Genomic DNA, 72,089 nt, shown 5'->3' with positions numbered 1-72,089 from the left:
TAACGTGCCGAGAATATTTAGTCTCTATAATATACTTTTGTCCTTGCGCTACAAACAGGAAACACGGGACAAAATATCAACAAATATCTCAAATAGCTACGCTTGAGCTCCTAGTGCCTACATACCCGCTGCGCCGACCACGGCACTACACCCCTAACACGCCACGAACTAACTACGGGCTACAGATGCTTAGATATTATCTTCCCGCACTACTCAACCGTCCCTTGATGCAAGCATTCACATTAATAAATGCAGCAATGCTGATCTCCGGACGTTCTTTCACTAAAAAAATCTCTTTTTTATGGTTTGTGGTAGTCATACCTCGGCAAAATCTCGAGTGTTCACTCAGGCTCACTCACAAAAGTTTGCTCAACCTGCGAGCACACTCAAACTCGCACTCACAGAGGGCTGGGCTCACTGGAACTCATGAACTCAAACTCATTTATGATCAAAACTCACTTGGGCTACTTCAGACTCACCACTCATGCGGGGTCCACCGCTCATAGCGACTCACGTCTCACTCAGACTCACACCTCACCTAGGCTCACTCACTTATTTCAACTCACGACTCATTTGGGCTCACTCACTCATTTCGACTCACGACTCAGCTGGACTTACGACTCATCTGGGCTCACTCATTTCGACTCACGACTCATGTTTACTCACTCATTTCGACTCACGACTCATCTGGGCTCATTCATTTCGTCTCACAATTCATCTTGACTCATCGGCGCTCACTCATTCGGGCTCACTCGCCCATTCCAACTCATGACTCAGCCACTCTCCTTGACTTAAAACTCCTATAAGCTCACTCATCGAACAGATAAATCTGCTTTACGCCCAACGGCCCATGTTACGTGCCTGAAAGAGCATTTACATATGGCAACTATATATAGCACTTGTACTTGTACTTTTGTAGCGATAGTTACATTACGCTAGCATTTCGAGTCTTCAGCGTAGGGGAGCCGTGGCCCGTGGCGGCGTCGTGGCCTCCGTGGCTGGTCGCGTGGTTGGTCACTTGGTGCGGAGCAGTTGACGGCGGCACGGCGCGCCGGCGAAACTGGAGCTGGGCGCCGTGGCGTCGGCGCGCCGCCGCCGACCGCACTCGCTGCGCCGCCGTCGCCGACACAAACTGATCGGCGCGCCGCCGACGTTTTCACTCAGCGCGATGGCGCGCCCTCTAAATATGAATATATTTTCCCCCGCGAATCTAGCTGCGTTTGAGATTTGGTTTTGCCTTGTTTGAGATTTGGTTTTGTCTTGTAAATGAACACAAAACAAACGAAAGCAACCCTGCTCTCCGCTCGTCTACGCATGCGCATGTCACTAGACAACGTACTGCACCATTTCCTTTTCCCAAAAACCAATTATCAATTATCACTAGACAACGCAAAGTGGCATCCCGAAACTTTTTGAAAAGCGCAACATGAAGCAACAAGAAGAAACAACGGTTTCGGAATATCGGCATCACGACTTGAGGGTCGCGGGCACCGTGGCTGCGGGTGGAATCAACGATATGTCCCAACACGGCATCAACACATCGTAACACATCTCAGCTACAAAAAATGTTCACCTGCTGCAGAAAAGAAGCATTTTTATTTCTTTTTCATTCAGGTAAAAGGCCTTATATGAAGAGTTACTTTAAACAAATAATGATTAATATTCAGAACAAGTGATTTCACAAGCTGTCCAGACGGAAATGTTCATCTTTGAACATCTACTGATTGGTTGGCAGGTAATGGGCTGAACCAAACAAAAGTTGGCCATACAGGAGGTCCGTTTCATTTTACGTAAAGAATAATGTGTATACACAATCTTACTTAGAACAAGTGGAAGTACGATTAACATATCGAATGTCACGTGCGTCATGTGCGCGGTACATGCGGGTAATGTCCTGAAAGCTGGTGACCGGGTGCGGTAGCTCTTCCGGCTCGTGCTCGGCCCAGATTGACATTTCTTGGGCATGGTAGTCGGCGATGATGTTGCCTGCTACCTGCGAGTGAACCAGGACCCACACGAGCTCTATGGCTCTTGGCTCTTCCCGGAGGCTTGCACTTGGACAGAATGCCTCGGGCAGCAGAGGAAATTACCCCCCTGCGGAAGCTTCCGTAGGCTGTCTTTGACATGGTGACCACGGTGTCCACGCTCTGCTGTGCGAGTGCGAGGGCCAGGGCCGCTTCTTAGGCAACTGCGGGGTGTGTTGTCCTCAGGGACGCGCTGACGATCAGCCTGTCTTTTGACGTAACCACCACCACTGCCCGATCACTGTGTTTTCGGAGCGAGGCGTCCGTGTAGAGGACCCTAGGGTTCTCTTCCAGCTTCCAGGCTATGGCTTTGGCCCGCGCGGTGCGCCTCTCGTCGTCCTTGCCCGGCGTCATGTTCCGGGGAAAGGGTTTTGGTCTGATTGGTCGTCTTCCAGTCCTCCGGAAGGGCCGCCTTGATGTGTACTGGCTCGATCTGCCATCCTATCTTGCGTAAGACTGCTCGTCCGTGTTCCGTGTGGCTGAGCCGGATTCTCTGATTCAAGAGGTGGGCTTCGATGAGCTCCTCCCCCGCGTTGTGGGTGCCCATGTCTAGCAGTCTTTGCGTGGACGAGCATATGGGCATGCCCAGTGCTTGCTTCGTTGCCTTACGAAGCATCGTGTTTAGGGTGCCTATATTCGCCTTCGTCAGCTGGAGATACGGGGCAGAGTAGGTAAGCCGCGTACCAGGCGCATGGCATCGTCCTCTTTAAGGCCTCGGTTTCTGTTAAATACCCTCCGAAGCATACTAAGTAACTGTTCGGTTATAGTCTTGATCTTTGTGACGGCGGCGTGTGCCTTCCCGTCGCTCTGAAGTAGTAGGCCGAGAATCCTAATCTGCTGTGTTGGCTTGATGATCGTTTCCTCGATGGTGATGATCAGGTTCGGCAGGAGCTCCTTCTTGGATTTTCCCGGTTGGATCATGAGCAGCTCTGATTTCAGGGGGGCACAGATCAGTCCGCACGACTGCGTATTCGTGCACGGTCGTTGCCGCCCACTGCAAGGCTTCCTCCGTCCAGGCATCGGATCCGGCTCGGGTCATCCACACCGTAATATCGTCAGCGTAGAACGCGTAGTCCACACCTTCGATTTGCTTGAGTAGATCAGGCAGGGGCAGGAGGGCCATATTGAAGAGCAGGGGCGATAAGACCGATCCCTGAGGAGTGCCCCTATCGCCGAGCTCGGCAGGGTCCGACTTCTCTCCTATACTGACGGTTGCCGTTCGGTTTTACAGAAAATCTGTTATGAAGCCGTTGCCGTTCGGTTTTTTCAGAAAATCTTTTATGTAGCCGAATGTCTTTCGGCCACACCTGGTCTTGTTGAGACTCTACAACACGCTTGCGTGGGACACGTTGTCAAACGCTCCCTTCAGGTCGAGGGCGAGCATCCCGCGCGGTGCGTGGCTCGTTGCGGGCTTGACGACCAGTTCTTAGAGTTGGATCAACACGTCTTGGGTACTGAGATGTTGCCTGAAGCCGTACATCGACTCCGGCATCTGATCCGCTTCTTCGAGGTGTTTCTGCAGCCGGCGAAGGACCATGCGCTCCATCACCTTCCCCATGCAGGATGTGAGGGAGATGGGCCGCATGCTGTCTATCGTGAGGGCCTTGCTGGGCTCTGGAATGAAGTGGAATGAAGGGCTTTGGAATGGAAAGGCGGCGAATCAGATGGATGCCTCCCAAATGCCCTCCAGTGTCACCAGCATTTAAGATTAACAAACAATTGTGTACTTAGTCAACATCTTAACCAGGCGTTCGCCTCACCGCACTTATACGACGTAAAGGAAGGGAGGAGTAAACAAAGTGTGGTACCATTCTGATTTTGGAATTTCATAAAGGGGGCTGGCGCGAACGCCGAGCCCCGACTACCAAAAATTATATGCCCCATCTACTCCAATTAGAAGTAGTGGCGTGCTTCAGCCTTCCGCAGTGCAATGGCAGGCCTCGGCACGGGGCCCCGACCTTGTTGATCGTCGGTGACCCAGCACCAGGTAAGTATGCGAAAGACCCGACAGAAATCGGATGTCATGCGATTCATACCTCTGTTCAGTACCAGTGGCCAATGCACTTCTTACGGAGTTCCTTTTTCCGCAGTAGGCGCAATTTTGTTAAAAAAGCTACAGCGGGACGGAGCGGGACTCAGACAGGAAGGAGTAACTGAAGTTTACCTAATAAATGATTTTAACAACAAGAAACAAAATAAATTAGCTGTTAGTTGTGTTTGCACCTTGCAACGAAATCGAGTTGCGCGTGCGGCAGCGACCGTGTTAGGGTGTCTAGGCAACGTAATTCGGAGCTACCTATCCAAGCTTTTTTCAATTGAATGGTGGTGGTGGTAGTGGTTTTATTAAAAATAATAGTAAAAAGGAAGGAAAAGATTTTTGCTAGCCCCGGCATCTGCCATCGATACTGAAGCACCTGAGCTGGGGCAGCGGAAATAAAGGACAGCAGGCAGAATGGAGAAATGAAATGAAAGAGGTGAGGGGACAGCAATAGAGAACAGGGGGAGAAGTAATATGTACAAACTATTTACACAATAAGAAATGTGTCCAGGTTGTGCGCGTGATTAGTTCATTGTAGAGGAATTAAATCACACACGCGCACAGCACTGTGTTGGTTACAACACAGTGCTGAAACATATTTAAAATTTGATTAAGAACTGGCGCGGTATATATATCTTACATATCGGCGGACACCTGAACCGCGCCGTAACGAAAGGGATAAAGGAGGGAGTGAAAGAAGAAAGGAAGAAAGAGATGCCTTAGTGGAGGGCTCCAGAATAATTTCGGAGATAAGGGCTAACGTGGTCCTTGCGTTTTTTTGGTTGTTGGGGCCGCGCATGGTGACTGGGACCGTCTGAAGAGGCAGTGGCGTCACCATTGCGCCGCTTCTGGTCGAGCCTTTAGGGCTCGCGTCTCAGATGAGGTGCACGTGGTGACGGCGAAGCTGCGTATAGCTTAGCGCACCCCGTCGCCAACGTCGCTTATGTGCGCAAGGAAAGAGGAGCTTTCGGAGCATCTACAGCGTCTTTTACGATCATCCTCTTTGAGAGCGGCTGTATGGGGTGGTCCACGCAGTCCAAGTGCTCATCCTGAGGTGCTTGAGTTTCCACGCCAGGAGCTGCTGTGCCCTCAAGGTGCCCCTGCTTTTACATCTTCCGCCAGGGCTGTGGCCCAGCCAGTTGGCAAGAATTTCAGAGCATTTTTCGTCAATTTCCGGGATATTGCTCAGTCGCTCCTTCTGGTTGATCGCGAGGACGTTTTCGCACATCCATTTTTTGCAGGCTTGCCGCAGGTTGCCGCTGAACTTAATGACGGCCTTAGGGCTCCGCCAACAACAGGTGAAATCAAGGAGGCGTTAGATTCCATGAAACGAGGCCCATTGCCTGGGCCAGATGGCCTTCCTGTGGAGTTTTGTTACAATTCTGGCATATTGTAGACCACGTTTTCTCAAATCTGTCAAAAATCTGCTTCACTCGTCATGCCTTTCCTGATTCATTTAAAAGAGGCCGCATTGTCCTTATCCCTAAAAAGTCTTCTTTTTCGATGTCCAGCAGATTGGCGCCCTATCACCTTACTAAATTCAGATTATAAAGTATTAGCAAAATTACTCGCCCGCCGTCGACGGGCTTTCCTCCCGTCCCTCATTTCTTGCCACCAGGTTTGCTCCATCCCGGGTCGTGAAATACATAGTTTATCTTCCGTAACGCAAAATATCCTAGTGTACACTATACGGCGGCGCGCACAGGGTCTCCTTGTTTCCCTCGATCAAGAGAAGGCGGTCGAATTTTTAGAGCATGGGTATATTTATGGTACATTGGATGCTTTCGGTTTCTCACCTTTTTTCGTGCTTCTCATTAAAGAGATGTACAGAGACATTTCAAGCACTCTCCTCCTCGATGGTCGGGAAAGTACCGCATTGATGTTCGCCGCGGCATCCGTCAAGGTTGTCAGCTCTCCGCCCTTTTGTTTGTGTTAGCATTAGAGCCTTTCCTCTTGGCAGTCAATCACCACTCCCTTTAATATTATAGTTCTGGCTTTGCCGGGCAGTGAGGCAGTACGCGTCACCGCTTATGCAGATGACATCACATTCTACTTAGCTGAAGAACGCAGTCTGCTCAAAGCTTTAAACGTTTTTTGTGAGTACGCCTCCTCGTCGAGGGCTGCTCTTAATTATTCGAAGGGTCGTTAGTTTTTGTGGGGTCTCCTCACAGACGTATTACATGTGCGATAGCTTTGCAGTGGTGCGCGCTGATGCGCATTTTAGGCGTGACCTACGACTCTGCTGGAATATGGGATGGTATGTGGTCTTCGGTCGTAGGGGGCATTACAGCTCGTGTGCGCAGGACCCAGACATTTGACCTGCCTCTGCTTGAGAGGCGCTACCTGGTTCAGCCGGTCGTGCTGGGTGCCTTCTGGTACTTTTGCCCCATTGCTAAATCTCCTATGCACGCCATAAGGCGGGTGCAGACTACAGTTTTTTCTTTTCTTTTTTTGGTCGGGCGGAACCGAGCTTGTGTCTCGTGCTGTTTTTGGACAACCACAGGAGAGAGGAGGTTTTGCCTTTCCAACTTTGTCCATCACGTTCTCGTTGTTAGCTTCGAAGTGCATTCTGCGTATCCTGCCGGGGGACGCGTCTCCAGCGCGAACCCTGGTGCGGTACTTTTTGGGCCCTTCTTAGCGCTTTTTGAATCCCTCCGCCCCTGTTTATCATGGACCTCAATCAGAGCAGCCTACCGCTTTCTATGCTACGTCAGTGGCCTTTTTCAGACATGTGAGCGCAGTAGCACCTGATGTCAACATCGTTGCAGACCGTGTGGCGTACATCAGACACTTTTAGTTGGGGCGTACGCAGTAAGCTTGCGTACGCATCTCTTGCTGCGTTGCGGATGCTGTGAATAGCGTAAGCAGGACACCTTTAGTTGGCCGTGCCGTAGCGTCCATCACTCTAACGCGTAAACAGTAGCGCCATCTAGTGACAAGGCGACAAAGCACATCAACGCTCAGTTGTAGAAATTTTCATACGTGATTACTGATAACTATGGTGAGTGAATTGCGAGCCTTTTTTGATCCAACAATAAAAACTATGCAAACCGAAGAAAATGTGAGAACTGAGTAAAAGCTAGAAAACTCCTTCGCCAGGTGTCGTTGCACCCGCCGCGGTGGCTCAGTGGTTAGGGCGGTCGGCTACTGATCCGGAGTTCCCGGGTTCGAACCCGACTGCGGCGGCTGCGTTTTTATGGAGGCAGAACGCTAAGGCGCCCGTGTGCTGTGCGATGTCAGTGCACGTTAAAGATCCCCAGGTGGTCGAAATTATTCCGGAGCCCTCCACTACAGCACTTCTCTTACTTTCTTTCACTCCCTGCTTTATCCTTTCCCTAACGGCGCGGTTCAGGTGTCCAACGATAAATGAGACATACTGCGCCATTTCCTTTCCCCCAAAACCAATTATTATTATTTGTCGTTGTTACGAGGAAAACGCACCGAATTTAGTTAGGCCGAGGAGCTTGAAAATCGCCAAACTATCTGAAAAACAGGGGCTAGTTATCGTTTATACCGGTACGTGTGGGCAAGAGTAGGCGAAATAAAAGCGAACCGCTACCATTTGAGCGAGCTATTGCGTAAGATGATGATGGTCTCTGGTTGAATAGAATCCAGCGGCGACATGTATTCATTCCGAAGCGGGCGAGATGGTCGCCGCCATCTTCTCTACGCAGCAAGAAGCGCCCCACGTTGTTACGCTACGCTATGCTTTTTACACCAGGCGGGCTACCGCAACGCGCGGCTAGATACGTTGCGTTCTGCGCATGCGCATTTGTTACCCGCAGTGTCGTTGCGTGCGCAAGCTCACTGCGTACGTCCAACTAATAGTGTCTATTATGGGCTCGCTGTTGTTGCCTGTTGTGCCAGCGGCTCGCCGCTCACCAATGCGCCGCGTTCAATGGGCGCGCATAGCGTCGACACCTCTCCCAGACCATCTAATAATAATTGGTTTTTGGGGAAAGGAAATGGCGCAGTATCTGTCTCATATAACGTTGGACACCTAGTTGGACATAATAATTGGTTTTTTGGGAAGGGAAATTGCGCATTATCGCTCATATATCCGGAACCGTGCGGCAAGGAAAGGGATAAAGGAGGAAGTGAAAGAAGAGAGGAAGAAAGAGGTGCCGTAGTGGAGGGCTCCAGAATAATTTTTACCACTACCTGGAGATCTTTAACGTGCACTTGACAGCACACAGGCGCCTTAGCGTTTTGCCTCCATAAAAACGCAGCCGCCGAGGTCGGGTCCGAACCCGGGAACTCCGGATCAGTAGCCGCGGCAGGTCCCAGACCATTTACGCGACTTTAGAAACTTGGTTGGGCAGTGCTGCATACTTTTGATCAGCTAGAGCGGTAGGGTGTTTCACGCTCCAGAACCTGTCCGAATTTCCCGCTTCCGGAATCTAATCGCTACGCTAATCACCTGCGTGGTATCGCGTGTCTTTCGGCGAGCGCTTCATGAGAGGATTCCGTGGGCAGGGCATTTTGAGCTTTGTCTCCCGCGGCCGCTTCCCCGGCGGCCGTTTTGCTCGCCTGTTAATTGTTGCGGCTCTTTTAAAGCGAAAGCTTTACTGGCGGCGAACTTGCGATTTCGCCGTGGCGGTAATCAGAGGAGGCACGTGACGTGACAACGCGCGCCTCGCCGCGGATATTTCTCTGTCGCTGCATAGTCACTACTGCGCATGCGCCACGAGTAGCACCGAGCCACACGTGTTCCGCCGCTGCGCAGCGCCGCGCCTTTCCTCAAAATCCAACTGTCAATTTTCTCTTTCTTCTTTCCCTCCCTCCTTTATCTCTTGCTTTACGGCGCGGTTCGGGTGTCCACCGGGATATGTGAGACGGTTACTGTGCCATTTCCTTTCCTCAAAAACCAAACAAAATAAGTGAGCCGACGGCGTTCATAGAGTTCATTGGCGTTGACAACTTTGCAAAGGCCGTTCATTTTCACGAAAGGAAAGGCGCACAACCGGCTCCGTGGATTAGTGTAGACGTCAATCTCGCTTTCATACATGCAGCCTTGGTGTCCAACTGCAAAAGCCTGCTTTGATTGCGTTCCGCACACTGGATAGGCAGTGCGCCCTCCTTTCCACCCTGGAAGGTGGCATGCAGTTAATCGTTGATCGCGAGAGATTGATCGCCAAATGAACGCTGCGGCGTAGCTATTGCTGCAGTGCCGCATGTCCGCCACAACGCTGTCAGCGCTAATGCATTCAGACCACATCTCTCTCTCGCCACCGCCACATGTATCAAAGAATGATTGAGGTGTCTGCATATCCAGGGATCCAGTTATGCGCTCTTCCTTTTTTTTTGAGACGTGCGCGAAATAGTAAAACGAAGCCAAGCTATTTTAGTGTCAGGTTTGCTCATGGCAATCATAAAATGTGTGTAAATATGCTCTTGTCACGAGGTAATTACGTGGTTTGCAAAATTGTAGACGGCTGCCGCAGCTGGCGATTCTTTTCTTTTATCGTTGTATCGAATTTAAACGGCTGTGGCGCTACAGCGCCCAATTCATACCAGACTCCAATAATTAGGAGTGCCTGAACAGACGTTTGACTCCTCTCTCTGAGCGGTTCACCATCTAATTCTTCGGTGGGCGTTCGAAGCGAGCGGACGTGTTTTTTAGCTCTCTACTCCTTCGGACGCTGGCCCTAAGGCTTCGCGGCGTTGCGAGGTGTCCCCATGGAGGCCACAGACACCGTGAACGAGCGAAGGCCTGTGTTTGGCGGTGACAATCAGCAACGCAGGGCAGGCCGCTCTCGCTCACGATCACGGAGACGAACGCCGTCCAGAGGAAGGTCGTCAAGCACCATTCGGCGAATGCAGGCCGAGATCGCTGATCTGCGGGACACGGTGAGGTGCCTGACGGCGGCGCTCATCACCACCTCGGAGAACCTTGAGTCCGTCATCGGGACCTTGGACGTGTCGCCGGCGGACCCACGCGTTCTAGCCTTGCGGGACGCCATGGCGCTCGCTCACCAGACGCAGAACTCCATGGCAGCTCCCTCCCCGCCATTTCTGGCCACCCCTGCGCTTCCTGCCGCCATTGCTGCTCCTGGGGAACCGGCTGTGATGCCCTCTCCCCCTGATGCTGCTGCTGCGGGCTCACCGCGGACGCCTGCAGCCGAGGAGAGCATGTGCACCCCAATGGACGAGTCTGCTCTCCGGAAACGGCGACGCTCAACGGGGTCCGAGGAGGAGAAGGACTTGGAAACCAAAAGGGACATCGCGGTGGCCAAGCGGGAAGCTCGAAGGCCCCCCACCGTCACTGCTCCCTCTCCCTCCACACTCGAAGGAGCAGGGCCTTCCCAGCAGGAGCCCCATGGAGCCCACCTCCAGCCTGCTGCTGATGCTGCTGCTGTTGCTGGTGGGGCGACGGCGTCCGGAAGAAAAACGGGTGCGACCTCACCAAATCCCGCCGCACAAGACCAGGCTGCGGCTGGGGCTTCGTCTGCTGGCAGCGAGCGCGCCCAATTCCGCGGCGCGCCGCAGCAATGCCCCGCAGGCAGCGGCGACGCTGATGCTGGGGCCAGCCTGGTCCCGTGGCGCATTATCACTACCAAGGCGCAGCGGCGTCGGAGAGCTGCCCTGGAGCGAGCCGCGGCTGCCGTGGAGGTCCCGTCCAGCCTCGTGGGGACGGTGCTGTTTCGGCCGGCGAACCGGGGCACCGCCTTCACCAGGGAACAGGGCTGGGAGTTGGCCGAGGAGATCGGATCCCGCCCGGGCGTCCTCGCCGTCCGGGTAAACATGCGGCGGAATGTGGTGGCAGTGGACGCGAGGAGCAGCGATGCTCTCCAGGCCCTGCTAGCCACGGCCGTCATCCGCGGCGTGCCGGTCTGCGCCAAGGAGCCTCCTCCTCGGAATCAAAGCTCCGGCCTGGTCTTCGGTGTGGACGGGCGCAGGACGGCGGAGGAGCTGCTAGCGGCGGCGGAGTCAACGGTACCGACGGTGTCGGCGTCTCTGTCGGGCAGCACACTCGCTCTCCGTTTTGCGGCGCCGACACCCCCGGCGTTCATCACCATATTCAAGCGCAGGCTCGCGGTCCGCCCCTGCCGTCCCCTGCCGCTCCAGTGTGCCAAGTGCGCCAGCCTGGGGCATGCCACTGAGGTGTGTCGTGCTCCTGCCCGATGCACGCGCTGCGGCGGGCCACACGAGCCTGGTACCTGCGCGAGCAAGCCCCGCTGCATTAACTGCGGTGGGCGGCACGCAGCCATTGACCCAGCGTGCCCGCACTGGCAGCGAGAGCGTCACGTGGCCACTTTAATGGCCACATCCATGGCCCCAATGTCCAGGCGGGTTGTCCGAGCCGTCGTCCAGGCTGAGACAGCGGCCCCAGTCCAGCAACATCAGCAGACGCCGCGCGCTCTTTCTTATGCGCAGGTCGTCAGGGGAACACCCCAGCAGCAACAGCAGCAGCAGACACAGAAGCAACGGCAGCGCCGGCAGCGGCAGCGGCGATCCGGTTGCCCGGCGTCCCGTACAGCGTGGCCCGAGCCTGCGGCCGCTTCTCACGGCCAGCCCCCTGACGCACGGGACGCGGAGATCGCGCGCCTAAAGCTGGCGTTGCGCGCCCTCAGCGAACTTTTCCCGGAGGGCACCGATGGACACCGGGCTTGCTTAGAAGCAGCGGGTGCTCCCGCACAGATAAGCCAGCATGATGGCTAGCCGCCGGGCTCCCTCCCGCATACCATCCATCCTGCAGTGGAACGTGCGCTCACTTGCGGCGCGGTACGCAGAAATGCGAGTTCGCATCGCACAGGATTCGCCGGAAGTTATCGCGCTGTAGGAGACGTACGTACGTTCACATGACGGGGAGCCCCAGATGCGGCTACCTGGCTACATTGGCTACCACTCAGCCACCACGTGCGAGGAAACTACCTGTGCTGCAGTGCCCTGTTGTGTCACATCTCATCGCCCCGGGAAATCAAGGTGCGCGATATACGTGCGGCCGGACGTCCAGCACACCCTCGTCGGCTCGGCGGCGGCGACATCTGACGCCCAGGAGTGCGTGGTGGTGACAGTGCGCGTCGGTGGTGTTGACACGTCGGTGGCCAGTGTTTATGTGCGTCCAGCTGTCGCGTGGAACGCGCTGTGTTTTCGTGCTGTGTCTTCGTGCTGTGCCCCGCGCCAAATCATCTGTGGTGATTTTAACGCCCACCATAGTGCGTGGGGCAGTGCGCGCCACTCCGCGCGGGGAGACGACCTGCACGACGCAGCAACGCAGCTGGGACTCACCCCCTTGAACACCGGCGAGCCCACCTTTCGACGACGCGGAACAACCGGCTCCTGCATCGACGTTGCCTTCGCATCCAGAGGCATCGAGGCGACATGGCGCCGATCACCATCTCTCTGGGGCTCGGATCATTACTCCATCCTAATTGAACCCACTGCGATGGAGGCGCGCCCCAAACGTGCCTACTCCATTACCAACTGGAGTGCGTTCAGGCGGGCGGTCGACGAGGCGGCGGCCACTGGCGCAGATTTCTTTTCAAGTCTAGTCCGAAGCGCTCTCGCAGCCACCCAACGAGCAGAGGTAAGGGCAGGGCAGCCCACACCTGATATGAAGCTGCTCAATCTGCGCGAGAAGAGAGATCGCGCAGAGCGACGGGCGCGACGGACTGACAGAGCCGCCGACTGGACTGTCTACAACCGCTTGGACGCAGCAGCGCGCCGCCACGCCAACAAGCTATACCGCCGGCAGTGGGCTTCACTATGCCAAAGGATGGAGGAAGATGTCAGCTCGCGGAGGCTGTTTGACACCCTGCGGCGCATCACCGAACCACAGGCAAACCGTCAACCGCTGGCCGCCCTCGCAATCTCCAGCGGGCTCAGCTTTGTAGAATTGGCAGAGCGGTTTGCCGATCGGTTCGCGCCGCCCAGCCCCGCAAACGCCGCTAACATAACTCCTCCTGAGAGCCCCAGAAGCGACGCCAGTCCCTCGCCCGTCGCTTCGGAAGGTCCATGTGATGCGCCGTTCACCGCGCCGGAATTGAACAATGCGCTGCAGCGCTGCCGCCGCCGCTCGGCGCCCGGACCAGACGGGGTGACATACCAAATGCTGCGAAACCTGGATGCGCAGCAACGACAGATCCTCCTGCAGCAGATCAACCTGGTGTGGGAACGCGGGGAGCTACCGGAGGATTGGCGAACCGCGGTCGTTTGTCCCATCCGAAAGGCAGGGCGCCCACCTACGGAGCTGAGCGGATACCGGCCAGTGGCATTAACATCGGCGGCAGGTAAGCTCATGGAGCATATGGCGTTGCAGCGTCTGAACGAGCGGGCTGCGGAGGCTGATTTGTTTGACGAGCGGCAGACGGGTTTCCGTGGGATGCGGTGCACGGCTGATTCTATATCGGACGTTGTTACAGCGCTGGAGCATGCCAGGACAGCAGGCCAGGTTGCGCTGCTGCTGCTGCTGGACGTCTCGGGCGCTTTTGACAACGTTCACCGCGCACCAATTCTCGCGGTGCTTGAGGGGGCCGGTGTGAGCGGGCGCCTTTTGCGATACGTTCATGGCTTCCTGAGCGGGCGCACCATGCGCGTTCGAGTAGGGGGTAAGCTCTCCAAGCCTCGCCCGGTCGACATGGGCGTGCCGCAGGGCTCTGTCCTATCACCATTTCTGTTTAATGTGGCCATGTCGGTGGTGCCGGCCTCCCTACCCACGAGCGGGCGACACCATGTGTACATGTCCATATATGCAGACGACATAGCTCTGTGGTGCCGGGGACCACCGGGCGAGGCGTTCCGCGTGCAGGGGTGCCTTCAGGGAGCCCTGACCGCAATCGATGCCAGCTTGCGCGGCCTTGGTCTGTCGCTGAGCGCGGACAAATCGGTGGCCATGGCCTGCGTTTCGCGCTCGCGCGCGCACCTTGCGCCACTGTCACTGGACGGGACTCCGATTCCTTGGCGTAAATCGGTGCGGTACCTTGGCCTGGACATCGACTGGCGCCTTTCCTTCCGCCCCGCGGCGACCAAGGCCTGTCTGCAGATGAAGAGGATCACCGCCGCCGTGCACAAGCTCACCGCTCGAGGCCAGGGCATCTCCCAGCAAGCCGCGCTGCGTCTATACAATGCCGCAGCTTTGGGGGCGGTGCTCTATGCGCTGCCGCTCGTCACGGTGCGCAAGCCGTGCTGGAAGAAGCTCGAGCTTCAGCACCGCAAGTCCCTGCGCGTGTGCCTAGGCCTGCCCAATAACTCGCAGTGCGCCGCAACGTTGGCCGAGGCAGGAGCGTGGCCCCTTGAGCTCCAAGCAGCGCGCAGGGCACTGAATCACATCGACCGGCTTCACCGCGCACCGGACGGCGGCTCGCTGCTGCAGCGTATGCGCTCGCACCCGCGCTCACGAATGGGCGCGGCGCTGCTCGAGTATGAGCAATTGACCCAAGGCCCACCCCCCCACGGCTCCTGCGCGCCCTGGCCTGCTGCCTCGGAGGTACAACGAGAGATCGTCGGCATCGCGGGAAAGCGGAGCACACCCCTCTGCGCTGTGCAGCAGCTGGCCAGAGCCGTCATACACGAGGAGCTCCAGGACCATCTCCTCGTGTACACCGACGGCTCAGTGGCCCGCGACAGCTGCTCCCTTGCTGCGGCGGCCACCATCCCCGCCCTGCGACTGCACAGCCAGCAACACGCTACCTTCCTGGGCTCCTCCACCACGGCGGAGTTGATGGGGATCCGGCTCGGGCTGGACCTGCTGCTCACCCTCGGCCCTCCGCCGCCCAGGAGTGCTCTGCTGTGCGACTCCCGCGCCGCCCTCAGCCGCCTGCAATCTAACGGCCGCGGTACCCCACTAGTGCGGGAAATTCGCTCGCGCATCGAGCGCCTTGCGCAGAGAGGTTGTGCCGTGCGTGCACAGTGGGTGCCCGGTCACTGCGGCATCGCCGGCAACGAAGAAGCTGACGACCTCGCGACCGCTGCACACCAACTACCTGCCAGCGATCTGCCCCTTGCGCTGGAGGACGTGCGTGCGGCCATTCACGACCATCTCCGAAAGCAGCACCCCGACCCACGCATCGCGGGAGGTGAGCGCATCGACAGTGTCACCGGCTGTCGCGCACTTACACGGTCGCAACGTGCAATGATCCTCCGCGCGCGCATTGGCTGCGTGTGGCCCGGGGAACGACGGGTGCGTCACGGAATCGCGACGAGTGATGTGTGTGACGGATGCGGTGCAGTGGAAACACTAGAACATCTGCTCCTTCGCTGCTCCGCGTTCGCCGATGCTCGTCGCGATATGCTCGCGGCCTATAGGGCGCAGGGCATACTACCAGACTCCATCAAGACGCTATTGTGGCCGCAGGGCAGTGCGCGCACTCGTGAGCGAACTTTGGTGAGCCTCTGTGCATTCCTCGAACACACGGGCTTGACGTCCCGTCTGTTCTCCGTCAGGTAGTTACACGCAGTGACCGAACGCTCCGCGAGTTCTACCTTGAACGATTAATAACTGGACGCCCCACTCCAGTTGTAACCTGCTCAGTGCTGTGCGCGTGTGTGATTTAATTCCTCTAAAATGAACTAATCACGCGCACAACCTGGACACATTACTTATTGTGTAAATAGTTTGTACATATTACTTCTCCCCTTGTCCTCTCTCTATTCCTGTCCCCTCACCTCTTTCATTTCATTTCTCCATTCTGCCTGCTGTCCTTTATTTCCGCTGCCCCAGCTCAGGTGCTTCAGTATCGATGGCAGATGCCGGGGCTAGCAAAAATCTTTTCCTTCCTTTTTACTATTATTTTTAATAAAACCACTACCACCACCACCTTCCTTTCCTCAAAACCATCGCCGTCTAGAACACTCTCACCGCCAACGCCAATGAACAGAGTGAACGCCAACCTCTTTCGCTTTGTATATCCTGGATTAGCTGAGCTAATCCACATTCATTTTTTAGTTTATGGCGCAATCGATGCACCACGGTCGCTGATGGCTTTCGATGCCGCGCTGTGTGGCCAATGCTTGGCCGTCTTCGAAGGGAGCTGAGCAGTTTCTTTTCGGAGGAACGCTTTTTCTTGGGAGAGGAAGAGTTTCTGTGGCAGTGGTCGTGCCCATTCATTTCTTTTAACGACGATCGTCTTGATGTGGTCTTCAGACGAAACTGGCGCTAAGGACTTTTTTTCCGTTTCAGATTATTGCGGTTTCACTCTTCAGTCAGTAGCTATGCTATGCCGTTTTACATCGCCCACATGTAATTCCTGTTACTTTCTCGAAGATGCTTATGGTAACTTTTTAATTGGCTCGCCTACTTGTCAAGTCTACTTGTGAATGCTGATGTATCCGGTAACCTTGGCATGTGTACGTATGTTAACAGATTTTTTTCTAATCAAAAGAAAATATTTACAGAACGTTTTGCATTTCTCTCACCCTTCAACCACTCTGTATTCTGTGTTCCGAGCCCTTAGTGCAAAAAGCCCTAAAATGTCGACTAGTTTAGCAAAGAAGGCTGTAGCAAAATAGCTTTTTTGAATTTGTGGTTTAGCTTTCCACGCCGCCGCTGTCGAAAAATGGCCTTGCGCCGCCGCCGGTAATTACCAGGCGCCGCGCCGCCGACGCCCCCGGGCGTAACCCGTCAGCACGCCAATATTATGTTGTCTTCAATCATGTATGTTGAAAATTGTTCTTTTTTATTCGTTGTCAATGTGTTCACTGCAGTGAAATTAAGTGCTATAATCTCTGTTTATAGAATGTTTAAATAATGCTTTCAGTGCATGCCTTGAGTTTTGCATAATACTTGTCCTTTATGTTATATCGCGCGCTTAGTTTGTGTTTCCCCTGTTCATTCATAGATTGTGAATTATGCCTTAGGTTTATGTATGCCTTTCTTGTTTGCATGTGACCAGTGGCGCCAGTGTTGCTGGATGTTGTGGGCCTCGGGGGGGCCTCTCAAACTACGGCTTTTTTTTTCCCGGAGCCCACTGCTCTCGGTAGCAAGAAATAAACTGAAACTGAAACACCCTTCGACGAGACGCAGGACCAATGGGGATGTTCTTCCAAGGCCACAAGGTGGAAAGAAACGCACTCTATTGATCATCGCGCCCAACATCGATACCATCGACGTCTTAGCCAGCTGCTCGCCAAAAAAGGCAGATGAGCTCTCTTATAACGTAGCAGTCGAAATCCTCAGCACCCATTATTATCCGAAACGGAATGAAATATCAGCCAGTTATCAATTTTTCACAAAAATCAAAAAGAATACGAGTTCATAAAAGAATACCTTGTGCAACTGCGGAAGCTGCCAGAGGAGCGTAACTCTGGCACAAGCCTGCAACGCATGCACCACCACCAACTCGTATGCAGCATGCGGGACCGCGACGTAGTACAACGAAAGCTGCTAACCAAGGCAAATCTAGCGTTTTCTGAGGCTGAAAGCATTTCCGAGGCACATCTCCTGGAGATGCTCGTTTTCCTTCATCAGTCTCTGATTTCCTTTGCGCATGCTTTACAGCTCTTCCCTCAGTTTCTCCAATTCACCATTGAGGAAAATCACTGATTCTTTTAATTGCTGAAGTTCATTTCGCAGCTCTCGATTCTCACTGCGGGATTCTCGATCAGAGCCATTCGCGCTTTTTCCCATTTTAGAACAGGAAGTGTGCTTACAATAAAAAATTACAAAATGCATGCACCAAACATCGTTTGACGTGCAGCAGCGATACCATGCAGAAGCGAAGAGTAGCTTAGATATTGTTGCACGACATGTTGCACGACAGTTGGTGCGGGCGGTTGTGCAACCGCGCCTTGTTTACCAAGCCCAATTCCAGCATTTGACGAGGGCTCAATGGGATCGTCTAGAAGCTGTTATTCGAGAGGCAATGAGGGTCATCACTTGCCTTCCCCGCATTACCCCGACCGTGGCGCTCCAAGAAAATGCACAGCTGAATACACTAGATGGGCTGGTGCCGCAACGACGCGATGCTCACTGCCTAAAGTCAAGCCTTACACACACAACATGTGCACTCAGGGCATGTGCTTCATCGCACTCCATTCTACAACAAAAGAACTGTAGCGCGACCAAGACGAACACAAGAATAGAGGCACACAGGACTAGCGCTAATGTGTTCGTCTTGGTCGCGCTACAGTTCTTTTGTTACAGTATGTACCATCTAGCCCAACAAAAAGTTCTTCTAAATCCATTCTACAGCCGCCCCCACCAGTTCTTCCTCCGTGGCGTTTTGTGCACTTAAGCGATAACAAGCCAACTGATCTATGTCGGCCATCATATACCCGCGCGGCATCGTCGTTTCGCGACCGAATTACAGAGCAAGACACTAATCTGCCGCATGGCTCCATCGTTATGTACGTTGACGCAAGTATCCAGGCCAGCGAAACAACAACGGCAGTTTACTGTCCTTGCAAGCTTTCTCTGAACAAAACGTCAAGGTTTCGCCTTTCAGAACCACCGTCCTCCTTGTGTGTGGAGATGCTTGCTGTTCAAGAGGCACTTTGCTCTGCGGCCGCCGTTCCCATGCTACCCACGACCCGCATTGTCATTCGCACCGACGCCCTTCACGTCACGCGCCTACTACGACGAGTCAGTCTCACCCCAGAAATCTGCAAAGACATCCATCGTGTAGCGGCACGCATCCCGCCGCAAATCCGTATTGAGGGGGTCCCGCGTGACCTCCTGAGCGCACAAAGCCGCGCAGATTCTGCGACCCGCCTTTCGACTCCAACCTCGTCTTCGCCTCGAGTCCTCACTCTGGATGACACCACCCTCCTTTTAACAAGAAAGGAACACCTCCGGCGCCGCACACGTGCTCTAATCCCTCCGTGTGCGGTAACCCTCCCCCGTGGTCTTACCCGTGCAGAGGAGGCTGCGCTTCGGAGGATACGGGTCGGGGTTGCCCTAACTCCAGCTGTGACACGCATGTGGCCACGTTTCAAAGATTTTTATCCCCGCCCCGGGTGTCCAGTCTGCAAGAACAGACTGTGAGGGGGATATCCACCACCTGTTGTGGGACTGCCCGGCGCTAAAGCCGACGAGAATTCGGCACCTGGCGGCAGTGGGACTCTCACCGGACAATCCGGATTCCTATATCGCCTGGACACAGGGTCCATATCATTGTTCACTTCTTGATGTCATCAAATCAGCCCACCTTTTTTCATTTATTTAAGCATCTTACTCATCTCTCACTTCATAGTTTTTATGCCCTGAGGCAATAAACATCGCTTCAAAAAACAACAAATGGCACATTGATGATGATGATGATGACGATGACGATGATGCTGATGATGATGATGATGATAATGATGATGATGATAACATCAGGCTTATAGCCACTCGGTGGTTGCGCCCGACGTTTTATTTCTTGTCGTCTTCTGTTGTTGTTTTGATAACGCCAGGATAATTCTTCCAGATGCTTGCATGCGGAACCACAATGCTAAACGCATTTTTTAAATGCAACGCCTTCCACACGCTTCCCATACTGGTCCCTGGCATCCAGTGCTCTCTTTAAACCAATTAAAAGAAAAAGACGGCATAAAGTGCCATCCTCGCTGCAGAAGCGATAGACAAACAGCAGCCATCATCAGCGGCCCTCCAGCGGTGCCACGACAGAAAGCGGGCGCCCGTCGGAGCAGTGCCACCATGAGCAGCGACGGGGCCAATGAGGGCGACAAGGCTGGTGCGGTGAGTGGCACTCACCGCTGCCGCGTCAGGGAGACCAAGAAGGTCGGCGTGGAGCCAGTGTTGGGTCTCCGCGCTTCCAGCCTGAACGCCGTGGACGTGAACCAGGCTTCCAGGTGCGTGGCCAGCAAGGTGACCGATGACCGCCGCAGCAAGTGCGGTTGTTGGAGGTGGTGGTCTCTATTTTTATAGGGGATAAATACGGTGTGCTATGGTACGCCGTATTGCAGGGCTCCGGAATTATCTCGCCCATCTAGCACCTAGGCGTCTTTAGCGTGCACTCACATCGCAGACAACACAGGCGCCTTTTGCATTTTGCCTCCATCGAAACACAGCCCCCGTGTAAAAATTTAGGCCGCCTGAGGTTCCAATGTGCTCTGACACGGCAGAGCCCACAGCGTTTTTCTTTTTCTTTTGCACTTCGCATTCATTGAAACGCAGTCTCCATGGCCGTAATTCGATCACCCGACCTTGGGCAGCAGTTAAATGCCGAAGCCACTAGAGTTAGGGTAAGGGGGGGGGGGCTAAAGGATGAAGTCACACAACGCTGCAGTCTTCTACCTTTTCTTTAATTATTTCGCTTCACGCCAAGACACGAATGGTTCTTTTGGAAGCCATGAGGCAATTTGGAAAAAAAAACACTGTCTTGGTGCGGTGCCACATAGGAGCTTCCACCGCTGATTGTTGAGCGCAGATAGACGCTGTTCCACCATCGTGTGCAAACTGATCGTGGCAAAGTTTGTGCCCGCCCTTTTCTTTCGACACTTCGCTTAGTCTGACCTGCATTCTCTTCTTGCTTGACTGTTTTCTGTCATTGGGCTCTCATCCAATCGCGCAGCGCTCTTACGTACGAAATGCTGCGCGAATGCTCCAATGATCTGTCCGTGTGGCAGTCGGAGCGCCGAAAGTGGGAATCGACAGCAACGAAAAAAGTGTCCGAAGACTCTTGCATAGTAGCTCTCTGCAACAAATGTGTTTCAGTTTCGTTCTAAACGTTATCGTACGGTAGTGGAAAATTTACAACCCTGGTTGATTACTGCCAATCAGCATTGTACGGCCACGAGGCTCACGCACCCCATCTCAGCAGTCACAAAAGTTGTGCCAAAACTCGGCATTTTACTACTTTTAGCACATAGCTGGCACAGAACTCTATTCATGCATCCTAGGATGATCTCTCAGCAATGATGTTGTTTGCTGTACAGTACTGACGTGCTGTCCACTCTGTTCTAAAGTTAAGCCTTTCATTCTCTTTTTTTTTCCGCTCGCTGCTAGCCCTCTCAGGATGCTAATCAGTGCACCTCGCAAAACATTTTCTATTAAGGCGAAAGCCTCTAATGGCTCATACTCGCGGCCACGTCCCTGTCCGTCCGTCCGCTACGCTCTTCAGCAACTCGATAAAAAAATTTTTGTGCACGATGGGATTCGAACCTACGCTACTTCCTGCCAATGCCTATGTAGTTCTCCCTGCCTAGAACGCTGGAGAGTGTTTCTGGAAAGGCGTCGAATCAGACGGATGCCTCCCAAACGCCCTCCAGTGTCTCCAGCATTTAAGATTCAGAAACAATTGTGTACTTAATCAAAACCTTAACCACACATCAGTAACACAAGCAGCAGCACCACCGCGCTAAGGTACCCTTGCGCCATAAAAACCCATCATCATCACTGCACTCAAACGTTCTATCTCCCTCCCCCCACTTGAGTCACGCTGTATCATTACACTCTTTTGCCTACTGCACAGCTTTTTCTACCATCCGACTTCAAAGCACCCTGCCGAAACCACCGGTCCGAACTTCCAGTCGCCTTAGCCACAGCCACCCCATAGCCAGCATCAAGAGCCGTACCTTAGCAATGAGCAGTTCCTTTTTTCCTGACGCACTAACCCATTGGAATGCCCTGCACAACGGTATAGTTTCATGCAACGATCGCAAATCATTTCGCGCGAAACTCGCGTCATTTTCAGAACACGTGGACGTTTTGTTGTCCTGTACTTTTTCCTGTATTTTTGTGCTTTTTTTTCCTTGCCCCTTTTGTAACCACTTGTTCCTTCTTATTTTATTTTTTCAGCGTTTACAATTGCAGTGTTGCGTTCATTGTGCCTATGTTTTTATCGTGAGTGCATTTACACAAATTCATTTTTAAGCCCCTCATGTAATGCCCTTGGGCCTTTAAGGATGAAATAAATGAAGTGAAATGAAAGTACCCCCCTGAGTTTTCTATTATTTCTCACCTGTCGCATTGGGGCTGCGCCTTGTGGCTATATGTTTTCTTGTTTATTATGATGTCAGTCCTAAAAAAATTTAAATCTCAGCGCCAACGGTCATATAACCAGTGCCCCATCAGACACCAGACTTTCCTTCTATGTTTAATATATTTTTAAAAAGTCAGCCGTGGTTGCCTCGCCATCGGAAAATCCAAGCTAACATTTAATGATTGAGACGCCTTTCATGACACCGGTAAATAGAGCCAGCCACCTTTTCTGCTTACATACAGGTCGCCTTACTTCATTTACGTTCATATCACAGATATGAAGGATGAAACAAACTGTTCTACGATGTGCCACTTCAGCGTTACATCTTTTGCCGCCTTCATTCCGTCTTCATTTTATTTTTGCCTTTTTTCATAACTGCTGATGATAACGATGATTACGATGGATTTTTATGGCGCAAGGGCATCTGCGGCCAAAGAGCGCCATGGCACAAGGTGTTTTCAACTACTCAATGTGGAGTCAAAGACCCATTTCCCAAGCATTTCGCCCTGATTAAGCCGAGCACCAGGCAGGGGAAGCTTGTACCCTTTGTATCACCGTTGGCTACCTGACGGCACTGGGGATCAAACCCCGCACCTTCCTCATGCGGGGTGGATGCTCAGCCTCTTTTTCATTAATGCGCCCAGGATACAACACTGGGTACATGTTGTTGGGACAGTTAGTGTATTCCTTCAAACTGTCCCGTGTCCAGTCCTGTATGTGTTCTTTATGAACAACTTTACCGTGTATTAAAAACATCCCGCGGCACGTTGTCGCCCTGTGGAAGCAACACTACTGTAGTTGCGGGACTGCGTGGCCAACGTGTCGGAGCAGACGCTTCGCGTGGACCAGTAGAATTTTTTTGTAACTATTTATTTCTGCATTTTATAGGCTTAAACCTTGCGGCAGAAATGAGGGGCTTTGTGCAGGTGGGGGATACAGACCTGTGTCCTCTTCTTCCTCGAGGCTGGGTGGTCCCGAGGTCAGCTCTGCAAAAAAAAAATGCCAGGTGGTTTAGTATGGCTGACTGCGGATTATCGGGAGGTAGCACTAGTTATGGAGGACATTTAAGGTCCTTACGTGCTAAAGGCATTTGACCTCAAGGCCTTTGCCATAAAGGCTTTGTACCTAAAAGTCTTTAACTGGAAGGCATTTGTCATGAAAGCCTTCACCCTAAAAGCTTTCACCTTAAAGACGATTGACTAAAGGCCTTTACCAGAAAGGCATTTGACCTAAAGGCCTTTACCCTGAAGACCTTACATTTACCTTGAAGGTCTGCACCCACGTGTACCCTTCACCGATGCCTTCACCCAGGTGAAGGCCGTACAGGTGGCAAGTTGCCCACAACCCGGTGGGCAGGTGGCCCGCCTTCCACAAAGAAGGCTTCGGGGAGGTACAGGGTCCGTAAAAAGTTCCTAGGCCCCAGGTTCTGTTCTCGAACGCTATAGTTGGGCAGTTAACTCACCCCAAAACCCCAAATCTCTATAAAGGATAGAAGAACTATCATTCTCACCTTTTAAAACCTTGATATGTTTATTGCTATCATAAGTTGCAGGATATGCCACTGAGATGCAGGCCCTGCGGCCTGGCAACTTTTGACCAACTCTGTACGTACGTATGATCAAAATCGAAAAATGTGCTAGTAGTGGTACCTCACTAAAACAGTCACGTCTATCCGCCTTCCTCAAGTATTCCAGAAGGGCCTTCCAGAGCGATAGCGGATCGATCCACTCATGCAGCGTGCTAGACCGGTGCCCGCCCAGCGCCTGTAGTACTCTCTCCCGAACTGCGTGCAAGGCAGGATAAAGCCACAGAAGATGTTCCGCCATGCCTCTAGCCGGGCTTTCCGCACATGTAGGCATCGGGTTTCTGAGGAGTATCTTGCCGGCGACAGAAGGTGACCAGTCTGGCCTCGGCGAAGGAAGACCACCTCTACCCTTCGAAATGAGCTCATTGAGCGGCGATATAGTCTCTCACTATTGGCCAAGCGCTGGACCTGCTCGCGATGAAATGTCCTGGCCCTATCTATTGAGAGCAACATCGGATATTCCAAGACGGTAGAAGCCCAGAAAGCGGAAACGACAGTGGATTGAGACAAGTGCTTGAAAAGAGTGCACCGCTTATGTGTCTTTTCGTTCCCAGTGATCCCTTCATGTGCAGGAATTCATTTTGATAACTATATTGAGGTCCTCGGGTCGCAGGCGGCGCACCTTCGTTCGAATCGCCTTAAGAATGGCAGTCTCCTCACCTGCGCGGCAGGAGGTGTACGCTGCTCGTGGGTCAGTGTAAACTTAGTAGGTGCAAGGAGTCGTATCCTGTCTTTCTAGTAAGCGAATGATAGCAAGACATGTGGCAATGAACTCGAGATGGGTGGCATTTTATTCACCGGGAAGCAATTGAACTACAGTAGTGTCTGACTCAAACTCGTGACAAGCTATGGAGGCACTGTGCTGAGACTGAGCGGCATCTGTGCATAGTTCGATAGCTCCTTCCTGGGCTAGTTGGCATGAAAGCTTCACGTGGCGTTTGACGACAACGTTCCGCCTTTGGGGATTAGATGAACTGGCGCTCTTTGTTAGTGGCATACCATCTACTAAATCGATAAGTTCCCATGGTGGTGCAGAAGACGAGAGCGGCTTTGATTCATCGACACTGTAGCCTGATTCCCGCAGGATCTGACGGCCAGCCGCCTTTGTGCATGGAGAGACGGACGCTCTGGGCTTGCGATTGCTGCTCTGCCACATCCTGTAGAGCATTTATTTTGCTATATGCGCGCACGTCCGCTACTCGGCAGTACTCGGTAGACCAGTAACTAGGCGATTGATGCGATCAAGCTGGAGGTTTTGTGTCAAGTGGAGTCGCATGTACTGATTCGTGTGTAAGATTTTCGACGTTACGAGGGCTAGGGCTATCTGACGGAGCCCCACTTATTTTATTCCACACCCACGTGCAGAGGAACGGCTCATAAGGTGTAGGGCCAGATGGCAACTAGCCAATGTGCTCTGAAGCCAGATTTTTACTCTTCCACCCTCGTCAGTTGGTATGCCGAGTGTCGAGGACTGTTTGTTTCCGGCTTCCTAATCGAAAGAGGGTGAGGTTGCGTTCTGCCTCGGCTCGCAGCTGCCGTCGGTTTACTACAGCCATGTCCTCAGTTTTTTCAGGAGAGTTTGCATGCCTCGCTAGTGGATTTAGACGTCGACGGCGTTGAGGCCTGCTTGTAGGGTTAGTCCTTGCTCCCCAGGGGACCCCCACTTGGCCCACAGCGTTTTATCGCCCGCTTACACGGCAAAAGTATCGACGTCAGCATTGCTGGTAGGCCTAACATAGCAATGTTCAAAAGAGCGGGAGATATGACAGCACCTTGAGGGACGCCGATTTCATAACATTGTCATTCACCCTGAGTATGGCCAACCATCACTGAGAGTGTTCTGTCCACAAGAAAGGCTTTCACGAAGCAGTAGAGGTTCCCGCCAATTTGTAGTACCGGAAGCCGGTGAATTATGGTAGAGTGGAGCACGAATCAAACGCCTCTTTTAGATCTACCCCATCGAGCACTCGGAGCTGCGCGCTGCATGGGTATGAAAGAACGTCATTATGAAGCCTTCTGAGATACCGTGTGCGCAGAGCCCTCAGGGAAAACTTACTTGCATAGAGGACATGACGTTGTACTTGTCTAAGAACCATTCAAGTCTCCTTAGAGCTATACATTCCTTCACCTTACAAACGTTGGACGTTAGGGATATCGTTCTCAGGTCTGGTAATATCCAGTTCGCCTCACCAGGTTTTGTAATAGGCATCAACGCTGAATCCTTATCACTATTGCTCCAGTATTCGTTATCTATCATCAGGGTCGGTTCGTGTGACTTGGAAAGGTTGAGAAATGTTGAGTAGCGTACGCCATCCGGTCTCGGGTGCTATTATGTGCGCAGTGGTGCAAAGCTGCCTTGTCTAAAGTGAAGGGGTCGACGTATTCACGTGATATACCTGGGGGTCCACAAGCAAGGCATCCAGATTTTCAAGTTGCGGAAATAAGACAAAAACCCCTCCCCGGCTTGTATAGCTAGCTTAGTGCGAGACACTTAATTTCAGGGCCAAGCCTTGGAACGAAGAAATCGGCCGCTGGCGTCCAAGAATAGCGCAAAATGTTTGCCATGTGCTCGAACCAGTGGCACAACAGCTGCGAATCACGTTGAGCAAGGTGAATAGTATACTGGCGAACCCGTTTAGCAATGCGCGAGTAAGCGCGCCTACGACGGGCTGTGCGACCCCATCGACGAAATGCCTTGAGAGCACGAAGCCTGCGATTCCACAGACTCAATAGCTAAGAGTTCGGCTTCGGGGCATCAAATTTGACTGAAGGCTTTGTTGCAGCTTTCCTTTTGTCAGCTTTGATCTGAATTAGAAGCTCGTCTAATATTGTGGGAACATCGATCTCACTGAGCGTCCGGGGCGTGAGACGGGCTCCTCTATTTGATGTATTTGTTGCAGCTGTTGCGCATGTGCCCTCGAGGGGCCCATGGCACCACCGCTGGATAAGGATCACTGCCTATGACATTATCAGCCCGTCTCCATAGGATTTTGTCGGGAAGAGAAACTAGCGTCAGGTCTAGAGAAATGTCTTGTTGGCCTCTGCACTGGCTGAGGAGAGTACGTAGCATTATTTCTTGGCGATGGTTAGTTTAACTTTGACAGTGCGTTGCCATAGGCCCCGACCATCCGACCAATGATATCCCCAGCAGGTGTGCATGGCGTTAAATTCATCCCCAACAATAACTCAATCACAGGGATATATTATTAAGAAATGTGGCACAAAAGATATATCCACTCCACATGTCGTAGTGCCCAGCAATATGGCATAAACAGAAAAAGCCAAGGCTTGTTGGCCACCGTCTTGGGTAGGGACCACTCTCGCTACGTCCTGCGTCTGCGTGCAACACACGTATGTGTGAAGCTCGGATTAGGCCACGCGCGAAAGAACAAGGACGCATGCCCATGCCTGTCCAATGTCTACTGGAGCCGCATATCGCGATTCTGGCCCACGACGTCTGTGCTCTATGGAAAGGGTGCAGTAAGGTTTGTACCGTATTAGTTTAGGCCTGACAGTGCCAGTCTCCTGAAGCAAAATAGCCAGGGGAAGCTTGGCCGTGGTGGATAGCCTCCCCTGAAGCTCTGCTTGTATGCGACGGACACCCCGGTAATTCCATTCTATAAGAACCAGATATGAGAGTCGGAAGCAAAATTATCATGAAGTTACTCGCTAGTACAAACTAATATTAAACTGAAAGGTACGTGGGATTGCAGATGTGGGGCCAACATTAAGCTCTTACCTCGGAGGAACCTGTGGCGTTCATAAGACTGCAAGCATGCACTTGATCACCTCGGCACTGACTACTTCGACGATGTGCTTGAGCTGCTCTTCATCTAAGCGTACAGTGCTCGAGCGATCCGTTGCAAGATGCGTTTCTGTGCCCTGTCGAGTAGTGCTAAGGGCGTGAGCATAGGCCCGGTGTACGCGTTCCTGATTGGATACCGTCGCAGAATGCACGAAAGGTTTCTTGGTGGAGACGGTGTGGCATTCCTTTTACCAGTGCTCACAGGTTTGGTGGGCCGTTTGCGCGTATCTTGCCCCTTTGTTTCGCCTGCTGTCCCGAATAATGACTGACTTTACACCAAGTACGAGGATGACGGCTGCGTTCTTGTAGGGCTCTTGACGTATTTTGCGTCAGCGGGGTTTTCCACGATGAAGCTCGGCTTGCTGCTGACACTCGTTTCATAGTGACAACGGCGGAAAATTTCGTTCCTCAGAGTTTTGGTAGCATGTTGCCGAGCAGGTGCTACGGGTCTTGGGCGATTGGTGACGTCCGCAGTTGTGGCATAATGGGTCTCCCGGACAGATTTCGAGGTTGACATGTGCGGGGCGACCGCAGAGTGCCCATTGTCGTTAGTAGACTTCTTCATCTGCTGTGTCCGATTTCGTGACAGGTCTTACAAATGGTAGCTTTTTGGTTATAAGGTATTACCAGTAGGAGTATGCTGAATATACGTATTTTGCGGAGAAGTCTGGAGCCCTCAAATGCGCTGAGAGCTGCTCCGTTCTTGCCCATGGGCCTGGCATTAATTATCCTGCACGAATAGCAAGCTCTTCGCTTGTAAGCGCGTTGGCACGCTGGATGACGTCGCTGATCTGACCGGGGGAATGGTTTCATAAGCTTGTATTGACTTTTCCGTTCCGGAAATTATGAGAACATGGTCCCTGGGATGCGTATGCGATTTGTCGATGAAAACTGAGTGCTTCCTTCAAGAAGTATTGAAAGCCGGAGTGAAAGTGAATTCTTCCAAGCTCGATGGCTCCCTGAATCCAGTGTTCGGAAAGTCGTCTGGGCAAGGCAAGCTTGATTGTCCCAATGTGTTAAACACTGACTGGTTTGGCAGCAGTAGTTTTGGTCTGTCGCCGAACAAGTTGTCAATCATCCTCTTCAGAAAAGTGGCCATCGGCGCCGAGGCGCAGCCCTGCGAAAGCGGAAATGCCCATCGGCGTAGCGGACATTTAGAGCTGCTTGGAAGCAGCGAAGTTTTTCTGCCATACTGCTTGTTCACGAAGCGAGCGTCTTCTAGAGGTATCTGGTAGGTGCCTAACGGAATCCTGAGCTTGTTAGCAAATGTCGAGGCAGGTATCGCCGGAACCGCTTGGCTGATTCGTCATCCGTCAAGCACGGTGGACGATTCTACTGCGTTATCTGTGCCGCTTCGTTACCGCGGCGTCTTGCCGAGGCTGCTCAAGAGCCATGCTGGCGCCGGCGGCGGGCGTAGATTCCGAATGGTTTCCTGGGGCAGTCTTTGACGTGAAATTTCTAGGATAGGCTCCCAAGAATGGATGGGCTACCACCATCATGTTACTCGTCACCTGTGGACCACTGAAAAAAAAATGGATGGGCTACCGCCATCATGTTACTCGTCACCTGTGGACCACTGTGGTCCACAGGTGACGATAACATGATGGTGGTAGCCCATCCATTTTTGGGAGCCTATCCTAGAAATTTCCGGAAACCGAAAGCATTTCGTGCTTTAAAGGCACGCTGAAGAGAAATTTAAGTTGGTCTGTATCGATAGATTGCCGCGTCAAACTAAAAATTCAGCTTTGGATTCAACGCAGCCTCCACCACCGCCGGCCGTTTTGGCTAGGAAACTGTGATGCATCAAACTAAAATTTTGTAGCGTAGATCTTTGAGGCCAGGTTGAACTGCCACTCACTTCTCTACAGGCATCGCGAAGTCCTTTCCGTACTTGACGTCACGAGTTGGAATCGAGGGATGGCAAAAAGGCATTTTGAATTTTTTTTTTTCAGAATAAGCGCGTGTTTTGCTGCCGGATAAGCATCAACATATCCAGAAATATCCGCAGAATCGATTTTCACCAGGAGCAAAAATATTGTACAGTTTAGTTATCATCAGTGCTCCTGGGCCCATTCGAGTGTCGCGTGGAGCAAATAAGCACGGTGTGTGTGCAGGTCCCTGGCAAGCTGGCGGCGCCACTTGGTGCCCACGAAGCCCTCGGAAGCTGGTCAGCGCCGAGGCTCCAGGCGTCCAGCGCAGCAGCCGCCCAAGCCGGTGGCCGCGCCGGACCCTAGCGTCGCCGGCACGGAGTCCATCATGAATGTGCTGAAGCGCGTGTCCGAGATCCAGGTGCGCCAGAGTGTCAGGCTGTAGCATCCCACTCGCAGCTGGTGTGACATAACCACACTTCTTTCCTTCCGTTTTGGACCTTCTAGCGCTTTCCAACAAATACCATACACGAAAAAATCACATAGGGGCTTCAGGCTTTACATGCTGTACAAGGCTGCTAAAATTAGGCAGCAATGTTTGTCTTTACCTACAGCAAACATATCACATTTCAAGCCAAGCTAATTTAACTATTTGCTCAACTCTCAAGCCGTTGGAAATAAGCGAGAAAGCATCTATAAAGTTGTTGCGTGTCAATTTAAACCAGGGACAGCCTGGTTTTCGCCAAATAAGCTTAATTGGAAAACTGGTTTCTCGGCTCTGAACACAGTGACCTTTCACCGACGTGGGGCGGATTTATCTTGCGAAGGGCGGCTGCAGCGGCAGAATGGCGCAGAAAGTGTTCCCTTCCTTCGACCTTCACTCCAGTTCGCGCATCTGCAATCGCAATCGACGCTCGCGCCGCAGTCTTGTTCTCAGTGTTTTCATGGCAAGAACAATGTGAATAAAACTTTCTGTATTAATATCGCGAAACTTTTCTTTTTCTAGCGAGAGCTACACTGGGCTACCAGTCGAGCATTTCGCGGTGCATGGGAGAGGAAAGTTGTGCGCAAGCGCCGTTACCATGGCAACCGAAGCGGAGCAAAGTGCGGCGTGCTCTTCACCGTCGCCGCGGCCGCGCGCCCGCTCCACCGGTAGTTCCAGTTCCAGTTCCAAAAACTTTTATTTCCATCAGAAATGGAGGCCCTCTACTCCCTATCCCTGGCGCGCAGGCCTAGGGGCAGAGGCCAGGGCCTCCGCGACTAGATGCAGGCAAAGAGTTGTTGGCTCTTCGCGGCCTCTGCCGCCAGATGGATGGCTTCCTTCTGGGTCGCGGGGTCCGCGCTTTGCAGAAGGGTTTCCCAGGCTTCTCTACTATCTATTCCTCCCCTCACCCCTGGGGAGTGTACACACTGCCAAATTATATGGTCGAGGGTCCCCCTCTCTCCACATTTTTACATTTATCTTCTATGTCCTCGTCTTGTAGGACTTGTGACACCCATACCGGGTTTATGAAATTTCCGGCCTGTAGCCTTCTCCAGGTTACTGCCTCTATGTTCCTGAGCTCGTTGTCCGGAGGAGGGACAGTTCTTCTCTGCAGTCTGTAATTCTCTATGATTTCTGTGTATGTTTGTAGTCTCTCGTCTAGTTCCTTGCAATCTGGCAGTTCCGCTGCTGCTCGGAGGTAGAGATCGCGAGCTAGAAGGTGCGCCGCTTCATTGCCTGGTACTGACGTATGAGGTGGTGCCCATATTAGGCTAATTTCTCTATTCATCTTTTTCCCCGTTAGAATCTGCACCGCTTCTGATGCGACTCTAGCTCTTCCATAATTGTAGATGGCTGTTTTACTGTCACTTACTATATATAGTTTGCCTCTGTCCCCACGCAAGCCAGCGCTATTGCTACCTCTTCTGCTACTTCCGAATTGCGGCTGCGTATCGTAGCTGCTGATATTGCTGTACCCTTGCCATCCACCACTGAGGCTACAGCTGCTCCCAGTCTACCGCTCGCCGCATCCGTGTATGCTACCGTCTCCTTATTCATTTCGTTGAAGCGTCTCATGAGGGCTTCGGCTCTCTTTTCCCTCCTCTCACTGTTGAAGGTGGGGTGCATGTTTCTAGGAAAATCGGAGCGTGACGTCACGCGGATAAGCAGTTGTGCGCATGCGCCGATACCATTGTAGCCAGAGAGACCCCGCAGCTGCGCCGCGTCCTTCGTCGCCGCCTCGCCGCACGCCGCTCTATCGCCCGAACCCCGCGTCGCAGGCGCAGGATTGTGTATAAAAGGCGGAGATCTAGTGTGCGTCTGTATCACAACGTTTGACATGCATGCAGAGAGGGAGAGTCCAGCCGCTGCTAAACGGCGGTATAGACAAGAGAGGATTAACTCTTCCGGTCCTGAGGTTGTCGCTTTGCAGTTGGTTTGAACCAAATAAGAACGCTGGAGTCTGTGTGTACATGAAACAAGGTATCACCGCTGTCAGACATCTCACTTCGATTGCGGTGATTAATTGTGAAGCCTGCTGTGTTCGGCTTCTTGCATCATCCAAGGAGTCTACGTGGCACCGGGAACATCAATCAATCCGACGATTGATGTGGTTGCCACGTGTATACCAGCCTACGGCCCGGTTTCACAGTGGTGTGTGACTTTGGGTGCTTTCAACAGCAAAAGAGGACTCTCTTAGTGAGTGTATAAAAGAAAAGTTTGACTTTAATTTAGCATCGGACTCTCACGTCCAGACTACTTAATGGGGAACTACTGTAGAGCTTGTATACTAAAGAGGCGCTACCAAATCGAAATACTATGTCGACAAAAACTGAGACCGCTGCATGCTACTTCACAGATCATTGGGCAGTCTTCGTCTCTGTCAAGCATAACGAATAAAAGATGTGTTAACCTAATGTCTCTCATTGTTAAACATAGTTGCCACAAGCTCAGCCAGCAAAACTTACCTCTCGCTACGTATATCCTGGCATAGCCGAGCTAAGCCACTGCCATATTTTTTGCACTCTAAGAATGTCTCAGGAAGGCTATCTAAAGCTATCACGAGTTTTATATAAAGAAAACTGTGCAATAGGAAGCCTTTAACAATACTGTTCGAATTTCATTTACAACTCATGTGCTATCGTAATGCCCTCGACACATGTTAGGCAGGGTGCGCTGTTGATTCGAGCTCTTGCGACCGCATCGTACCCACTATGCAGGCGAAGAATCCAGCGTCTCGTCCGAATCTCCGTTTGTAAACCTGGGGGTTTAATTATGCCACCGAGGCTCCCGTTTTGATACACAGAAAAGAAGAGTTGGTTTAGCTCGGCAGCTTTCCAGCGGACAAAACATCAAACATAAGCTGTAGTGAATAGCTGGCTACTACTTAAGCCACAAATATCACTCTTCCTTTCGGCCAAGATCACAAAGGCCTAGTTATTCCAATTACATTCTTAGATGTCTGATATATTTTCGTGAACATCCCGCTCTGGTGTCTGGCTGCTGAGCCAAACCTCATGGTGCGAGATCACGGTCGTGGAGCTGAATTTGAAAAACGTGAAATGCAAAAAATTATCCGTAGCCCCTATGTTCAACTTCCGGACGCTAAAACCTAATAAAATATTCCGTAAACTACTACGTATGGAGCATACAGACGAGGAAAATGAGTCGTTTGGCACTTTATTGCATGTTGTGTCATTACATCAAGAACATTTCGATCATATCAGGCGCTCTGAAGCAGTTGTCTCAGAACTGCATCTGATGGGTATTTTTTTGTGGGCCTGTGCTAGTCACCAGGCGTATATTTCGTCATTTTTTTATGTTGTACATTTTTGTGACGTATAAAGTGCCTGTCAGCCGAACTCTCGACTTCGTTAGCGAGGCTTGCTCGATTTCAGCTATTTTATATAATTCTTGCGAATTCCCTCGAAATTGTTGCTTGCTCTCAGCTGGTGGGCATTCTTCACGTACCTTATTTGGTGCCGAGCCATTGATTCTGATACTACAAAAGGAGGCCAGCCGTCCGTCACTCGTGTCCAGCCTACGCATAGCGGCCAACCTGAGTCGCGAAGTTACCCGAGACAAAAAAAATTAATGCGCAATCAGTGCAATTGATGTTGAAGGGAATGCGTTAGCGTGTGGGCTCCGATTAGTTCACCGCTTTGTGTTGACGATTCTAGTTCATTCACATCAGTCCTAATTTACCCTGCTGCGATGGTCAAAACCCCTCATCGTTCCGTGTGACTTTCTGAATGCCCCTCAGATGGCGGGCCTTTTATGGGGGTATTTTTGGGGGCCCAAATGCCTGCGTGCTCTGGCGTTTGGACTGACTCGCGCACGGATGAAGTTGATGACGATGTCCAAAGCATAGCGCGCGAGGCTGCGGCGATGGCCTAGGGGTCTAAGGCAGCGAAGCTCATCTGTTCGCGCCGCCGTGAACCTGAATCCCTCTTCAGACCGTAAGTTTTTTTTTTTCTGCTCCCGTTTTCTTTGAGCCTTCAGAGACGGCCGTACAAAAATCGATGCAATCTGGGTTCTAATGTCATTGCATAAATAACGCTACTGCTGTACTACGAGTTCTTAACGTTTAATGGTTACACCAGCTGCGCACCTTACGCCGCAGATCGACCTAAAAATGGTGTGGGTCGCCAGCCAGCGGACCCGCGGAAACAATCGCGGCGGTGGTTCGCTTTCAAGTTTACGCAGGGTTTCCTGCCGAAGAAAACTACAATGTACATGTTCCCATTTTGCATAGAAAAGCGCAGAATAGGCCAGCGCTACATAAAAGAAGCGCGGATTCTAGGTTTTACTGCGTCACAGTTACCTAACGGCGGATGTGTTCTTTCTTCGGCTTTTCACTAGTGTGCGCCCCACTACCTGTGTCCGCACAAGTTGTATTGATCAGACAGGTTTACTATATTTGGCTGCACTAGTTCACAGAGTGCAGCGCCTCCGTTTGTTTCAGTGGGGCGCGCGCCTCCTGCGCATATTTCTTTTGCCACGCTTCAGCACGAGCCCCGAACTCGCTCGCTGAAAGTGCAGCGATGGCCGCTGGCGTGCGTGCCGAATGCGTAGCTGGGCAGACGGCGAAGGGAAGGGAGTCGACGCTGTTTTCCACCCCGACGAGCTGTTTCATCCCGACGGCAGCAGGTGAGTAACGTTGACGGCCGCCCTGTGGGCAGCGATTGAACAACAGCACACACGCAGTTAAGTTTATTGCTTAAAGAGACTGATGCCGGCTATTTCAGGATAGAAAATGTGCCCCTTGTTTTTTAAGGTTAGTCACGTACGACTACGGCGCGTACGGGGGCAGGGCTTGAGCATAACAGTATCCCGGCGCTCAGGGCACTACAATTTTTCGACACAAGTTATGAACCCATAAATATTAAAAACACGTTCCGGCTCAAGGTAGCCCGCTTAGTGTGAAAGTTATGCTGTCCAGATGTGCTGTTATTACTTAAAACTCTTCTCGCTCCAGACGGGGAGCGTTGCAAGCTCAAATTTACCAAAGCGATTACCGACGCAGCACACCTCGTGGACGCCCTGCGGGTGGGGTCCTGCTGGCAGCTTTGGCGGACCCTTCAGACGGCCGCTCAGATCTTGTCGATGACGAGCTGTGGAGTTCCTGGAAACGAAAAAATTCTTTATTCATATATATTATGAGCTGAAAGAGCTTGTAGAAAAACGAGGAAAATTTGGGTAAGTTACCATTTCGTATATTTCTACATTTCTGCTGACACTGCTACGACTGTTACTGTGATGGGAAGGACGCTATCAGGTCTCGAGTACCACATCAACCGTCCAGTGCTTCTGGCGCCTGGCAAACCTGAGCTTAGTAATAAAACATTAATTACTGAGCATTTGTGAATGCACTTGCAGCAAGGCTACCGATGAAAGGACCGCGAACGGCGCAGAAGAGCCTGCACTGCCTGCTTTGGACAGCCCAGGCACCAAGCAAGCATCAAATGTGTCAGCTGTGGTAAGCAAGATGGCCGGATGAAGCGCCGCAGTTAAAAACCGCCTCACTAATCTGTTATTGAGGCATATGCCAGGAGTCTAAATTTTGTAATAAACTCCCTTCAAAAAACCCCTGTCTTCATTCTATTACAAACTTTTTTTCTTGAATGCCTTGGCACTGGAATTCCAAGGCATTTTCCAGCCACAAGACCGGCAAGCACCGTAACGTGTCAAGATGTCAGTGACCTAGAAGCAGATAACATTTCTCAGCTCATCTTCTGAGAAACCAGCTGCGATGCGAACAGTCGTTACCTTTGGGAAATAAATGTAGCATATTCATGAGCAATTTTCATGAATATTCATGAGCATATTCATGAATTCATATTCATTCATGAATTCATATTCAGCATATTCATGAGCAAATTTGAAAAAATTCGCGTAGCTGCGACGCTGACGATGTGCAAATTAGTCCAGTGAAATATGTCCTTGACGCTATAAGTCCCATACTAACCTACATATATAATCTTTGCCTTTCAACTGCAGTTTATCCAACAAAAATGCAAGTGGCTCGAGTGATTCCGCTATACAAAAAAAAGGGTGATAACCGAGATGTTTCGAACTACCGCCCCATATCAATATTGCCTGTGTTTTCTAAAGGTCTGGAAAAAATCCTATTTATGCCACAAATATGATATAATCACAAAATCGCAGTATGGCTTCCAAAAACATCGGTCCACAGAACTGGCACTTCTTGATCAAAAAGAATATATTTTGCAAAACTTCGAGGATAAAAACTACGTTCTGGGGATTTTTGTTGACTTTACGCAGGCTTTTGACAACATTAATCACTCTATTCTTTTTGATAAATTACATCACTACGGTATCAGAGGACATGCACTTAATATGTTAATTAGTTATCTCTCTCACAGAAAACAATTTGTTCAAGTAAGCCATTTAATATCTAATCAGAAAGCAATAGTCGCAGGCGTACCTCAAGGAAGTATTCTTGGTCCCTTACTCTTTAATTTATACATTAATGATATAGTATGTATATCATCTGACCTGAAGTTTGTTATATATGCAGACGACACTAGTATATTTGTGCCTTCATCCTCTTGTGCTGACGCGTTCGTTAAAGGAAACATAGCCTTAAAAAAGTTGGAAGCTTGGACAGACAGTAATCAACTGAATATTAATACAAAAAAAACAAAAGCAGTAATTTTTCACCCTAAGGGTAAGCAGCTATCTACCGATTACGATCTTCTGTTTAGAGGTACAAGGATTGTGGTCGTCGAAATAATAAAGGTATTGGGCGTTTTCTTTTCCAAGACGTTGCAATGGGATGACCACGTAAACCATATTTTGCAGAAATTATGTTCCATAACAGGTATACTCAGTCGAAATCGTTATGTCTTTCCAATGTCTGCAAAACTAGCCATTTATTATGCCTTATTTTCTTCTTACATGAACTATTCTCATTAAGTCTGGGGCACAACGACCGACAAAAACCTTAGTAGTCTTTTAAGGATGCAAAAAAAGGTTTTACGGATCATTAATAATTTGCCTAAGTTTTACTCAAGTAAATTTATCTTCAGAAATCTTAAGGTCATTCCAATAACTAAAATGTATCATTATAAACTCCTACGCGAATATAAACTCAGCATCAAGGAAAATCAAAGGCTGTTTTTGGACATATCGAACTTAGAATTAATAGGCAACGCGGCCTACAATACGAGGACAACAGACCGTTGGAAAGTGCCAAAATGCCGTACGAACTATGGGTATCAGAGTCTTAGGAATAACCTGCCTCGATTACTAAATGAACATATTAAAGCGGGAACAGATATTTTAGGACTAAATTTCCGGAACCTGAAGGCGTTGTTTTATTAATTTGCATGTCCGTAATACACACCACACATTTCATAAACAAAACACCTTGTACAGATATTTAGCCACTGTTTCATTATGACTGCATGTCTTTATTTCCCGACCGTTCCATGAGCTTGTCGCCATACCTTTCATAAAAATGCCAAGTTATAATTTTGTTTGTCTCTGTATATTTCTGTATATTTTTTTCTGTACATTTGTTTCTGGATTGTGTTGCTTCGTTGCCGTCAATGCCAGGGGGGACCAAGATTTTTTTTCAAGCCGTAAAGGAACGGCTTTTCTTCTTGGCCCCTTTCACAATGTGTACGTCATGTTGTGAAGAACAAATAAAAATGAATGAAATGAATGAAAATGAATTTGTTCACCCGGATACTCTAAGTTACAAACACTTCCTTGGCAATCAGGACCACAATGAACAAAAAATATTACATTCCATTCGGCATGGAAACTGAGGAGCATTTTGTTCGCGCACATATTAGCACTACTGCATGGCTATGGCATTTCGCATAGCTTCAGCGGTGGTCATCAAGGCAAGGTAGACATGTTGCACATCGTCACTGCCAACGTCGTCTCGCTGCGGTCGTGATAAAAAAAGTCTTCACTGCACGAATTCGTGCAAGACACATGCTGCTACAAGAAGGTATCACGACTGCGCGACTAGTATAGCCTTCTCAAACGTTGTTTCAGGGGGACCAATATGTTCTCGATGGTGTGTTGACTGCCGGATGTTAAACCTTTTTTTTTACATGTTGGAAAGGTGCACCTTCGTAATCTCGACATGTGGCCAAGGAATTAGCGGGCACGTGCTGTCTACAAATATTTATACGCATCACTGCAGAGAGCTGCAGCATTTTCACAGAATGGGCTGTTCCTCAAACCATCCGCGGAATTTCAATGCATGTACGCATCAAGAAATATGCTTTGATGACATCGAATGCCTTGCAAAGTTATCGAAGGCTATTTATCTTATAGCATGAGTACGTCGACTCGTCCGGCCTCAAAACTTCTATGTGGGAGCCATCGACAAGCCTCTGCTTCAAACTGCATGCCTGCAACTGAATACAGATAATGTCAGGACGGCGCGTAGAGAACAAGGACGAGAGAGGACAAGAACACAACAGGCCAAGTTTGTGCCTCTCTTGTCCTTGTTCTTTTCGCGCCGTCCTGACATCATCTACAGCTGCCCCACAGCAGTTTGAAAAAAAGGTGACACTTTAAGCTGTCAGCTCAGGACATCAAAACCTTCCCGCGAAGGCCGGAAATCCCTCATGAACTCATAGTCGCAGTACAAGGTCACAACCAAAGGTTGGCATTCGACCGCAAGTACCTCAACCTCACCTGAACCTCAAATAAAATTGGATAACCTCATCTAATCTCAACCTCATCACTGCAGGTTGAGGTTTCCTCAACCGCCCTCATATCATTTTTCCAGAGGTCACTATAGCAACCTCACCTCCACCACACATGGGGTTGAGGTCGGGCGCTGAACCTCGAAAAATGGAATTAAGAAACTGAAATTGGAGTACGAAATTAAAAATAAACCTGCCGAGAATCCTGTGAGTGAAACAAGCTAGAATAATGTAGCACCTCGATAACGTAGTTAGGCATTTAAGGATGTAAATATTAGATACGTATTGTATGTACACAAGAGGAAAAACTGGTATTCCGGCATGAGAGCTCGAAGGGTTAATTTATGACTTCTACGTGGAAGAGCCATCGCCTCCCACTTACATTACAGAATAGGCAGAGAAAGCAACAAAATTGGCCGTCATTGAAATATTTGCAATGTGAGCGATATGCAGACACATATCGTCAGTATGTATTGACTTTATAGCTCCTATCCTACATATTGAAAGGAGGCAGTGTAGATAAAAATTTTCCTCTTTTATAAATCTTTTTTAGCCATCTTCATGTTCACTCGAATACTGATTATTAAGCCGCGACAAAGAAGAGTTATGTTCAGTTATATGTATGTACGTGTAAGCAGCTTCATTTTGTATATTCTGCTAATATGACCTTGTATTATTTTTATGCATGCGCCCTTTTTTCAGCTTACACTTGTCAAAACAACTCGGCTATAGTGATACATAGGCTGAAAAGGGCACTCTTGCACCGGCTCTTCAAACTCCTCCTGAGCGAAATCTCTTTCCCCCACAAAACACCTGTAGCCTTTACACAACCCTAGAAGAAAAATCTATGTTGGGGGAGGGGGGATCTTCTGCGAAGCAGCTCACCAACCTAACTTCTTCCATATGAGAGAAGGGCAGGAAGAGAAAACAATTATTACAACTTATTTATTTATTTATTGTACACTCAGGGCCAAAGGCATTACAGAGGGGAGTGGGTTTAGGATAAACAACAATGAAATAGAATACAGTGAAAATAGGTATTACAAAATAAATTTCCTTCAGAATGAAACAAATAACATCCAGAAAACGTAAATAGTATAGAAACAATGTATACAATACAGTGGAAGCAGATAAAACACACAATCAACTTTCTTCAGAATAAACAATATTAGCTACAGCGTCATGAAAGATTTTATTATCAGGAATGGCAGCAATATCTGGGGGAAGAACCATAAGCAACATAAGCAACATAAGCATAACATAAGAAGGAACATAAGCAAGAATCGCAAACTAAACACGGGTAAACTAAAACACAAAACAGGAGAGGACAACAGCGCACCTCAGAACTGCACTCCACAACGTCAGCTTGTAATCGGTTTAATTTCTTTAATTTATATTAAAAAATGCACATATTTGTGCGACATCGACTTACGAATTTCGCATTTATGATCAGCCCATCTAAATACAAAATGTGGCGGCGAAAAATACATGCCGTGAATAATTTTGAAAGTGTGTGCGATACAGCATCTCAAATATAAATTTTCAGACCCTAAATAGGAGTTCCGAAGGCAAATGGAAAACATTAAATTGTTGAAGATGTCACCGAATCAGTCAACACTTTTGCTTAGCCGCGTATTCCAGTCGCATGGTACCAGCTATAACATCCTAGCAAACATTTAAACATTTGCAATGCTCTACCAATGATCTAGTTAAGTACAACGCTGATATATTCATCCCATAGCTCGGTGTTTCGACGTTATCGTGGTCCGGGATCATGTACAGTCCTGCATCTATAATATAGGCTCCATTATGGACAGAGCGAATTATGAAGAACTTTCGCTAGGATCAAACTTCTTCGATGTGTTTACGCCTCGCTTTTGCACTGTGCAGAAGTGGCACCGTGCAGGAGTGTCTCCGGCGCGACGCGCGCGCCCCCCGCGGCGGAAAGGGCAGACCGGTTGGGAGACGCGCGCCCGCGCGCGCCGCATAAATGCGGCGAAACTGGCCGGGATGTGAGTCGTATTCTTCCTACTTTCAGTGTACTCGGGCATTCTTTGGTCACACATTAATTGCTGCGCAGCAGTCTGCAAAAGCACATGCTTGAACTGGCCGCAAAGTTTTTCACCTCCCCAAACGAGCTACACTGTGTAAAGCGAAGCCTAACGGTGGGTGGCTTTCGTCCCGACGGAAAGTGAGCCGGCAATGTCAGGATTAACTGCGTGATGTCCTTCCCAGAAGAGAAAAAACAAAGGCGCACTACAATATCATGCATTCGTATTTTTCTCACGACCTGAAGAAATCGAGCTTCTTCGCAGTGTGGCACCTACATTTTCTGCTCCCAATTTGCCTGCTCGAGGGAAGGAAAGCGCGTGTACCAGGAACCACAGGACGCGTCTGGTGGCGCGCGCCGACGCAAGTGGTTATTCCATAATCCTTAAAATGTATTTTGGCCTATACTGTCCAAACAGCTCACTGTGCCCGCTATAGCACGCGTGAATACCGGGTATGTAGGTGATCAAGCGGCAGCAGAGAACTGCCTCTCCAGAGTGGCAGTTGAGCGAATGTCGGCAAAACCAGCGCCACGTGGAGGTCGGCAGGTGGCGGATATATGCTATATTGACGAACGACATGTATAGGATTTCTGAAGTGGCGGTGCTCGGCTTGCTGTGTGCGTCATATTTGGGCTGCTTGATGGCGTCACCCTATTTTTATTGTCACCAAAGGGACTTGCTCTGCCATCTGCGAGTACACACAGTAACATATACATGCCACCGACTTTTCTCGTATGAAGACTAGTAGTGATTTCGCATTAAAAATTTAATTTATTATATTCCAATTTTGGGACAGTGGCAAGTAAAGGGTTAATTTAGGATGCTCAGTCGGCCTGCGCGCCCACTATAACGCGCAGAGAATGATCAATGTGCATCTTATTGACGTTGGCAGCCGAGACCACTGCTACATGCTGTCCTTTAAAACATGTGTCATTAGGAAAACAGGAAACCGCGACACCAGAGAGATAATTGAAGCCTTTCATATAAATTCTGCCTAGAGTTGCCTCAATTATTCTCACAGACAGGAATATGTCGCTTTCTACGAACCTAGCCGGCCTTCGTTTGCGAGTTTTAAGGCTTTTTCGTTAGCTTCTCGTATTTTATTTTCACTTATCTTCTTGAGCTCCCTCTCGGTTCATTGCTCTTCTCCTTCTACCGCATCCTTTCCTTCCTCCTGTACCGCCACTTCCCCTCACAGCGTTCTTTTCTTTTTCTTTCCGCTCTCTGAGTCTTTGCCTAAGTTTACGTTCCTCCCCTCACAACATTCCCAACTTCCTAGGAATGCTTGCTCAGGCAGCCCCGTTCGGTCGACGCCCTCGTGGCTGAATTTGTGTCGCGTTGTAGCACATGGGGAGGGGGGCGTTCGCCAAAAATCATGTTTTGTATTTTTCTAGTTCTTTCTTGACCGTATTTTTTTATCCTCTCCCCTTCACTTCGTTGTTGTGTTTTGCTTCTTTTTGTATTGGGCACCCACTCCTTGTGTCGTCTGCTCATTTTATCGTGCTTTGCTACTTGAAAATAGACGCCCAGCATACAATCAGGGCCCCTCAGGGGCATCTGCTACATGCAGATGTTGTTGAGTTGCGACACCACGCTTTCCTGAGCATCCGCAGGGACATCCCCGCAGGGGGAATGGTGAGCAGTGCGTACCACGGACCCGAGCACTCGTGCTTAGCCGTGCGTGGCTCAGCCGTGTCCGGTAAAAATGGGATCCTGATGGTTGAGCCGATGCCCGGCACTTGGACCTTTAAGGCCCTTCGGTGGAGGCAACCCACTAATTTGACTCCAGATTCCCGCAGACGGCACCTCCGGCCTGACACGACTGGGGGAAATCGGCAGTCACCTTTTCCTGTCTTCCCCTCCATCTTTCACTTTCCTATGTCTTTCTCACAAGTCTCCTGTCTCCTTCTCTCTTCTTGGATTTTTCCTTCTTCCAGGCAGCGAGGGTTGACATTTTGTGGCTAACCACCCTTAGTTACGCCATATTTGGTTATAGTTACAGTGTACAACTGGCGTGGGCAGGGCTTTCCTTCAAGTTCCTGTCCCGTCCCCTTGTTGGGCCCCATGGTGGAGGGTGGTGCCGTAGCCGAACAACACATACATCCATATGTGGCCTCCAATTCTTCTAAACATGATCGCCCAAATGAAAGGAGGTTGACCGAAGTCACAGCACAGTTCCTGCAAAGAACCAAAAAACTTTCTCCAAATATTATGTCATTCACAACACAGTTCCGGCAAAGAACCAAAAACTTTCGCCAAATATTATGTCATTCACTCCAAAATCCAAGAAAAAGCAGGCCAAACATTGTCCCCATTCCTCGTGTCAAAATGTTGGACAAAATCCTTAGGCTTAAGGTACAAAGTCAGAAAAATAGCCAGCGGAGATCAGCTATTGGAACTTGACAATGAAGCACAGTATACAAAGCTCCCAAATATTCAATCTTTGTGGATGCCCCTCTGACCGTCAGTGCACATAGAACGTTGAATGCAGTCCACGGCGTAATATCCGACTCAGACGTCCTCCACATCACCGAAAAGGAAATGCTACATGGTCTTACTGAACAAAACGTAGTCAACGTCCAGAGAATCACTATCCGTAAAGATTATAAAGGAATTCCTGCAAAGCACCTCATTCTAACATTCTGTGCAAGCACACCTGAAACAATAGAAGTCGGATACCTGATAATCCAAGCCCGTCCATACATACCCAACCCCCGCAGATGCTTCAAGTGAAAGATACGGTCATGGGTCAAACAGCTGCCGCGGTCACAAAACATGCGCGAAATTTGCCTCCAAAGGGCACACAACTGAACTGCGATGCAGTGGGGTTCGTGCGTGCCAACTGTGAAGGAGACCACCCTGCTTACTACAGGTCTTGTCCAAAATCGAAAAACTAAAAATAAATCATAACAATGAAAACAAAAGAAAACAAAACATTCAGAGAAGCAAGCAAAATGATGGCACATGCAAACCCATTTGCATTCACGGCAAAGACAAGCTTCGCGGATGTGGTGCGCAGGTGCGGAGTACCACACCCGGCTTCGGCCATTGCCTAGGCAAAGGTCCTGGCAGGACCCTCCCCGCCCCCGGCAGATGTAGCGAAGACTGCCCTGCCACCACTAAAAAAGCGCCCGCCGACCCCTCAGTTGGCCGCCCCCAAGGCTTCCCCCAGTCAGGAGAAGCATCTAATCCGTACACCCGCGGGTTCTCCGCGGCCCTCCAGAGCCTCTAGTGAGGCAATGGACATAACGCAAAACTCGCCCCCTCTGCAGCGGCACAGCTCTCCTGAGCGAATAAAAATTGGCAGTGGCTTAGCTCGGCTATGCCAGGATATACGTAGCGAGAGGTACGTTTCCCTGGCTGAGCTTGTTGTGGTCACTGTATGTTTAGCAATGAGGGACATTGGGTATACGCATCTTTTATTCATTCTGCTTGACAAAGACGAAGACTGCCCGATAATCTGTGAAGTAGCATGCGGTGGTCTCAATTTTGTCGATACAGTATTTCGATTTGGTATAGTCTCTTATACAAGCACTATAGTAGTTCCCCATGATGTAGTCTGGAAGTGAGGGTCCGAAGCACAAAATTAAAGTCGAACTTTTCTTTCAAACACTGACTGAGAGAGTCCAGTTTCCTGTTTAAATCACCCAAAGTCACACGCAACTGTGAAACCGTGCCGTAGGCTGGTATACACGTGGCAACCACATCATTCGTCTGCTTGACAGATGTTCCCGGCGCCACGTAGACTCCATGGATGATAATGCCACTTTGCAGAAGCCGCACACAGCAGGCTTCATCATTATTCACCGCGATCGAAGGGAGCTGTCTGACAGCGGTGATACCTTGTTTCACGTACACAGACTCCAGCATTCTTATTTGGTTCAAGTCAACTGCGAGGCGACAATCTCAGGATCGGAAGAGTTAACCTTCTCTTTTCTATACCGCCGTTTTGCAGCGACTGGACTCTCCTTCTCTTCATGCATGCCAAACGTTGTGATACAGACGCCCACTACATGTCCGCCTTTTACACGCAATCCTGCGCCTGCGGCGCGGGGTTCGGGTGATAGAGCTGCGTGCGGAGAGGCGGTGACGAAGAACGCGGCGTAGCTGTGGGGAATCTCTGGTTACCATGGTATCGGCGCATGCGCAGATCTGCTCATCCGCGTGACGTCACGCTCGGCTTTGCCGGTGGAGCGGGCGCGCGGCCGCGCCGACGGCGAAGAGCCCGCCGCACTTTGCTCCTCTGCGGTTGCCATGGTAACGACGCATGCGCACAGCTGGCCCCTCCCATGTGCTGCGAAATGCTCGACTGGTAGCCCAGTGTAGCTCCTCGCTACAAAATAAAAGAGAGGACTACAGTAACAAGTCCCTAAAAACCCAGAACATAGGTTTTTAACTACACCATTAAAACTTTTCCAACATGACGTCCCTAATTAGTTGGAATTGTTGGAGACATTTAGAAATCTGCAGTGATGTGACAAATTTTTTAAACTTGCTTTCCCCTTTGACATTATGCCTTCAGGAAACTAACCTAGGTTCTAAACATGCAAAAATTTTAGAAAAGTATAGCCTTCCGGTGTGACCGAGAGCAAGCGAGCAGGCTCTCTGGAGGAGTCGCTATTATCATCCAGCCTGGTGGTGCAAACCGTGAATATAAGTTAAAAACAAAATATGAAGCTGTTACAGTCAAAGGTTGGCATCCTCACGAGGGCGAGTCCTCATGCGGGCGTCCTCACCCTCACCTCATGAGGATTTTACTCAGTGAGGTGAGAGTGAGTGAGGATGGGCGCATGAAAATTCGTGAGGACGAGGGTAAGGAAGGAAAGGCATGGTGAGGTGAGGGCGGAAGAGGGAAGATATGATGAGGTGAGGGTGAGGGAGGGCAAGATGCACTGTCTGGGCGCTAGGGTGGTGGCCTGAACCGCACTCCTGGCTAATATTTATTGCCTGTGCAGCCCGTTATGAACTGCCGTTTTAAAACGCTATAGTTCTTAGGGTGAAGATTCCAGGGGAGGACGTAGTTACTGCCGTCTGGAGGTACACGTGGCGGACACGAAAGGCCGGCAGCCGCACGCCTTTTCCCCGCCCTGATGTACTACACCACTGACCATGCTATGCCGAAAAAGCGCTCGTCTAACTCAAAAAGTCTATTTTCAAAAATTGCGTAAAGTCTTAGGTGAAACACCCTGTATAGTAAGCTAACCAGGGGACACTTACCGGTCCATGCGGGTGGTCGCCGGTCCAATTGGAACCGTAGTACCGCAGTCAACTTTTCATTATCAGCTCCGAGTCTGTCAGATGATCAGCGTGTAGAGTAAAACATGTAGAAGTTATACCTAGTAGAATTGCGGAATTTCCAAGTTCTAAGCCTTGTTTCCCGGAACGAAGTCCGATATCAGCTCAGTGACGTTTGAAAGAACTGGCTGCGGCGCAGAAAAATGCTTATACGAAATTCCACTGTCAAATCAAAGCATGTTGGCAGCGTTGGTGCGGGATTTTTTCATTTACACTGTGAGTAGTTCAGTACAGTGGTATCTTGTTTCTGTTTTCGCTGTAATTGCGGTATAGAAATGCGGTGCCGCACTGCGGTGGGCAAAGTCAACCCCTGTCTTATCATTGAAATAAAGTAGCAGCTTAACCAGCTTGGTCTGAATTATCGCCCGCTCCGCCTTTCATTGCACGATGTTGTAGTCCTCTCCATTCAACAGGAACATCTCTTGGTTTATTTCTCTTTCTGGCGAGAGGTGTGACCACATAATCTCGCGCCTGATTTTATGAACCAAATTTCTTGCAGGCAAGGCAGGGATTTGACACTCAGTGTTTGGATAATGCTTAGACGTGGAAAGAAAAAATCCCGGGCAGTACTTGGGGTTAACCCCTAATTATCGTGCGCTAGCACCAAGCGCTGGTTTTACATGGTTTTATCTTGACTTTCTATGCTTTTGCTTGACTTGAACAGGCTTACTTTGGTTGACATATCATATGATGTAAGTTCGCGTGACATTGCATCATTTTGGACTGTCACTGCGGTAGAATTAGTCATTCTCTACATTCACATATCCCTCGGAGCCTGATTCCGCTCCTGGCACAGAGGTGCAGCAGTTAAGCTACGCGCCACTACCCTGTGATGGCAGGTGCTGCCATCGGTGGGGCTTGTCAGACCCATGTTCCTCAGAAATCTCTCGCTAATAACCATTAAAGGAGTATAGACACCTAAATTCTGGGTGCGTGTTTTCTTGTTTGTATTGATGGGCAAAGAATTATTATACATGGATTACCGCCTGGAATTCTCCTATGACCGCTAAATAATTTATCCTCACATTTCTTTCTCGTGCTCTTTCGGTTCCGGTTTCAACAGCCTAATGAGGACTGGGACGTCAACGAGTTTTTACAGGCCACGTCAGACATGAAAAAACTACAATATAATCGCTGCTTCCTCATTCGTTGTCATGCCGGCTCTTGAGGAAGGCTGGCTTCAGCACTGCAGTAAATTAAAACCATGAAGCAGCGATTATATAAATGTCTTTCTAGGTCTCACGTGACACAAAAGTATTCTTTGACGTCACAGCCGTCGTTCACAGCCAACCGAAACAGCATGACAGAAAAAAATTCGATTATAAATTATTTAGCGGTCGTAGGCGAATATCACATGGTTATTCCTGCGTAGTAGCGTCTTTCGCATCATAATAGAGAAGAAAACACGCCACCAAAATTAGTCGTCTGTACTCCGTTAATTGAACTGCCATGTGATGACGTCAGGACAAAGATTGTCCACGTGCTAGAAGCAGGCCTTGGACAGACAGACAACCGCATTTCGGCAGAGTGGAAGCGCTAGAGCACAAAAATGGCAACCACGGGAATCGTTCACTTCACTCTTGGGGACTTAGTGCTTACCATTATTCAGCCAAAACGCTGCATTTTAGCGATCCGTTTCATTTTCATGTGGCCTAAATAAAGTTTTATTTTAAACGACAGCATAAGAGACTACGGCAGCGGAAAGCTGGTATTGAAAAAATAGCTGGGGAAGCGGGATCATAACCCGCCGCGGCGATAAAAAATCAGTTCCGCTGGTTGCTGCGTCAGACCACTACGCCATCGCCGTAGCTTTTTTTATGCATGGTATTTATTACATACAAAAGGTATTGTATTTACATTAACTAAATTATTTACAAAGCTTTTAGGAAACGCCATGAAACACATTCCAAAAAGACATAGCAACAGAGCGCTAGACGCGAGGTAAGACTGAGCCCATGACCAAGAGGTACTACCACTCCGGGTTAAAGTTGGTCGGCTCATACACTTCCCTCAAATGAACAATCAGTTGGGAGAAATCTTAAAATCCTGCCTGTACGAACTGCCAAGCTCTCGAGCTGTGCTTGCAATTTCGTCGGGTTCGTCACCTACCCGCGTTCACGCGCGTTAAACGGCCAGTCTATCGCGCTGCAGTTTGAAAGCGTGGTCTCCATCTTCCATCCGCGCGAACGGAGGCATCATCAGACGAGCAATCATTAAACCGCATGAAATGGCGGGAGATTACAAGCAGTGTAATTCAGAAGACTAAGTGTGCTAACGAGCTATCACAGTGCAGTGTCATCGAGTAATGGTAATTCAGCGACCTATAAACTTTCCTCCTTCAGAGTCTATTCTGTGCTTACCATTTATTGTAATTGTCGTGGTGAACACTACTGCATTGCTTTCTAATTATTCTTGGCTTACACTACAGTTTTAGTACGCGGACACAACAACACGCTGACTCAATTTAGCAGCGCATATAGATATAAATTAATTGTTTTAAGTGCAGGACACATGTATGCATGCAGTGCATGCCACAATTAAAAGCACAGAGTAATATTTTTGTACTGAACTTGTAACTGGCTTGTAACACACAACAATATGAGCATCTAGCCTCTCGCCCCATTTTGACTTGAGGGCTTGTCTTATATTTTTACTATCCAGTCATATCAGCAGAAGTTGCTGAGTACAAAAATAACTCGAGTTTCAAAACGACTCTCAGTGAGGGTGAAGGAGGGCTGGTGTGAGGGCGATGGAGGGCCAGCAAATTTTTCGAAGTGAGGGTGTGGGAGGGCTATGGATTCAAAGGTGAGGGTGAGAGAGGAAAAGTAAAAATGAGGGTATTTGCCCACCTCTTTTTGCAGTCACTGTTGTTATTTTTAAAACTATCACGTTACGTTCCATATATATTTAGTCACACCTAGCAGTTACACTTCACGACATAGAAGCCCTTTGATAACAACTACCAGAGCAATATCTGTTAGTCAGATTTTAATGCACACTCCTCTTTCTGGGGAAGTTAACAAATTCACACTAGAGGTCGCATTTTAGAATATTTTATTCTGTGAAATAATGTCTGTCTACTCAATTCAGGAAAGCACACGTAAGGTTCCACAAGCGCTGAAAAAATGAGCTGTTTTGATTTATTTAGTTCACTATCCGTTTTAATTGATCTTAATGGGATGTACTGGATAACCCACGCGGAAGTGACCATTTGCCAATCACTATTAGCCTGTCATCCTCACCGAGCAAATCTCGCCGCTTGAAGCTACTGTTGGCTGACTGGGCACTGCTCCGTGAAACTGCCAGTCTGGAGAAACAGTTCTCGGATGATCTAGGTGTTGACGAACTCATTGAAATGTTCACAACCTATATAATTACTGGTGCATGCTTATCTGTTTCTCCGTCCTCGGTAGTGGTGAGACAAAGTCATAAGATACGGTGCTCACAGGAATGTAAAGAAGCAGAAAGGGAACAAAATAAAGCATGGGGAATTTTTCGTAGATACCCAACATATGACAATCTCGTAAATTTCAAAAAGGCAAGAGCCAAAGCGAGGCATATCCGTCGAAGCGCTGAAAAACCTCATGGAAAAAGTATTTATCATCAATCAACAGTTCAATCACATCGAAGAAAATGTGGGGAGCAAATTCGTAAAATAAATGGGGGCAGCTACTCCCCTTCACAATCCCTTTTCTCATGGCCCCAGGTAAACAAACATGTATTGAAGAATAGGCAGACATTCTAGCGGAACTTTTTGCTACCATTTCTAGTTCAGCACTTTGCACCGAGTCATTTTTAAAGCACAGAAACACAGCTGCAAAACAAACTTCCAGCAAGTGGCAGTTCGAACGAGCCAAATAATAACTTAATTACACTCGAGGAAATCTATAAACTCCTGTCAGCTGGCAAACAGTACGCGGCCCTGATGAAATACATTACCACATGCTGGCACACCTTTCCGAAACGTCACTGCAGGCACTTTTACAATTCTTCAACAAAATATGTAAACTGGGAAAAATAGCAAAGGCTTGGAAAAAAGCAGTTGTTCTCCATTCCTGAAGCCTGGAAAGCCACCAACCTCCGCCTGTAGATACGGACCCATAGAACTCACAAGGTCCCTCGCCAACTTTTTCGAAAGTGCATTGAATATAGGTTAATGTTTGTCCTAGAATCCCGTAAACTTCTTAACATCCACCAATGTGGACTTAAAAAGGAATGTTCAACAACTGACCATCTCGTCCACCTTGACAACGCTGTACGAGAAGCATTCATACACAAGCAACACTGTCTGGCACTACTTTTTGACATGGAAAAGGCTTACGGCACTACCAGGAGTTTTGGGATTCTCCGCTACCTAGCAGACTTAGGTATACATCGAACGATGCTAAACTGCTTGAAGGACTTCCTGTCTGACCGTTCATTTCAGGTACGCCTGGGTTCAACACTTCCCAAAAAATTAGTTCTGGAGAATAGTGTACCGCAATGGTGTATATTAAGTACTACGCCGTTTTCCGCAAAAAAAGAATTCCATCGCTAAAATAATTTCCAAATCAGTCATGTACTCAGTACATGTCGGCGACATTCTGACTGCGTGCACATCATAAGCTTATCAACCTGCGAGAGACAGATACAACTCACATTAAACAGACTAGCAAAGTGGGCAGGCAGTAAGGGGTTTAAGTTCTCTCCGAAAAAAACAGTAGCAGTTCTTTTGTCGCTCAAAACAGGCTTGCAGAACGACCCCACCCTAAATAAAGCCATGCTACCGATAAAACTAGAACAAATTTTTAGGCATAACATTAGATAAAAACTCGCATTACTGCTCCACATAGACGCACTGAAAAATAAAGCCTCCCAATCTCTAAACATACTCAAAGTGCTCTTAAGTAAGCATTGGGGGTCTGATAGAACATGTATTCTGCACATCTTTCGCTCTTCGGTATGTTCCTCCCTAGATTATGGGTGAATTGTGTACGGTTCAGGAAAACCGTCATACCTAAAGAAAGTGGATCCACTACAGAACTCCGCCTACGCCTGTCGTGTGGCACATACAGAACATCTCCCATAGTCCACCTCTGTGCAGAAACAAATGAACCCTCACATGAAATCAGAACATCTTTAACTTGGGCATTTGTCTTTAATGTAAGATCTCTACCAAAACACCTCTGCTTTCCAGTTGTAGCAAAATATCCTTCTAGAATAATATTAGCCAAGAAACCTCAAGTAAAACACGTTTTTGGGCAAGTTGGTAACATTCTTGATTCATATTGCAGCGAAGAAGCACACACACACAGAGAAGGAACAGCGTTCGTCCGTGTTTTTTGCGTGTTCCTTCTCTGTGTGTGTGTGCTTCTTCGCTGCAATATGAATAAAGAAACCTCAAGCTAACCAACCACTGATGTTGCGATTCGAAGAGATATGCCCGAATCTCAATATACATGACACATTACCTGACATCGCCATAAGACGAGACGCACTACCTCCATGGTACAATTTTCCTCGAACTTGCGATTTCACTCTTACACAGTTCCGCGTAAAACAGACTCCACAAAAACATATGATACAAGAATTTCTTGCACTTGAGGAATAATACGGTGACTTCACAGATTTTTATAGTGACGGTTCGAAAACGGGTGGTTACGTTGGCAGCACAGTGGTACGAGGGAACTTGGAGGAATCAGTGTATCGGAACGACGAGCGGCACGAACTCAGGAAACAATGAATCTGGTTTATTGCGGTCCGTACTTTTATAGGTCCGTGGGGATAGAAGGTAGGAGTTGACAAGGAAGAGGGGAATGGAGCACGTTGCACTCGACCGGCTGTTGATAACAGGCAAGCGCTAGACCTGATATCATACAATCAGTACAACTTTCACAGTGTGCATCCAATTTCACTGGCGAATGTTCTGCCATTTGTGTAGGTGTAGAAAAAAATGGTAAACGAGAAACTCACGAACAGTATTATTTTCACGGACTCCCTAAGAATACTTACAGCTCTTCACTCTATGAATACAATCACTCCACTACTTGGCGACATCATACAAAACACAGTAACAGCCACAGCTCAAGGACAATACATAAATCTCTGCTGGGTTCCGAGTCATGTCGGTATAAAAGGCAACGAGAGAGCAGATTTGTGCGCTGCTCAAGCTCGTTGAAAGAAAATAAAGAGCGTGGGGGACACAGGTGGGGGACTTCCGACACGAGCAGAGCGAGAACAGTCCAAGGATGAATCTCTCATCACCGAAGCAGAAAACAACCTGCGGCATTCCTCGAAGGAAAATGGAACGCAAACACTCTCCTAGACAAAGCTGCACATCTTTGCTTTTATATGTTTACAATACTGTAGGCTCATCTCCGGCTGTTACATTTCGACGCACTAATTCACTTGGACGGAGTCAGTGCACTAGCTACCACTATTTCTGAACGGCCAGAGTGCCCTACAGCTGAACCGAGCAGGCTGTTCACGCGTGTGTGGAAAATTGCTCGCAAGCTCTCTAGTAAGGGCGAAAAGGTCGGACACCTCAATATGGCCAGCATGATGCGCGACAAAACGAACCTGAATGCTTCTGTGAAGAACCAGATCGACGAGTACAGGTGACAACGAAGTGACATGTGCTTCGGGAAGACCTTGATTCAGCGCATTTAGTTTACCTACGAAGAAAACGAAAAGGCTTGGATTAACCCATGACTAGTGAGGCGCCACAGACACCGGTTCAGTTTTCTTGTAAGTACATTAGCGACCGACAGAACACCCTTCACTCAGGTCAGAATTTGTTGACACGAATAATAAAGCGCTCGTCGGTAAGCACGGTTGCAAACACTCAACTTCTTTTCGCAATAAACTGGGCTAGTTTTTCCCGGATATTCGCTTACATGGAAGACCCAGTTTATGGACACTTTTGACGAGTATATACGTGTCCTTATTAACGGGGCACGACTGTATGGAATATCGAGCCGGAACAAAGACTGGCAGTTATTCGGGCGGATATGAAAATGAATTATATTCACATCTCCTATTTACATTTATCGAATGGGAATACACGGAAGTGTAGTTTAAGACACGTAGGGGAAGACTTCAGTGCAACCACAAAACTTCCGGCTCTCTAAGACTGGTTTTCTGGCTTCTTTGTTATTTTTAGCCCAATCAGAGGCTGTTTTTGTTAAAGCGGCTTTAATTACATGCCCTGCCAATGTAGCCTGCTCTGCTTTCCGTCGAGCAGCCGTGTAATGTACAAGGGGGTTCCCTTCACTTGAGTTCAAAGCAGCAGCCGTGATGCAAGCGCATGTAACGTGCATGAACTCGACGAATCAGTCTTGCTTTCTTTCTTTAATCCAAACGCTCGGCGAGGAAATTGTTCGCTGCTTGTCGGGTTGAACATACTTGTTTGTGGCGTCAGACACTAAAACCTACCGGGTCGGCGTGAGTTGCGTGTTTCACGCACTGGCGCCCGACCTCAGGCAGCCTCTACGCCAACGGGGGAGACGGGGCTCATTGCCATAGTAGCTGCACTCTTTCCAAGAAGACGATAGAAGGGAACGTAGCGGGTGAAAAGACATTGCAATTGAGTCCCGGAAACCTAGGAGCCGGACGAGGCATGTCTTTTTTTCTGAGCGGGATAACCGATCACCAAGCGTCACTGCGCGCGCCAGCGGACCGCTCGAACTGCGCTTCGAAGGGGGCGTTCGTGGGAGTAAACTGCGACTAAAATATCGACCTCAAAATCCGACCTCCCCGAATGACAACCTCACTCAACCACAAACTCACACGTGATGTTGAGGTCTGATTAGCTGACCTCACTCAAGAAATTTCTAGCTGTCGCCGACCCCATTTCGAGTTTGAGGTAGACCTCGTGAAGTCGTAACCTCATGTGGTTGCTCACCTCTGGTCACAACTCTATCACAGTATATGGGTACACGATTCGGCTGTTCTCTAGAAAGTGCACGGGCAACAGTCAGGTGCACATCGTCGTCATCACTGTCAATCTTCACAAACTCTATTGCTTCTTGGACATACATGACTATATATGGCGCGTATGTCATTCTCTCCGGCAACACGCACAACAGCGCACCAGAAAATGTATCGCGACCTAGTTCTCTGTGGCCAAAACAGAACACCAACACCGCACTTGAACTACGCACACACAGGCGCATTCGCACAATGCAGACGACAAGGCTTGCACCGCATGCATTTCTTTTAACAGCGACCACGTGTAAGCCAGCGCTCTTTTGCATTCATGTGTTTGTCTCCGTGAGTGCCGTCCCTTGTTATAGAGCCTCCTTTGCAGTCCTTCTGTTTGCTTTTGCGAAGAGAGGCCTCCCCTCCGTTTTACGACCGAAGTGGCGGGTGTGCCTTTTGTTGCTAAGTCGGCGGGCGCGTTTTTTTTCGACCCCGCAGCCGGGTGTCCGATCTCGCAACACGACGGCCGAAGTGCGGACATAAGAACTCCCCGGCGTTTCTTAAAAGAACCCCCGCACGTGTTCGTCTCTTCTGTGTGTCTGCGTGTTTTCTGAGAATCGTACTTCTGTGTGTGTCTAACTACAAGAGTGTCCACATTGACACAGACCAGGACAGGCTTTGTGTGGCCCACAGCCGGTGCGTGATACGGGCGTGGCCAGTGTGTGTGTGTGTGTGTGTGCGGTGGTATACTGTGCGAGTGGGCGAGCGATGTGCGCGATTTTACGAACATGTATCCTAGTTCTCTCAATGAGTTTCTCGCGTAAATATAGCATTTCGTGTTTTTCCAAGTGGGCGTTTAATTGCCTTTCATCTGTGAGTTTCTAACGCACGGAACGCTAATTTCACGCTGCACCTGAACTACCTGACCCGGCGCTACACGCCATCTGCACGCTCTTGGCATCTCCGTGGAACTTGTCGGAACTAGCGCAGTGCGTGCAGCCGAATGGAGAAGGCGTTCAGTGTAACTTCCAGCGAGTGAATGTCGCCTCGTGAAGTGTCACTGTGGCGATGCGATGCCACACTGGGAAGAGTGTCATTCAGAGTGTACTTTTTCCAGCAACGTACTAAGCATGCGCTTTCCCTCCTCCCCTATTTTGTAAGGCGAAGCCGCTGTGCCTATGTTCGACGACAGGCGCTTCCTTCAGCATAGGCACGACGAACTGCGGGACGGTATATTAGATGCTGTGCTAGCATTTTCTATGCCAACGCACTTTCCGCGCTGACCTGACTCAAGAAAGGAGACACGGTCTCGTTCACTAGCGTCGTTGATCGAATATTCAATGGGTTATATGCGGCGCTCACAGCGTACTGCCCGACAGGTGTGTCCACAGGTGGTGAGCGCGTATATCTAGACGACGCCGGTACTGCTCTGAACTATTTCCCCAAAGTAAGATCACACCGGCATTGAACACGAATTTTCGCCTCATAGCAGAGCTGACTGGTCTCGTGTGCAGTGTGAAGAGTGTTTCAGCCGAGATATGAATGAGATCGCCGAACTCGCTACGATGCAAGTGCATCTGCAGCTGATTTCAGTCTAGTTAACGTTCGACGCATCTGCAGCTGATTTCAATCTAGTTAACGTTCGACGCTGCGCGAACGGCTCTAAACGGAAGTGTGTCATTAAAAACGACAATCTGGCCACAGTCACGAAAATACCCTACATGTCTACGTTATAGCATTCTGTACACTACAGATAATGTGTGTCGACGCACCAGAGGTGTTGTTACCTCAAACAGCGCAGTTGACATATTCAGCACATCATTTCGAACACCATTCACGCAATACATGTGCGATCATTACTGCATAATGTTCACGCAATACAGAAGGGTCAGAAGGATGCACGATGTGACTTACAATCATAGGTAATTGGAAAAAAAATTGTTCAGTACTTACGTAAACGTGTGAAAGCAAGCGACTATCACGCAATGGCCTTCACTGTCCATGCAAAAAACGCGACGCCAATAGATTCTATTTAACGTAAATTTGCATAACCGGTCCTCACGATGTACTGACACTGGCAGACCAAATCCCATGACTGCTTCGTCAACAGCAGTGACTAATCATTGTTCATGATCCACGGTGCCGAAATGAGCGGTGGCTCTCGAGAAAGCGAGCGCATGCAGTAGCGGTTCCCATCGTATCCGTGCGGGTCTCGCTGCACTCTTCACCGTTTCGAAGGTCATTTGCACAAATCCGAACACCACCGTAGTTGTCGCAGCACCGACATGACTAACGCATGAAGCAACACGACGCCAAAGTGTCTGTGACCGGCGCCGCAAAGCAAGCAACAGCGCCCGAGATAACGCGCGACTCAAGAGTTCGCTAAACACGCAAAGGATGCGTGGCGGTTGCAGTAGCTGCGCAGGTCAGAAATTCAAAAGGGAAAGAGAGTGAGAGACAGAGTTCGAGAGACCGTTTCTCCATTCAGAACCTTCTTGCAGTTAGATCTTGTCCATTATTGGCGACGCTAGCGCGAATTCCTTCTTTAGTTACGTTCACAACGGATGGTGTAAGGAGTTACGGCTTCAGCGGAGGTGCCTCCAATCGGGGCCACTCTGTGCCTCCCAAACTCTATTGCAGCAATTAAAAGTTTTCACCACCACCACCAATTAGCCGGGAAGGAAGTGGCTCGCGCTTTTCTCCCCCTGGCCCTATGTGCGCGTCTTTTCCGCTGGTACCCCTTTTTCAGGTTCAACATGCAACTGGCCCAAGAGGTAACGTTTTTGCTAGCAAAGAAATTGTTTTTTGATACTCCGCAATTCAACCGAACTTCGAGTATCGCCAGCCGTCATGAATAAAACTGAAGCGCAGTGTTTCAGGGGCCGTGGTAAATGCAGCCCGGCGGTGCATGTAGGCTCCACATCGGGCCATCTGCATATGCGAAGCTTTGGCTAGATTAAGATCTTATCGGAAGGTTGGCCAGACCTTTGTGGCTAGCCTTGAGCCAAGCAGCATGGCATGTGACCATGGCCCAAGAAGCTGCCGAGCTTGTTTTACCGATCTAGTCGGCTGCCGGCCAGGAGCCACTCAACGGCCAATGGTCGGCAGTCGGCCAGTGGAGCAAGGGGGACATCGACGGAGGATGCCATGATCCAGCATGACGTACTCGACATGGACAACTATTGCCTTCATTGCAGAGTAGTATGATAATGTGTTCACATCTATTTCGTAAGGGGCAGACAAGTAAATGAGAGTACTGAAGCCGCGAAAAAAATAATTCCCCAGGAATGTGTGCCCTACGCGCGCACGTAAACTAGCGGGCGCCCACGCTAAGCAGGGCTCTCTGATACGCTGCAAGGTGACGACTCTGCTCGATCTCGCAGCCTCATCATTTTTCATTAAAGGGAGTTGTGGTCCTTACGGCGAAATTAACATTAATCTTTTGCCTGTTACAAGAAAACTGGGACGGCATCAGAGTTAGCAGGCGGCGCGTGAGCATCGCCATTAACGACAAGTATCATGTACTCACATTTAATTTTCTGCTCATCACTCGCCTTCTGGTGCAGGCATTTGCAGCAACGTGTTCAGAGGAATCCCCCCCCCCCCCCCCCACCTCTACGAGCAGTACGTTTGAAAAATAGGCACTTTTGTCGGCAGTGCAAATGTCAGGTATGCTGCTTCCATAGTGGAAGAATAAAAGACCGTTTCAATGCGTACGAAAGATCCTTTCTGTTGGAGTCTACCACATCTCGCTACTTGTAAGAGTGTGGGACCTTGTACGAGCAAAGATCAAATTTTTTTGTTGGTTAGTTTGCACTTGTAACAATGCAGCGGATAAGCGTTGTCACGCCTGTCGCATTGTATCAGATTCCCTGTAAACCCGTTTGTCATTTTCTCCCCCACTTTCTGCACTGCAAGGTCACCGTGGAATACATTGATAGCCCTCTCAGCAGCATCATCGAGCGCATCAAGCCCTGCACCCCCGAGGCTTCTGACGACGAGGCCGAACGCAGTGGCGCAGGCTCCGATTCGGCTCCGTGTGACTCGGCGACCACCGCGGCCCGCCAGTGACGCTTCCGCCCCAGCCGCGCGTAATAAAGGCCCTGCCTTATATACTGCGCTGGTGTTCAGAGACAAGCAGCGCCGTGCGAACAGCAGGAATGCAAGCGCTGTTCCTGCCTCGGCGTATCGAACCACGTACGGCATCTTGTCGCGAGGGCACCTTGGGCATTCTGCTAAGACACAACCTCTCCTGTGATCCCATCGAGAGCTTTCTGTGACATTTTCGGTTGCAAGAGGAGTCGGCACTGCAGGCTCTGCGGAGTGGCCAAGGCTGCATTATCTTAAACAGGAGGAAAAAATTTAGTTTCCTTTAGGCACAGTGAACAACGCACCATAGAGCCAGGTAGGATATTGATGGTTTAGGCATGGCCGCCCACTGCTATTCATTTAAATCAGCAGCGTTTGTTTGAGGGCTAGTTGGCTCATGTTTTAAGGCGGAATACTTACTCCTTCAAGGCGCAATGCAGACGCGCAAGGCGGAATACACAAGCGCCTGTCCTGTCCCCTTTATGTTCATCTTTAAGCAGCGCGAAACACAGGACAAGATGAAGAAACACGAGACGACATATAGCGCTCGTGTCGTCTCGTGTTTCTTCCTCTTGTCCTGTGTTTCGTGCTGCTTAGAGATGAATACATTCCAACTAGCCCAGCTTTCTGTTCTAGTTAACCCCTTTATGTGTTGCTCTAATAAGTATTCCGCCTTGAATACATTACTTCAATGGGTGCTGCTGCCCACCTAGATGACCCTATATGAAACTCCACGTTCGTCACAATACTTATCTCACCTAGGGCGATCATGACCGCCTCAAACGCCGAGCCTTATTACATTATTTACCCGAATAATGAGCCAACTTTTTTTGTAATGAAAACTCTGAAAAAAATTTCCTGTGTGCGTTACCGGGCGTGAAATATTCCCAAAAAACTCAAAGCTTTAAAAACGGGAAAGACAATGGGATAAATACTTAAATGAAACAAAGCACACGTATAATATTTTGTTAGGTGAAGATGCGTGCATGATGGGCTACGCAGTGTCAAGGCTTCCAATCGGCCTTTTTCATATTCCTGTGCTGCCACCTCGCGTACAACGCTGGAAGCTCACTGGAAGGGTACTGCGCGCCCAACCCGGCCGGACTGAGTGCCTCTGCGGAGCACGTTTTGTTAGAATCTGTCAACGATGGCGTGTCCTGGGCAGCACCTGGTACCTGGAGGATTTCTAGGATTGACTGACGGCTGGGTGCGAAGTCCGAAGCAGGCTGCTGTGCCCACCGCAGAGCAAATTCTTCAGTATCTCCTATCAACCGGCATGCGATGCGAATGCCAGCTGAGCAAGGACCGCCGCTTCAGAGATGAAGGCTACATTCGGAACATAATGTTCAGTGAAATATCCCCGACCAGTGAGGTTGGCGTTTTCCGCTGTGTATGCCTGCCATCCATTACAAGGTGGATACTACATCGTGCACGCCGTACTACAGAAAACGACTGGGGACAACAGTTTTCACAAGCAATCGTTGTGCTCAAGCGCTTCCGAATAGCTACACGAACTACAAAAGCACAAGCGTACTCGCAACATGGCAGCTCTGCTAGAATTTCACTTTATTTTCCCACAGCACACCGCTGCATACGTTAAACAAGCATGCGCGTCCATAAAGACGAGCGCGAGGGGCGTACATTGAGTCATTCCGGTGATACCACGCAGCGCTCTTCATCGTGGATATGATGCGAACACACGCATAACGCACCTTCTTCTTCTGCCTCTTAATACATGGCACATACCCACACCGGGGGATTGGCCAGGGTGTAGTGGCATAAACAAGGAAATTTCAATAGGAGATTATGACAAAATTCTAGCACCATGCGTGAAAGCTCACGTAGCTTCTTTTTCGTTGTCCGCTCCATCGCACGTTGAAAGCGGCTCACAGCACTTGCCCATTCAGCCTTCTTGCTTGAGAAAGCAAAAAGCGTCGGAACGAAGTCTAAATGCCGCGGTGACATTCGAGGCCTTCCTGACCATCAAAAAAACCTTTCTTGATAGACTGCACATGCATTTAAGCCCAGTACCTCGTCCGTACCTGTCACAAAGGTATTTTCGCAGTCTGGACGTGCTTGACGGTGCCCAAGGGCGGCCACGATCGTCGAGCCGGCGAACTGCTTTTATCCACGCTTTGCGTCGAAGGCGGTCCCGGGAAGCCTTCGGAAAGCGAAAAAAATCCGAGTTTGCTTCCCTTTACATATTGGGCATTGCAGCCGTATGCAACACATGTATGCATCGCCAAATGCGTCGCGCTGAACGCCCGACGGCTGCAGCAACGCACCCCGCGTAAGAAGCCGGTTTGTTTAAACTTCAACGGCCGGTCTCGAGTGGAGCGCGCGACCCTTCGAATATGTTTCGCGACACCGCCGCCAGGGGATAGGCGCATGCGCAGTCGCGTCGTGAAAAAAGGCGGATTAATCGCCATTTTTAAGTTCAACGCTCGCCTGTTGCCTTGATCACCTCGTCTTTTTCTGCGCTGTTTCTGTGCCAAGTACACCCCAATGGCACCGAAATCTGGAGGCTACTAAAATTGGAAAGTTGAGTGAGCAAAGTGCTGCGAATGATGGAAAGTTGACTGCACCCTAAGACACAGAGACTGGATTACAAATCATGCGTAATTCATGATATTCACCCTGAAATAACATGCTGAAGTCAAGTTGCGCAGAATATGTAATGAACAGCCCTGCGCTGCCTGCTTCTAGTCCAGAAATGGATACTAAAGAAAGGAAAATAATGAAAATGTGCTATTGCGCGCCAGCGCAATACTCTTTGTTATGAGGCATGCCTTAATAGGGGAAATAACAGCGACCCCCTCAAGTACTCATCGAAATACGGCGACCTCCGCAGCCAGGCTGGATCAGCCGAACGCCGCACAGACACTGAGCCGCCAGGCGTGAGGATGGGTAATTCATGGGGCAGCTGCCGGTGGAATATCACGCCTCTGGAGACCTGCGGTGAACTCGCCTCGTGTTTATTTATTTCTTTTATTAATTTTTTATTACGTCCTGAAAGGTCCCATTTAAGGGTTATTAAATGACGGTTGGGCAGGGAGTACGGCATGTTATGACAAAAAATGGTTTTCGATGCTGATGCTGATGTTTTTTATGGGCCCGGAAATTGGAAAGGCGCCCCTGTACGGCAAATCTACGATCATTTCCTGTGTTCGAGCTCTAGTGCAAGAAAGCTGGCTCAAAGTGTTCTGCCGCTGTCTATCTCTAGTTACTGCAGCGACCTCACTCCGTTTCCAGGCTTTCGATAGCAAGTGGTTTCTTTTAATGTAAAAGCGACCTAACGATCATAAAAACTTTCTTGTTCGCATACATGTCGATTCTCCAACAAAATTTCGTAACGTTGAAATACTGCGAAAATAGCAAGAGTTCAACCTGCGTGTGAACTTTCCTTGCTAACTTTAACTGGGTTCTAACTTGACATAAACCATGCAGAACTCAATTTCATAAGAGCTTCTTGGCCTACGTATGTCTGGCACTGACCATAATGTTATTATTACGGCTTACAGTAACTCTACGCGACGCATTAATCAAAACAGATCGGTTGTTAGAGGCTCAAGCTACTAGAAACGTTTGCACGGCCAGAAATTCCCTCTTTAAATGCCTCTAGTTCTCACAATGAGAGCACTCTCTCTCACAAGCCGAGGGAAGATTACAAGGCGGGCCAGCCTGGGAGATAAAACTTTCCTTAACACATTAACGCAGGCACGATGCCACCGGGTGAACGTAACATTTACTGGATCACAACATGCATCGTAAACGCCAGCCTAGTGCGCTCGAAACCAGAGAGCTCCGTGCCCACTGAACACAAAACAGACGCCCGCCAGTGCACGTGGCTCCACCTCTCGGCTATTTTGACAGACGACGCAGTATAATGGCGCGCGTAAATCGAGCAAGATTCTGCAACACTTCACTCGCATTTGTGAAAGCGACTCTTTCAGGAGCCCGTTTCCCGGATTTTTGCACTCACTTGTCAGGTTCTTGATGATGCCTTTTCATTCATGTTCTTTAATCTTTTCGCTCCTTTAACTGTGGGTGCTGGGGCTGCTTCAAGATAAGTCTGGGCTAAGCACAACAGTGGAGGTCTTTTACGCATAGCTTCTTCGGAAAAATTGTGACGTAATCGTTAGAACGCAGAGAGGTTAAGAAATTATGCCAGACTGCCGAATTACTAAGGATGTGGTTGAAGACAATATATGGAGACGCACGAAAAATTTATTGGGCACTTGCGATAAGAGATAACATGAATGGCAGCAGCTATAGCTTGAAGCTTGGGCTCGCAGTCGTCGCTATAACGTGACCTCGGTAAAGCGAGTGGGGTTCAAAGGGATGGAAAGCACGTTGCATGCCTCGACGCACAATGGAACTCTTCGGCAGGTTCGACGCCCAGTAGACACTACTCCGCGGCACGGCGAATGCGGACGCGAATGAGACTGTGCTGATGTGTGTGAAATTTACTTTTCGTTGCTGTTAAGAGCCGGAAAGCAGCATCCCACCGCTGCCACCAGTTGTTACGGCTCGGGTAGCGTGACCAGTTGTTGATGCAGGGTAGCGTTGTCTGGCTGAAAAGGATGAGGAAGAATAGAAGCTGACATTTGGTAACGATAAACACAAGCGGGATTACTGGCACTTCAGAAGAAACTTATTTACATATTTTAAGAGAGAAAGAACAAACAGTCAAGAATTAAGAGTTCATAGCGTCAAGCGACTAGATGAGCCTTGTCGTCAGGGCCCAGAGCGATCGTTCGTACTCAGGACGCTCGTTAAATACACTGAGGCTCCGCCCATTTCGCCACAAGAGACACAGATCGGAAGAGTTGCCGCACACAGCACGCGGAGCCCCGTGGGAATTGGCGAGGAGGATTAGGAGGTCCGCTGCTACTTCGTCCGAAGCTGTACGTCCATCCAAATGCAGGCACTTGTCAGTCACGGTTAACTTTGGGAACGCGCCGTCCTCTTCTTCCCCTGTCGTCTGACCACCGTCGGTCGCGTGTTGCGAGGAAAAAGACAGAGGGAAGGTCATCTCCCCCCTTCCCGAAGAGCGTGGGAAAGATTCCGCTGGCAGGTTGTAGTAGTAAGTGTTTAATAAAAATAATAATAAAATGGAAGTTAAAAGATTCTTGATAACCCCGGCATCTGCCATCACTGTGGCGGCGGCACCTGAGCTGGGGCAGCGGAAATAAACGATAACAGGCACTTTGACGAAGTGAAATGAAAGAGGTGAGGGGGCAGCGAGAAAGGACACAGGGAGGGGTCTTATATACACTATTTACAAAGGGTAGCAATAAAATTGTCCGGGATGTGCGCATGTGCAGTTAAGAAAGAAAAAAATAAAATAAAAACACACGAGCACATCACTTTGTACACCACAGCTGGGGTGGAGCGCCCAGTTGTTATTTGTCCGAGGTAGTTCCTGCGGAGCGTTCGGTCACTGCGCGTCACTGCTTGGCGGAGAACAGACAGCACGTCAAGCCCGTCTGTTCGAGCAATGCACAGAGGCTCACCATGGTTCGCTCGTGAGGGCGCGCACTGCCCTGCGGCCACAATAGCGCCTTGAAAGAGTCTGAGAGTATGTCCAGCGCCCTGTAGGCCGCGAGCATATCACGACGAGCATCAGCGAACGCGACACAGCGAAGGAGCAGGTGCTCCAGTGTTTCCACTGCACCGCATCCATCACACACATCACTCGTCGCGAGTCCGTGACGCTCCCGTCGTTCCCAAGGCCACACGCAGCCGATGCGCGCGCGGAGGATCAGTGTGTGCGACCGCGAAAGAGCGCGGCAGCCCGGGATGCTGGCGATGCGCTCACCTCCGGGGATGCGTGGGTCGGGATGCTCCTTTCGGAGATGGTCCTGGATGACCGCACACACGTCCTCCAGCGCAAGGGGGAGATGACTTGGAGGTAGTTGGTGTGCGGCGGTCGCGAGTTCGTCGGCCTCAGGCAGGTTTCCAGCACATCTTTTTTTTTTTCCGTGGGGTCAACGAGGGGTCAAATAACGTGTTGAAACTGCCGCTGCCACGTGATCATCCCGGTCGATGAAATCTTCACTTTAATCTTCTTCGGCTGGTGTGCATCCCGATCATACTATTGCCTTTATTGTGGCAGCAATCAATGCCTCGCGGTCGCTAGAGACGGCTTCGCAAGTGACGCGGCGACAGTATGCGGTGGAATTTTATGTGCACGCTTATGGACATCACCCCAAGCAGAGGCAGCGAGGAAGCACCTCGAAAAGAGGGCACACCGACCAGTGAGTCGGGAGCGCTCCTAACAGGGGAGGCCTCCTCTGAGGCGGTTGACTCCGCTCCCAGCACGGCCCTGTTGAAAGGGCGGCAAAACTCTATTGAAAAAAAGGGGAAACCACGAACTGGAACTAAATAACTTGACCTAATCCCCAACACTCATACACATGGCTTATTTGGTGCAGTGTAACTGTAGATGGTTAATGGAAAATTAGACGGATGTTACATATATGCTCAAAAGAATGACACCCACAGTAGTGCTCGCCAGGTTCCATTCCATTCCATTCCAAAAACTTTTATTTCCATCAGAAATGGAGACCCCCTACTCCCTACCCCTGGCGCGCAGGCCTAGGGGCAGGGGCCGGGTCCGGGACCTCCGCGACTAGATGCAGGCAAAGAGTTGCTGGCTCTTCGCGGCCTCTACCACCAGATGGATGGCTTTCCTCTGCATGGCGGGGTCCGCGCTTTGCAGAAGGGTCTCCCAAGCTTCTCTACTATTTATTCCTTCATTGACCCCTGGGGAGTGTGTGCATTGCCAGATCATGGGGTCGAGGGTCCCCCTCTCTCCGCATTCCTTACATTTATCGTCTGTCTTCGTCTTTAAGGACGTGTGATGCCCACACCGGATTTATGTAGTTTCCTGCTTGTAATCTGCGCCAAGTTGTTACCTCTCCGTTTCCGAGCTCTTTGTCCGGTGGAGGGACAGTTCTTCGCTGCAATCTGTAGTTTTCTATTATCTCCGTGTATGTCTGTAGTCTCTCGTCAAGCTCCTTGCAATCGGGCGGCTCTGCGGTTGCCCGGAGGTAGAGATCTCGAGCTAAGAGGTGCGCCGCCCCGTTGCCTGGAACTGACGTGCGAGCTGGTGCCCATATGAGGCTAATTTTCCTATCAATTTTCCTTCCAACTAGTATTCGCACCACTTCTGGTGCTACTCTGCCCCTTCCGTAATTGTAGATGGCTGTTTTGCTTTCGCTTATTATGTAACTTGCCTTGGTGCCTACGCAAGCAAGCGCCATTGCTACTTCTACCGCTACCTTCTGGATTGCGGCTGCGTATTGTTGCTGCCGAGATTGCTTTACCTTGGCCATCTACTACCGAGGCTACTGCTGCTCCCAGTTTGCCGCTCGCCGCATCTGTGTATGCCACTGTCTCGCTGTTTACTTCGCTGAAGCGTTTGACTAGTGCTTCAGCTCTTTTTTCCCCCCTTTCCTTATTGAAGGTGGGATGCATGTTCTTGGGAAGCGGGTCAATCCTCAGCTGTTCCCTGATTTTTCTTGGAATATCCTGTTTCTTTTGCATGCCTCTGTCCGTCTGCAGTCCCACCATGCTCGCCAGGTAAGTGCACGCGTGACGTGAACGCTCCGTGGGTGCTACCTCGGACGGTACGCGGCCGGGAGCCCCACCCCGGCCGCTCGTGCAGTGTGCCGCGCGCGGGATTAGTTCGGGACAGGACGCTACGTGCGTGCGGCTATGTATATACAGTTTATTTATTTTCTCTAAATAATTGTGCGCAGTGGCCGCTCGCGCGCACTTATTTTCGAACAGAGCCTGGGCATTAGCGCGCGAGCAGAGGGAACTTGATTGCTGTATGTATTTTGTAAATAGTGTAGAAAGCTATCCCCTGTCCTTTCTTGCTATCGCTCCCCTCTATACTTCTCCTCGCTATCCTCCCCCTTTCCCTGTCACCTCCGTCGGTTGCAGCTCGGGTGGTTGAGGTATTTGACAGCAATTGCAGCGGCCGGCAACATTCTTTTCCTTCCGTTTTAATTTATTTATTTTTAAATAAACCACCACTACTACTACTGCTACCAGCAGTGCGCCTTCAAGAAACAAACCTAGGGCCACAATACAGAAGTATGTTCAAAAGGTATAAAACTTTCCGATGTGATCGAGAGCAGGCTAAGCCTCTCAGGCGGCATCGCAATCATAATGCAAAGCAAGCGTCCCTGCTAGAGAAATACTACCAAAAATAAACTTTTAGGCTGTCGCAGTAAATGTTGTTAGCCACAAAACAATCACAATCATTGGCGCCGTGCGTGGGGGGTGGGGGGGAGGGGTTGAAGGGCTCGAGCCCCCCCCCCCCCCCCCCTTCTCCTTCAAAATTTTTCCGCACCCCCCTTCCCCCACCTGCCCGGAGACTGAGCGATGGGGTCAGGGGGCAGCCTTCTGCTACCGACTGGCACATTTCACACGGGCGACGGGGAGTCGCCGACAGCGATGCCGCTGTTTCCTGTTTCCAGCCGCACGCTTCACGACGGGAATGGCGAAGTGCACTGGAGCGAAAAAAGCGCGCAGCAGAGTAAAATAAACTAACTCGTCCCCACTTTATATCAGCGCCAATGTATCGGTCGTCTCTTGCTGATCGCAAAGTTCACGTGAGTCACTGCCACACAAACACCTTTTTTTTTATTCGATCATGCCACGTACGTTCAGTGACTAGAACGACTTTTCCGTAGACACTGTAAATAAGAAAGCCCAAGCTTTCTTCAAGCTGCCACTGACCATGAGCTCAAATTAGTCCCTCCCGTAAAATGGGCCCTCAGTACACTGTCTTGCCGCTTCGCCATTACAACTTCTGTTCTTTGACTCCAGCTTGTGTCTTCGTTTATATTTTTGAAGGATGCATGAAGAGTTCATATTCATTTTTTAAATTTTAGATTGTTAGCTTGGTGTGAGAAGGTTTGTATGGTCCCTTGTTTCTTAGACAAGAAGAGTTTATTATATGTTTATTTTGAAATTGTGATGTTGTCACCAATGTTGTGTCTTTGCGAAGCGCTTTTTGATTATCCGGAATAAACCGGCGTGTTTAGAAGACTGGATTTGTCACTCGTCGGGCGAGACCATGGCTCGCGGACCCGTTCTTTAGTAGGCGGGGCCCTCGTTATATAACCTCTCTGCCCGTTTACATCTTGTACTAACATCATCTGAAGATACCATGTCACACGTAGTGAATATGCCCGGCCTGAGCGATCACGATATCTTGCATTTCACGTTCGATTGATCGCATGCTCCTCAAAGCGTTCCAAGATCATTAGCGGCTATAACAGAGCTAATTTTGCAGCCCTTAATAACTGACCCTGCAGGTTATCTCGAGCGCGCAGTAGAAACAAAGTCGGCATGCACCGAAATAAAGTGTCTTAACAGATTTTTCGTCTTATCCCTCTTCGGCGTGTGCACTCCAATAGCCGTGCTGCATAACATATATTTAAAACGATTTTCTAAAAAAAAGAAAATACTTTTTCGAACTGTTAACTATTCATTAAAACCTGCCCATTGGACAGCATACCAGACAGCTTCTTCAGCATATTAACGAGCACTGAAGTCTACTAAATCCACCTTCTTTAAAGTAACCCTCCTGAACATTCTGAAGTCTAATCCAAAATGCTTCTAGAACACAGTAAAACCTGGAAACAGCAATAAAGTTTCGTTATTGCACCCACCAGCGAACCTGCCCCGCTCACCTCTGTGCGACTGCACTGAATGATACTTTTGTTAAGTCGTTTCCTTCTTCATCCAATGTTATCCAACGTCCCGATCTCCAAATGTGCGACCAATTCGCGATGGATATCCCACCATGTTCGACTTGCAAGACATCATACCGATTATCGAGCTGAAACTAACATCTTCTAGCGAAACTGATGGTATAAATGGCAAATCTACACGTTCTGCTAAACAGTGCAGTTCTATCATCATGAAATGCATTTTCTCCCAATCATATCATCATGGTGTACTACTGAAGACTGGAAGACTGCTGTTGTCATACCAGCACATAATCCGGAGATAAACAGAATCCATTTAACCATTGGCCCATATCCTTGAAACCAATAGCATGCAAAATAATGGTACATATATTTACACATCTTTTTAATTTTCTGGAGGACAATTTCTTCTCTCTAACAGAGCATGCTTCGAAAGTTTTTCTCTTGTGACATTCAACTATTTTCCTTCACTTACGACTTGCAGTTCTATTTGGACTCCACTCTCTAATCTGACTGCATACAACTTGGCTTTGCTAAAGTATTCGATAAGGTTAGTAACTCACTGCTGAACATTGACCCTGCGGTTCTTAACTGGATCCGTGGATTTACTTCTTCTCGTGTTGAATTTGTCAGCATTTATGACGCTGGTTCCTCTGCTGTACCACTTGGTTCTGGGTTCCTCAAGAATCTGTACTTGGCCCCCTTACTTTTCTTTTTAATCTTCTATAGTGCTGTGAATTGGCGTTCCCCTCTGTAATGTACTCTGTATCTTGAGAGCAAAATAAATAAATAAATATCTCTTGCCATGGAGCATGCCTGGAGGAGTGGTGGGGGGAGGCGAATGTAAAAGAGAGGATGCTAAATTCCGCCCCCCCCCCGGGTAGATTGAAAACTCCGCGCCTCACAGTTACAATTCATCATCTAAAATATTTAACTGAACAGTTGCCAGATCCCTATGCTGTTGTTGGGGATCTTAACGCGCACTCCCATTTTTAGGGAAGCGAATGTACATACTGACACCAGAGGACCGGTAATGGAAGATTTTATACTCTCAAATAATATGCCTTTAATGAATAGAGGAAAACCTCACTACTGCTGTCCCAGCATAGGAAAAACTAGCTGCCTACACTTAGCTTTTGCATGGCCTTCTGCTTTTAATGATTTTAACTGAGACGTTTCAGACGAGCCCCGGGGGAGTGATCATTCACCCTCAGTTTTAACGTTAACATCCTCTACACCAAACTATCTCCGCCAGACCACGTCGCTGGAGACTACACCTTGCTGATTGGTCGCTTTCTAGAATAAATGCCACGTTAGAGAAAGAATATTCAGAGATACTTGGCATAGACGAAGTTAATGACAAGTTTACTGCATGCATAAACCGGCCGCAACACACGCTGTTCCACAAACAACAGGACTCGCACAAACAAAACAGAAGATATGGGGGACACAAGAATGCACATTGGGAATAAAACAGCAGAACAAAGCTTCGAGCGCTCTTTGTTGGTATCCCACCGAAGAGATTTTACTTATCTTTAAGAGTGTCAAGCCCGAAGCGCGGTACGATCGAATAGACACAGAAAAAAAACTCCTGGCAGAAATATGTCCTCTATAAACAGTTCAGTACCCTCAAGTCGGAACAAATTCGTAAGTTCATGGTGACTATGCTCCTTTTCAGTTTCCCTAGTTGACAACACCCGGTACACAAACATCATCAGAAGAACAGGCCAATATGTTGTGCGAGCATTTTGCTGAAATCTCGATCAGGTTCGTCCAACTACACACATACACACATTCCAGGAGCACAGAGCAATAGCAACGCGTCTTCCTCGTGTAACAACACTTTCAAGTATTCATTCTTTCCCTGCACAGTAGTTGACTGGAATCAGGCGAAGAACAACGCTGTCTCTGCACCAACATTAACTGCGTTTTTATTAAGTTGAGAATAACGCTACTTCTTCTATTATTTGCTAGTTTGCTTCTTTGCTGTAACCTTGTGTGTGAAAATGTAACTTTTTATTCATTTGTTGTTGAGCACACCTATGCTTTGTGTGTTTATTGTGCTTTCGATTGTATAACCAATGTTCAGCGCATTTTTTTTCTGTACATGCCATTGCTTTAAATAACGCGTGTGCCGCCCTGCTAAAATCACCGTGCTAAAATCACCTGCTAAAATCAGCATGCATGAAGACTACAACCAGATGAACACACTGCAGGAAGTAGAGTATTATTCCCCGATATAAAGAGAGCACCAGGCCCAGACAACGTGCGTTACGCTGTGTCTGCCCATTTTTCTGAAGCCGCCGTAGAAACACTTTTGAAATTCTTTAATGAAATATTGGCAACTGAGAAAATACTCGAGACGTGGAAAAAAAGCAGTCACAGTACCCTTTTCTGAAACCCGGAAAACAACCAAGTCCCAGCAGTTACAGCCCGATAGCCCCTACCAGCTGTATAGCAAAATTATTCGAAAATGTTAACAATAGACTGACCTTCTTACTTGAATCTTGGCGACTTACAGACGCGCATCAATGTGGATTTAAAAAAAAAACTATGTTCAGCCAATGATCTCCGTGTCCGCCTTGAAAACATCATCCGGGCGCCGTTCATCCACAAGCAGCACTGTATCGGTGTCTTCTTCGACATGGAGAAGACCAATGATACCACGTGGAGGTTCGGTACCCTCCGTAATCTTGCAGACTTATATAGGTATCCGCGACAGGATGCTGAATTGCTTGAATGACTACCTGGCTAACCGCATAATCTATGTCCGCTTAAGAGCAACTCTCTCCATGAATTTCATCCAAGACAACAGCGTACCCCAGGGATGTATTCTAAACACGACACGCTTCATTGTAAAAAGAAATTCCTTAGCTAAAATAATTTCCAAATCCCTAATGTATTCCATTTCTGTAGATGACCTGCAAATAGCATGCACAATCTCCAGCATATCTACCTGTGAGAGACAAATACAAATGACACTAAACAAACTGGACGCTTGGGCAGACAGAAATGGATTTAAGTTTTCCCCTGAAAGAAAAAGTAGCTGTTGTGTTCTCATTAAGACGGGGCCTACAGATCAATCCTAATCTATACCTGAAAAAAAGTACACTACCAGTTAAACCACAACCGACATTTTTAGTCATTACTTAGGCAAAGAAACTCACATTTTACCTAACATAAACAACCTTAAAAAGAAAGCTTCTCCAGCCCGTAATGTCCTGAAAGTTTTTTGAAGAAAGCGGCGGCCGGGAGTCCAATAGAGCGTGCCTTTTGCAAATCTATCGCCTCTAGTGAGCTAAGTTAGACAATTGGTGCGTAGTATATGGTTCAGCAAGAGCGTCCTACCTGAAATGAACAGACCCTGTTCAAAATCTTTCTCTGCGCCTATCATCTGGAGCATACAGAATATCCCCGGTAACCAGTCTTTACGTTGAAGCTATTTCACCCGATCTAGTGGATCGAATAATAGCACTGATATGCACACACGTTCTAAAAACCCGTTCTCTCCCGAAGCATCTCTGCCATCCTATTGCCACAAAGTTCCCATCAAAAAGATTACTCTAGAACAATGCACTTTTTATCAGGACATTCCTAATGCGCTTTAAAAATGAATGCGAAGAGTAAGCTGTACTAGATGCTAATAAAAAAAGAGATGCTGTACCTAACACTGCAACAAGACATGACTGTTTGCCACAATGGTTCCTCCCTGCAGTATGAGACTTCTATACAAAAAGCAAACGCCACAGCAGCATATACTACAAGAGTACTTCGCACTGCAAGAAAAATGACACCTGCACTGAATTTTATAATAATGGCTCAAAAAACAGTAATGCATGTTGGAAGTGCAGTCGTACGTCAGAAAAGAAAAAATACCATACGAGTGCCACAGTCCGCATTGTTTTTTACTGGTGAGAGTTATGTCATCTCTGTGGCTGTAGAACACAGTAAAATAGAACATAAAAAACACAAAAACAGCATCATCTACACTGATTCCCTGAGTATGCACACAGCACTGCACTCTATTTATGCTGTTATATCTTAATCGTACATAATATAGTAGGTCACAAAACAAAAACATAACTTTATATTCCGCTGGGTTCCTAGCCATGTTGGAATTGTGGGTAACGAGAGAGCAGATGCATGCACCACGAATGCATGCAGAACACAACATGCCACACAGTGACTCTTTGAAGTTAATGGACAGTAAACTGAGAAATCAGTCGCAGGCTTCATGGGGAAATCAGGTAAACAACAAACTGCATCCTGTAAAGCCCATTTTATGAGAAGAATGGAAATCATGTAGACATAATAATAATTGGCTTTTGGAGAGAAAGGAAATGGCGCAGTATCTGTCTCATATATCGTTGGACACCTGAACCGCGCCGTAAGGGAAGGGTAAAGGAGGGAGTGAAAGAAGAAAGGAAGAAAAAGGTGCCGTAGTGGAGGGCTCCGGAATAATTTCGACCACCTGGGGATCTTTAACGTGCACTGACATCAGGAACGTTATTCAGATGTTATTTTATGTAGTCTACATTGGACACACACACACTACACACAACTTCTTACTGGCAAAACAAGACAAGCCTCTCTGCGAAATGTGTGGTGCTAAACTCACCGTAAACCTCGTTTTAATTTCGTGTACAAAACTCGATTAAAGAAAAAT

At 49.2% G+C, this 72,089-nt stretch overlaps 1 protein-coding gene and 1 non-coding gene across 2 annotated transcripts; one reads left to right on the top strand and one right to left on the bottom strand.

Annotated features, from left to right (window-relative positions):
- Positions 1-3,856: 3,856 nt before the first annotated feature.
- On the bottom strand, positions 3,857-4,019 carry LOC144116652 (U1 spliceosomal RNA). The gene has a single exon (XR_013311944.1). It is a non-coding gene; the product is annotated as a U1 spliceosomal RNA (small nuclear RNA).
- A 15,530-nt stretch (positions 4,020-19,549) lies between these two features.
- Positions 19,550-57,674, top strand: LOC144119631 (uncharacterized). Its single transcript, XM_077652234.1, has 3 exons — positions 19,550-19,794; positions 29,431-29,605; positions 57,522-57,674. The coding sequence occupies exons 1-3, from the start codon at positions 19,640-19,642 to the stop codon at positions 57,672-57,674; spliced, it is 483 nt and encodes a 160-aa protein (XP_077508360.1). The 5' UTR covers positions 19,550-19,639.
- The last annotated feature ends 14,415 nt before the right edge of the window (positions 57,675-72,089 follow it).

Source organism: Amblyomma americanum, chromosome 1, assembly GCF_052857255.1.
Source record: "Amblyomma americanum isolate KBUSLIRL-KWMA chromosome 1, ASM5285725v1, whole genome shotgun sequence".
NCBI classification, from domain to species: domain Eukaryota; kingdom Metazoa; phylum Arthropoda; class Arachnida; order Ixodida; family Ixodidae; genus Amblyomma; species Amblyomma americanum.
This window is presented reverse-complemented; position numbering and strand designations above follow the sequence as displayed.

Coding starts and splice junctions, on each gene's coding strand:
- LOC144119631 (XM_077652234.1), top strand. CDS start 19,640: ATGAGCAGCGACGGGGCCAATGAGGGCGACAAGGCTGGTGCGGTGAGT. Junction 19,795..29,430: donor GACGTGAACCAGGCTTCCAG/GTGCGTGGCCAG, acceptor GTGTGTGTGCAG/GTCCCTGGCAAGCTGGCGGC. Junction 29,606..57,521: donor AGCGCGTGTCCGAGATCCAG/GTGCGCCAGAGT, acceptor CTGCACTGCAAG/GTCACCGTGGAATACATTGA.